At 35.3% G+C, this 61,728-nt stretch overlaps 5 protein-coding genes across 7 annotated transcripts; 2 read left to right on the top strand and 3 right to left on the bottom strand.

Moving 5' to 3' along the window:
* Nucleotides 1–1,424: 1,424 nt before the first annotated feature.
* Nucleotides 1,425–3,659, top strand: LOC112019133 (magnesium-chelatase subunit ChlI, chloroplastic). Its single transcript, XM_024051664.2, has 3 exons — nucleotides 1,425–1,665; nucleotides 1,900–2,015; nucleotides 2,375–3,659. Exons 1-3 carry the CDS (start codon nucleotides 1,563–1,565, stop codon nucleotides 3,425–3,427), a joined length of 1,272 nt encoding a protein of 423 aa, XP_023907432.1. The 5' UTR covers nucleotides 1,425–1,562; the 3' UTR covers nucleotides 3,428–3,659.
* Nucleotides 3,660–4,100: 441 nt separating this feature from the next.
* Nucleotides 4,101–6,366, bottom strand: LOC112019144 (nudix hydrolase 15, mitochondrial). The gene is made up of 4 exons (XM_024051675.2): nucleotides 6,023–6,366; nucleotides 5,759–5,901; nucleotides 4,569–4,688; nucleotides 4,101–4,471 (listed from the first exon to the last, which is right to left on the bottom strand). Exons 1-4 carry the CDS (start codon nucleotides 6,267–6,269, stop codon nucleotides 4,250–4,252), a joined length of 732 nt encoding a protein of 243 aa, XP_023907443.1. The 5' UTR covers nucleotides 6,270–6,366; the 3' UTR covers nucleotides 4,101–4,249.
* A 7,497-nt stretch (nucleotides 6,367–13,863) lies between these two features.
* On the bottom strand, nucleotides 13,864–17,760 carry LOC112018964 (nudix hydrolase 15, mitochondrial). Of its 2 annotated transcripts, XR_002883640.2 has the most exons (6): nucleotides 17,113–17,760; nucleotides 16,850–16,992; nucleotides 14,793–14,912; nucleotides 14,522–14,707; nucleotides 14,188–14,286; nucleotides 13,864–14,107 (listed from the first exon to the last, which is right to left on the bottom strand). XR_002883640.2 is itself a non-coding variant. In XM_024051505.2 (5 exons), the coding sequence occupies exons 1-5, from the start codon at nucleotides 17,414–17,416 to the stop codon at nucleotides 14,239–14,241; spliced, it is 801 nt and encodes a 266-aa protein (XP_023907273.2). In that variant the 5' UTR covers nucleotides 17,417–17,760; the 3' UTR covers nucleotides 13,864–14,238. The 2 variants fall into 2 exon arrangements, 1 of the variants encoding a protein (XP_023907273.2); XM_024051505.2 differs by having other exon boundaries at nucleotides 13,864–14,286.
* Nucleotides 17,761–26,952: 9,192 nt separating this feature from the next.
* Nucleotides 26,953–29,062, top strand: LOC112018939 (transcription factor TCP4). Its single transcript, XM_024051477.2, has 2 exons — nucleotides 26,953–28,462; nucleotides 28,548–29,062. Exon 1 carries the CDS (start codon nucleotides 27,311–27,313, stop codon nucleotides 28,424–28,426), a length of 1,116 nt encoding a protein of 371 aa, XP_023907245.2. The 5' UTR covers nucleotides 26,953–27,310; the 3' UTR covers nucleotides 28,427–28,462; nucleotides 28,548–29,062.
* Nucleotides 29,063–32,543: 3,481 nt separating this feature from the next.
* LOC112018927 (protein IQ-DOMAIN 9) lies at nucleotides 32,544–38,453 on the bottom strand. Of its 2 annotated transcripts, none has more exons than XM_024051461.2 (6): nucleotides 38,074–38,453; nucleotides 37,396–37,508; nucleotides 36,622–36,777; nucleotides 34,001–34,228; nucleotides 33,300–33,413; nucleotides 32,544–33,212 (listed from the first exon to the last, which is right to left on the bottom strand). In XM_024051461.2, exons 2-6 carry the CDS (start codon nucleotides 37,468–37,470, stop codon nucleotides 32,859–32,861), a joined length of 927 nt encoding a protein of 308 aa, XP_023907229.1. In that variant the 5' UTR covers nucleotides 37,471–37,508; nucleotides 38,074–38,453; the 3' UTR covers nucleotides 32,544–32,858. The 2 variants fall into 2 exon arrangements, with proteins under 2 accessions (XP_023907229.1, XP_023907236.1); XM_024051468.2 differs by lacking the exon at nucleotides 38,074–38,453 and adding an exon at nucleotides 37,942–38,049.
* Nucleotides 38,454–61,728: the final 23,275 nt, after the last annotated feature.

Here is a 61,728-nt window from a genome sequence, read left to right as displayed (position 1 = left end):
AGAGAGAGAGAGTAAAAAATTATATTTGTTATAGCATTTGAGTTACAGAAGACAACTATAAATGGCAATTTACTATGGCACATTTGCAAAAAATTTAGAAAAAGAACCATCAATGCAACATATTTTTTATGGAATGGTTTGTTAAAATAGTAATATAGCAATTTGTTGTTTTGGCCTTTTTTTTTTCTTATTGTTTTTAAAAATTGTTTTGGCTAGTTAACAAGACAATGAAATGGGAAGGGAAGATTTAAAAAAAAAAAAAGAAAAAAAAAAAAGAAAAAACGAAGAAGAAGATGATGGTTAATGGAAATTAAGAGGAAAAGAAAATAAGGTCAGTGCCTTATTCCCATCTAAAGATTCTAAACTACCCAAAATTCATCAATTAAACGATAGGCAGAAAATTGAAGAGAAAATTAGTGTGAGCATAAAGGTTACTATTTAACCTTAACTTTTATTATTATTATTTCAAATTCTTTTTGTCCTTTAACAAGATAAAATTTGTAAAAAAGAAAATGTTGAGAGCATGATTGAGAGGATCTCAACATTCTTGGAACAAGCGATCCTTCTCATTCACTAAAAAAATGACTAAATTGTATATTACATCTTTAAATTTTGTAAAAATTTTGATTTTTCCCTTTAAAGTTTCAAAATTTTAAACTGCTCCCTTAATGTTAGGCATCTTTTGAATTTGCTCCCTTTCGTCAAGTTACAGTATTTAGCTTTTTGTTAACACCCAAGCTATCACCATACCTTCTATGTTTGTATTTATTTTGATTTTGCATCCTCTATATTTTGGGTTGTTTTGATTAATTTTGAACTTAACAAACAACTAGGCCTGATGCATTAACAAAAGTGAATAAATCCAAATGATACTAAGGGTCCGTTTGGATATAACTTATTGTTACTGAAAGTTGCTGAAAATTTATTGTTGCTGAAAACACTGTAGTAAAATAATTTTTAAATGTATGAATAATACCGTGAGACCTATTTTTAATATTTTTAAATCGTAAACAGTACATGAACAGTGGATAAACAGTGCACATACTATTTATGCATAGTAATTTTTGTCTCTAAAAAGTCAAAAAATCCGGCCAAAAAAAAAAAAAAAAGGGAGAACTGAAAACGCAACTCCACTTTCAGTATAAAGAAGTGCTATCTAAACCAAGGCTAAATGCTAATCAAAATTTGAAATTTTAGAGTACAGGACTAAAATAACCCAAAATTTAGTGTGTAATTTGCAATTTAGGTAAAATTTAATAAATAAATAAATAACAAATAAAGGAGACCCCTATCTCTTTTTGTTTTCGAGACTTCTCTCTTTTTCTTGTTTTCTAAATCTCTCCTTTAACTTTTATTTTATTTTATTTTCAATGTAATTCTTTTTCTCTTTATTATATTATTAGTAACGAGAAAGGACAAAATAGAGAAAAAGAACTTAGAAGATTCGAATGAAATCTATCCTCTTATCCTCAACCTAACAAAGCAATGGGAAACCATGTCAAGCTGTGAAGGCTAGGAAACTCATCGACCATAACACACACTGCACTCATAAACACTTGCCCATGGCGTCGGTACTAGGATCTTCCTCAACTGCAATCTTGGCTTCCAGGCCCCTCACTTCTCAGACCTCCAAGCCTTCCATTTCCTCTCTCACTTTATCTCCAGGTACATTACTAACTAAACAAACTAAACCCCACTCCATTTTTCTGGGTCAGAACCATAATTTTGGGCTTAAATTCTCATATTGAGTACATATGTGATAGACCCAGTTCGTTTATGGTGCTTCTTTGTCCAAAAACTTTAAATTTGTTGATTTTTAGTCTTTAGCAATGATGATAAGAAATGGGTTTTAGCTTTTTTAGTGGATTGATATTGATGTTGACAATTGTGGGTTTTCAGGGCAGAGTAGTGGGAGGAAGTTTTATGGAGGAATTGGGATTCATGGTAAGAGAGGGAGGTCTCAGTTCCATGTTGCAGTTACCAATGTTGCAACTGACATCAACTCTGTTGACCAGGTACTTGTCTAATGTTGTTGATTTATCCTATAGTTTAGTTCATATTTGGTTTTTGTTGCTATCTTTTCTATTCAAACACATGCTATAGATAAATTGGTTGCTCAAAAACTTCAAGTTACCATGAATATTTCTTGTAGTGTTTGAATAAGATTTGAGGTCCTTTTGTGCACTCAGGCTGTTTGTCAAAATAATCTTATGGTTAATGAGTATTTCTTTTAACTTTATATGTAAAAAAGAACAAAAAGAAAATTATATCTGTGGATGATAACATTTCTTGGAAGTGAATGTTTATAGCAGAATTTTAACGAATAGGAATTGAATTTTATGCTAATAAGGATTGTGAACTTGATGATTTCCAGGCCCAGAAGCTTGCTGCAAAGGAAAGCCAGAGGCCGGTGTATCCATTTCCTGCTATTGTTGGACAGGATGAAATGAAACTATGCCTTCTGCTAAATGTGATTGATCCCAAGATTGGAGGTGTCATGATCATGGGGGATAGGGGAACAGGGAAATCCACAACTGTTAGGTCCTTAGTTGATTTGCTTCCTGAAATCAAGGTAGTAGCTGGTGACCCATTTAATTCAGATCCAGAAGATCCAGAGTCCATGGGCGTGGAAGTCAGAGAAAACATTATGAAAGGAGAGAACCTATCTGTTGTCATGACCAAAATCAACATGGTTGATTTGCCATTGGGTGCTACAGAAGATAGGGTCTGTGGGACAATTGACATTGAGAAAGCCCTCACTGAGGGTGTCAAGGCATTTGAGCCTGGTCTTCTAGCTAAAGCTAATAGAGGAATTCTTTATGTAGATGAAGTAAATCTTTTGGATGATCACTTGGTGGACGTTTTGTTGGATTCAGCTGCCTCAGGTTGGAATACAGTGGAAAGAGAGGGTATTTCAATTTCACATCCAGCTCGGTTTATTCTCATTGGCTCAGGTAATCCGGAAGAAGGGGAGCTAAGGCCACAGCTTCTTGATCGGTTTGGAATGCATGCACAAGTGGGGACTGTCAGGGATGCAGAGCTGAGAGTCAAGATTGTGGAGGAGAGAGCTCGTTTTGACAAAAATCCCAAGGAATTCAGGGATTCTTATAAGGCCGAGCAAGAAAAGCTCCAACAACAAATTGGCTCAGCTAGAAGTTCACTTTCTTCTGTTCAGATTGATCGTGATCTCCAGGTGAAAATATCCAAGGTTTGTGCAGAGTTGAATGTTGATGGGTTGAGAGGAGACATTGTGACAAATAGAGCTGCAAAAGCTCTAGCTGCTCTAAAGGGAAGAGATAACGTAACCACGGATGATATTGCCACTGTAATTCCTAACTGCTTAAGACACCGCCTCCGAAAGGATCCCTTGGAGTCAATCGACTCAGGTTTACTTGTCATTGAAAAATTTTACGAGGTGTTTAGCTGAGGGAGGTATTTGTATTATTCTTGAATAGATTGATGTTTTATTTGATATTTTGTTGGCATTTCCATTCTCTTTCCCCGCAAGCAAAATTCAGAATTATTTCCATGGACATTTAAGTGTTACCCTAGTAGTATTGAGGAGCATGAAGTTAAAGAGTCCATATGTATACAGGTTCTGTCAATAGTTTTGCTGGAATCAATTCAATGACGCTTCAATTTTTTGTTTTCTTACAAAATAGCTTGTTTTTATATGTGCAAATCAGCCACTAAACCAAGTCATGCTGAGATTTCTCTTCTGATATTATGGAGGTACAACTGCTAATAGATCAGGAAACCTTAATAAGTGAGTCAGCTGAACAATGTTTCTTCTATTTGCTAATAATGTGTAGGCAACATTCGTGGGGTTTTTTTTTTTTTTCCCCCCAAATATCTGTCATGAAAGTACTAAAATAAAATATATATTTTTTTTTATTGATATGAGGTAAACAATGATCTAATTACCATTGATCATTTTGTGCAGTAGCCATCAACTTCAGCCATGATCTTGCTTGATATCCAATAGTCTGCTTACCTACTGAGATTTTTGGTCATAGATGATCTAATTAGTTTGCAAAAAAGCAGAACATCTAGCACACAATAACAACAGTAACAAAGTATAAGGAAAAAGAAAGAAGAGCTGGAGAAAATGTTAGTTATTTCATTTTCATATTTCAAATTCAATCCTTCACACAGAATGATGTGATAACTTATACATTGCAGATTGTAAATAATTAGTAGTGTTAAACAAGTATCACAAGATATAAGTCCCATAAAAAATGCTTAGGATCTATGTTGTAGTAGTATTGCTGTTAGTAGCTCTATTCCAGAAATTGGGCCTCTGCTCTAGAAATGCTGGTGGCCGCTCGAAGATAAATGATGCTGCCTTAATCAAGATTCCAGCAGTTAGAGCCCATATCACATACTTCTCAGTCTCTGCTTCATAATCGAAGTAATGCAGTAGATACTTAACTCCCTTCCATTCTCTCTCCTCTTCTCTCCTATTCTCATCCTATGCAAGAAAAGAAATGTCACTCAGGAATTTCTTTCAGATTAAATTTGTCGAAGAGAATAAAAAATAGGAGTGAGAATTGAAAGTATGGTAAGACCTTGAGAAACATTTCTATGGGAGCATCGAATATTGCCTCCACTTCAGCAGCATTTGGACTTGGATTGAATGCTTTCATATCAGAGAGTATGCCAAGCACAGGAACTACTGTCAAACCAATCTGTGCAAAGAAACCAGTTCTAGTCAAAAGCAGGTCAAGTGTGTAAATTGTAGTTCTGCTGAGCAACTTTACACCATGGCCTACACCTGCAGATACCTCTTTAGACCCCAAGGAGACTTTAAGAACATTTCATTCCAAATTTGAACAAAGATAGGCAGAAAATACAAAACAAGCAATTAGTTTAAAGTAGTTGTCAACTTTGCTATGAACACAACTTGCCCTACAACTTGATGAGATAGCGAGTTCAGAGCAGTAGACAATCACTTTACATTAACCCACCACTAACATCATTTTTATTTTCACTGCTCACATCCTTAAGTTGTGGTAAAGGTTATGTTCTGGATTTATTCAAAGCACAAATGATTTTAACATTCTATGATTTCGAACACTTTAATAGGGTTCAAAATATATGAACATTAAAGATTGCACCTGAGGCTTGTCATTAGTCATTACTAGTGAATGGTTGATTACAATTCTAATACGAATGACTCAAGAAACAAGATCCAATTTCATTTTCACAACATCATGTCAAACCTCCCCACACGATGCATAAGGGCCATAATTACTATCGATAGTTGATGATTTATCATTAAATCATAAGTCTGAACATCAATATGTCTAGGAGTGCTGATATAGTTCGAGACCCATTGTCACATCCAACAATTTGTTTTAAAATCTGCCGACATAACCCAAATCAATTCATATCATTTTTGTACCAATGATGATACTTATACTGAACCATGAAAAATATTGTCTCATCCCATACAAGATACAACTAATGGAAGTTTTAGAGTGAGTGATATAAGTTAGACTGGCACACAGAGAGTGCACACCCCTCACAATATTGGACTCGCAATCAACCTAAATAAATTTAGCGATCATCCAATTTCACAACATATTGAAGTGGTTGATTGTGATTGTTTGTCATTTTCTGTCCGCTACTTTTAACGTAAATTTACCACTCACAGTCAACCACTTTAATAAGTTGTCAAAATTGGATGTGTCGTAAAAAAACAAGCAATTAGAGACCTTAAATTGCAAAGCATTATGCCATTATAACATGTATTTACCTTAGTGACAAAGGGTTCAAGAACAGTGACAACATTGACAAGGGAAGGGTCCAAACCGATCTCTTCCTTGGCCTCCCTTAATGCCGTCTGTACATCATCAGCATCACCTTCCTCTCTTTTCCCACCGGGCAACGAAACCTCACCTGCAACCAAAGCACATACACAAACCCAATTCTTGTTTTCAGTCACGGAAGAAAAAAAAACCCAACACAAAATCAAAACCACAAAGCATGGCTAGTGGATCTAGAACTGTACAGTACGTACCAGAGTGCGTAGAGAGATTAGAAGCTCGCTTGGTGAGGATGACACGTAGATCTCCATAGGGATCTTGGAAGAGGCATACCAGAACTGCAGCTCTCTTATTGGATCCCAACGTTTGTTGTGTCGAGTTGGTACCATCGGGAATTGGAATTGGAAGTGGACTAGGTTTGTGAAGTCGGTATTGTTGAGCTAAAGTTTCAAGCCTCTCTAACACTTTTCCGAGGCTGTTGGAATTGGAAGTGGAACCCATTATTGTTTTTGGGGCTTTTTCTTTGTTTTTTAGTTTTTTGGCAATTCACAATTGACTTGTTATGCGAACCGTCCTCTTTATGCCTCAACGACATTTATTTGTGCACGTGGGTTCAAAAAAAAAAAAAAAAAGAGGCGGAAGAAAAGAAAATTGCGCAAATGCGCAAACGTTTGCCACAAAATTGACTTTCTTTTTCCTTGCCAAACACGTAATATTGTCCTTGATGTTGAAACTTTATACAAAACTTGGTTGTGTGGAAATGCAGTTTCTGCGTTTCCTTAACTAACCCACCCTACCTAAGTCTCTAGTCCTAACTCATACCAAACTTTAATTTGATTTTGAAAAGAAAAGAAAAGAAAAGTAGAGTCAAGGTTTGTAATGGTAGTTTAGCACAGGGATCAGTGGCGGAGCTAGAAATTTTGAATTGGAAGGACCGAAATATTTTGTCAAGATAAACTCAAATCACAAGTAGATACTTCCTTAAAAAAAATCTACATAATATATATGTGTGTATGAAAATATAAATTTTAATTTTCTTATTCTAAAGTAAGTTATGTACATATACACAAAATTATCAACTTTAATACCTATATATACACACTTAGACACAAAATCTTCTTTATAAGAGAAACTTATAATCTTCTTAAACTCTAATAAGTATACAAACCAAGGGAGTTAATACCGTACCGGAGGCTGTACCGGTTTGCCCAGTAGTACGGTATATTTCGGATACCGGTCAATACCGGTGTACCGTTTCGGGTTTACCGCTATTTTTTATATTTTTAAATAAATATATATATGTATTTATGTGTATATATATTATAATAAATATAAAAGTTTACCATAAAACATTTCCTCAATTCAAAACTAATTATTCATAATTTTAGGCTTTAGTATCAATTAAAAGAAAAAAAAAACATACAATATAAAAAATAGAAAACTTAAAAGTTACCATTGCATACTAAGAAAACAAATAATACTAATAAGTTAATGCAAATAAGTTACCATTCTATCCTAACAAAAATTCAAAAATTACAAAACTTAAAAAAAAAATTAAAAAAAAAAACTTTTTTCTGTACTGGCCGGTACGCCCGATATTGCCTGAAATTGGCCGGTACGGCCGACATTTAAACCGGTACAAAACGTTAATATTTCGATACCGGTATGCAACTGGTACGGTACGTACCGGCCGGTACGGTATCGACTTCCTTGATTACAAACATTGTATAATTGGGTATACAACATACAAATATATAGAAAAAAAAATGAATATAGTATCTTCCATCAAAATCATGCTCAACAATAATACTTTACATAATAAACTTCATCAATTATTATTTTTATAGCAAAATTATTCATAATTTCCTTTTTAATACATAAATTGTTTGCAAAACTTCATCTATTTTTGACAAATCAAAATCATAATGTTATAATTGAAGTCTCATATGAGCTTTTTTTTTTTTTTTTTCTTGATAAAATCTTGAGAATATGAAATATCAACCAAATTGTGTATATTATGAATGTTGAATGATTTAAATGCATTAATAGGTTTTGAAATTGAGCTAAAAATTAGGGGTTCCACACTTCCACTATTTACTCACAAAACTTACTACCTAATTATTTCATTCTATTGCAATTGTATATTAACTCTAAACTCTCTTTTTTTGAGAAAAATTACTAGATTATTTGATCAATACTTTCTTTTGGGGGGGGGGGGGGGGAATACTCCTATTTTTTTTTTCATATAACCTTTAAATATTTATAAAATATACCTAAATGGTAAAAAAAAAAAAAAAAAAATTTGGAGGGGCCAAGGCCCCCCCAAGTATACATGTGGCTCCGCCACTGACAGGGATAGAAATAAAGTTATGGAGATTGGAACTGGTTATTTCCAGCGCCTATTCATGACAACTGAATCCACTAATGTAGTGATGAGCTTAGCGTGTGTGGACAAAGTAGTAATCAAAGGCATAAATTCTAATTTACTCGTGAGTTAAGGCCCTTAAATTAGGTCGCTCAAGCAATAAATCAAATGTCTCATTCCAAGTCAGCCTGGTTTGAATGGCATGGGTGTAGTGTTTAAAAAAAAAAAAAACTACTAGGATGTCGTGTTCCTTGAGATCACCCAAGGTGTCCTTTCAACATTGAATTTTGACCATATGCTCAAGAAAATGTACTACACATATCATATTTGCCCGGTCATCCCCAAGAGTAAATAACCAGAGAAGATACAAGATTATTATAAACCCATTACCCTGTGCAATGTGATCTTCAAGATCATTGTCGAAGTGTTGACAAACAGATTGTAAGGCATCCTTCCCTAGGACATCTCGGACACACAAATTACCCCTTTCTTTTTTTTACTGAACACACAAATTACCTTTGTACCATGTAGACTCATTATTGATAATGTTCTTGTAATGTATTCTATATGATTCTTAAAAACTAATGGCAATTATGGCCAAATGCCATGCCCCTAAAACACGATATGAACAAAGCTTAAGATTGTATAGCATTTTTTTTTTTTTTTTTAAAAATATAGTTTAGAGGAGATGTTTAAATGGGTGTTTATGCATCCTAGATACACTTGATTATGATATGCGTGAAATGTGTGTTCCTTACTTTTTGAGACAAGCTGAATAGGATAAAGAGATGTTTGATGTATATGCTTTTAAGAGTGGTTCTAGATTAACTCACTTATTCTTTGCTAATGATATGTTGCTATGCTATTTAGCCAAATTTGGAATATTGCAACCAGTCTTTGCAAGATTTTGTAAATTTATGAGCCTCCAGCCAAAAGTTGAAACTGAGGCAAGACTTTATTCAATTTCAGAAAGAACACCAAAGTGGAGACCAAAGAGAATATAGAATACACTATGACTCCCTAAGATCAAGAACCATAAGATACTTAGATCTTTCATCTGTTGTTGTGTAATCAAAGCAAGCCACTTTTGGTGCAATTAAAGATCGAGTTTGTGTTAGAAATTAAGAGGAAAATAGGACACTCAAAGTGGGCATGTCCCTCTGTATACCTCACCAAGAGTAACATTTAGAAGTTATAAAGTGATGATTTGAACTGTTACTCTACCCCACTATGCCCACTCAATATTAATAAAGTGTTGTGTATATAAACACAATGAGTAGTATCCACTGTAAAGTGAAAGAAATCTATATTTCTCATAGTGTTTGCAGAGTATTGTAACTCTTAGGTTGTGGGTTATATTTGCATCACTCTAGTAATGTGAAACACCGTCAAAGAAATATTTTGGTTTGTGAGCTAGACAATCTGGTATACAGAGCAAATCTAAATTGTTGGTCTACATGGAGGCTAGCTCTAGACAACATAGAACAATCTCAAAACTTGTGTAACTGTTGGTTTAGGCCAAGAGAGGTATGTCGAAAAACCAATTGTTAATATTCCGCTGCAAAATCTATGTTTCTTACAATTTGGAAGTAGTTTTTGGGATGAAAGAAAAAGTTATTGTCACAAGTAGGAAGAGAAGAATTAATCAAAGTGACAGTCCAATTCATACATGTGTACACCAAGTTAGGGATAATTGGTTAAAGAGAGAGTTTGCTAGATCAGCTTCACCAATATGGACTTTCTAAAAAAAAAAAAAAAAAAAGAAGCTTCACCAATATGGAAAGCAATTGAAAAGGCAAGATATTGAATAAGAAAAATGGTATGTTAACGTTTTTTAGTGGACGACATGTTTATAGTGTTTGGCTTGACCCTTGGGTTCTAGGAATTGAAGGGTTCATCCCAATCCCTAAAAATGATATTGTTGAAAAAAACCCTCTATTGGTGGCCAGCCTAAACAACCTAGTGACTCACAGCTAGAGGAAAGAAATGTTGTATGAGCTGTTTATTGATACTTCAGTTGAGGCCATCAAGAGAATCACTATTCCCATTAGACCAAAGCAAGATAGTTTAAGTTGGGTTGAAGATACAAAAGGGTTGTTGTCAGTGAAGTTTGCTTATAGGGTTATCCAAGGCCACCGGTCAACAAGTACTAGTGCCTCAAGTATAGCAACTGGTGTAAATAACTAGCAAAATCTATGGAGGCTCAAGATCCATGAAAGTTAAAAAAAATGTTCTTATGGAGGCTGGTCTCAGACATCCTACTAATCAAAGAAAATATTGCATAGAAGTTAGCATCAAATGACAGCAATTACTCGCTATGTAAGGAAGCAAGAGACCAGCACTCATTTTTTCTTTAATTGCCCAATAGCCAAGGCTATCTGGTTTGGGTGTTGTGAAGGTTTCATAGCAAACATGTTACATGGCTCTAATTGTGGGGATATATTCAAAGCTATACTAGAATATCCTCCTCAAGCAATCTTGCATATGGCATTAACATTGGAGTCAATTGGAACTTCAGAAATCAAGTAGTTCATTCTAGTGACCAAGAGATTAAGCTGTACAAAGTTATTAGTAACTTAGAATGCAGAATAAGGGAGCAAAGCAGTTTCTTACAATAGCCAGTGAAGCAAAGAAGAAGAAAGCTGACCATATGCAGTGCCCTCCATCGGGTATGATCAAATTAAATGCAGATGCTGTTGTTTCTGATAATTGTTCGTTGCAAGAAATGATAGAGGTGAATTACTAAAGGCTTGGGCTAAAAATATCTTGCCTTGTGATCCATTATTAGCAGAGGCTTCTGCCAATTTTTGGACTCTACAACTAGCAATCTCAGAGAAATTCCCATACATCCTTGTTGAAGAAGACCCCAAGATATGCATTGACACTATCAACAAAAATGGAGAAGAAAGTTGCTGGTCTGTTTCTAACAATAACTGTAATATCCTTGAACTGAAGAAAATGTTTTTTTTTTTTTTTTTGGTGGGGGGTGGTGTGTGGTGTGGGTGGTTAAGAGGGAGTTGAATCATGTAGCCCATTGTATGACAAGATACTCCTTGGTGCTAATAGGCCTTATGGTTGTTGTTGTAATACATCTTCCATCCCAGCTACTGTTAGGGAGGCTTGGAAGACTGATTTTGTTGTTCTTTCTTCTGCTTTAGATTTAGCAAATAATAATAATAATAATAATAATAATAGTTAAAAAAAAAAAAAAAACTTGTGTACACCATAAGTTGCTTTAAATTGTCACAAGCCCTTTATGATGAACACAATAGAACGTTGTGCAACAATTGGTGAGGTATGGACTTCAAAGACTCGGGTGCATTTAACTTGGCATATTTAGCCAAATAGGACTGCTGGTTATTGCAAAACAATCACTCTCTATTCTTCAGACTTTTTATAGCCAAATATTTCTCATCTTGCTCTTTTCTAAAAGCACCATTGGAAAATAGATCACCCAAAGTCTGGCTCCAATCACTAATAGGAATATGACATTTGTCATTATTATGTACAATGCACTCACTTAACCCAACCAACCTTATGTGCAATACACATGACGAGATACATATCCTTATTGGTGGTTGGAATCCAAGGCTCCAATCCAAACCTTTTCTTCTAAATTTTAAGGTTAAAGCTGAAAGTCATAAATGTTTTTTAAAATTTTTTCATAGCTTGTTATTAGTCAAAGAAACGTTCTAAAGACTTAAGAGGATCCTAATTTGAATTCCAAGTTGTTTTCTTCTTTCTATGCAAGTCCTGATGAATGCCGAATTGGATGCGTCAACAATATTGGTCGGAATGCTGCTTACCAACAGCAGATCCTCCTCATCAAATATTAAAGCAATATTTTCTTTATTAAAAAAGAAAAAAATGTTAACAAAAATACCAAGGTGGACTATAGCTTGAATCATGATAGATTTCAATCTCCAAAGTGTCGCATGAACAAAGCTACCTTGGACTGTGATGATTTGAACTTTTAACTTTAAAGATGACCAAATCCACTCTTCATTTTTGTGTAAAAATTTTGACTCTCATGTTCTCAATAAAGTTTGATTATATTCGTTAACAGATTTTATCAAATTCAATTTGAATTTAAGCTCAATTATTAAATAAATTTATTTAAAACATTATTGTGTTCATGAATAAATTTGTGAACACATGCATATTTATAAAGACTTAAAATTGGATTGTATAAATTTATAAATAATTTTATAAGATATCAAATTATTATTTACAAATTAATGAAAATAATCCATTTATCGTAAGAATACAAGGTTAATGGATTTAATTTATAAGTTCATAACAAAAATTATTCTATTTAGTTAATTAAAGTAATGCAATTTTAATTAAATTTATTTAGTAATTATTAGCACATGCTTTTTAATTAAATTTATTTACTAATTATTAGCACATGCTTGTGAAAGGTAAATAATAACTAGTTGTAGTGTTTACCATATATAGGGAAAGAATTACTTTTTTTTTTTTTTTTTTTTAAAGAAACTAGGATAAAATAATCTAGTAACTCGTAAACAAGCTCAAGCTTCTTCCACAAGAAAATAAATCAAACTTAAACATATATTTTAGTTTGATAATAAACTCATGCTCAACTTATACACAAAATAAAATTAAATAAATGATCATGAACTTATAATACTTGATTTGGATCAGGCCTTAATTTTGACAAGATTTTAACATTCCATTCCATTTTCCCCTAAATATAATCTCTTTCTATTTCCTAAGGTTCGTATAAAGCCTATTTTACTGAATGAGATCTAAATAAACCATAATATTATTTTTCATCACAATTTAGTCCACAAAATTTTAATTACTACATTTGACACTAAAATTTGAATTAAAATAAAATCGTAAAGATTCCGTTTAAATTAATACATTTTGTATGGTTTCATTTTAGAGCAAAGGAGATTAGTTCTAGTGGAGGCAAATTGCTAAAATGCTAAATTTACTAATCAAATATAACAAAATGCTTCTGTATCAGTAGAGGGAAAGCCAAATTTTTTGGTTGTTGAGCTACAGTGCACAGCTATCTTTGCGTGTGCACTGTAGCTCATATGCTAAAAAAAACAATATTTTATTAAAAGATATATTATTTTATTGTGTTGGTGGTAGTGGTTGTTTATTGTAATGTTTATATTATTTTATTATGTTAAATGCTAAAAAAAAACTACTGATATTGAGTGTTTTGTAAAGTGATGTGATAAAATAAATAAAATAGCCTTTTGTAGTGTTAAATTGCTAAATTTTTGGCACTACCAACACTGATGTTGATGCTAAGGCCTAAGGGAGTTAAATTTAGCAATTGAAAGTTAATGTGCTAAATTATAAAAGAGCTCAGCTATACCAGTTAAATTTAGCAATTGAAAGTTAATGTGCTAAATTATAAAACAGCTCGGCTATACCACATGGGGGTAAAGAGACAACTGCAAAGTGTACCTATTCACTACCTACCAAGGCCATACACAAAATTTCCAATAGAGATACACCATAATTAGAAGCTCCACAAATATCGAAATTAAAATTTCAAGAAGAGTATTTGATCATTTGTTAAGCCAAGTGGTAAGATCCTTTTTGTGGACTAGTAATTGGATGCTATAGTCTCATAGGCAAAAAGGAGTTCTAAAGCTTCATTCAATTAAAATCCAGCAATTTCATTTTTTTTTTTTTTTTTTTGAAATGGCAACAACTTCATGTTTTTGTAATCTTTAGGCTTGGGAATTCCTTTTTAACAATTTTTTTTTTCAATCATACAAAATAAGAAGAGAAATTTGTACATGGGCTTTCATGTTCATTATCATAACAAATGCAAGATTACCCTGGTGAATAACACCTCAGCATTGATAAGAGTAAACTCAATTGTTCTTCCCTCTGTAAAACAATGAGGAAAAATTCTTGATGCTGATAAGCTTGTCAATTGTGTTAATCAATAACCAGATAGGCTCTTTGTTCTTGAGATCAGGTCCTGCAACAGCTTACAGATGAAAATCATACAGAATTATAAGAAAATTTATTGAGGAAATTTCCAGTTAAAGAAAACCAGACCTGAACAATGGTGAAGAGGGTGACTCCAACTTCTTTGTTCGGATAATTTACTCACAGCTGAGATCTCTTTGACAACCAATGCCAGTTGCCTCCTCCGGTCTGAAATATATCAGCCTCTTCAGTTTAAATACATCTAACTAGAGCAATGTTTCAGCTTCTCAGTTTTTTTTTTTTCAGTACATCTAAAACAATTATCTTGAATACATTATAATAGTCCAACAACCACAGGTTGTGATGGACATCATTGCAGAAGAATGAGTATACATAATTACAACCCACAGTATTTCCCTTGAAGTCAAGGCATGTTAATATCTTTATCAGTATCTCTAGAAACCTTGAAAATGGGATTCTGTTCCAGAAAAGCTGGTGGCTGTTTGTACACAACTGATGCAGCCCTTATCAAGATCCCAGCAGTTAAACCCCATATCAGATACTTCTTATTCTCCATTTCATAATCAAAGTAATGAACTAGATACTTGTGTCCCATCCACTCGCTCTCCTCTGTTCTCCTATTTTCACCCTGGATCATATATATGGTTAAGGAAAATTAAAAGATAAAACTCATGTAATCTAATCATCAAGAAATGGCCTTAAAAGAGAAAAACCTTGATAAACATTTCCAAGGGAGCATCAAATACTGCTTCCACTTCATCAGGATTGGGGGCAGGCTTGAATGCTTTCTTTTCATTAAGTATGCCAATAACAGGAACCACTCTCAGGAGGTGCTGCAGAGAAAAACAATAGTTGCTAAACCACCCAATGGGGGAGAACCTAATGAATGGTTGACACACAATTGGTCATGTGTAACTCAACATGCAAACTTATCCTATGCTAATCTCGTACTTGGATTGTAATGAGAGACACAAAAGATGAAAAACATTAGTTATTTATGAAATAATAATTTGTGCACCAATTATGAGGAGTAATATGGAAATATGTGATGGTTTTCTTGTGATGGTGAAAGATGACAGTTTTGTTTACAGGCTAACTTTTTAAGAACTCTGCAAACCCGACAACCGTGTAAGTCATTTGAAAAGTTTTTCTTATATCTCTAGGCAGATTCGCCTCTGGGTAAAAAATAAATCTGACACTTAAATACATGCATAGTTCACAAGAACGTCTACAACACTGTTGCCTTCTTAATAAAGGTAGTTGTGAAGAGCTAGTGAACATGAAGCATTGCAATAACTGTCCAGACAGAATATGTTAGATTCCAGGGAACAAGAATTTCCCAAGAAGATTTGAACTATGTTAATGTGAATATGTTGGATTAAGCCAATGAAACTCGATATTAAATTAAGTACTTCCATCTACACATCCAACTCAGGGACATTAAGGCATGATTCAAGATTAAGCTTTATAGCCATTTGGATCGTAAAGCATCATGGAGATTGAATCAAGTGAGTTTATTGTATTCTTTTCTTGTACATATAGAGAATTGTACCAACTTTTATACATATCAATACAAATTTGATTATTTGCTAAACACTTTTGTGACTGTGATTTATCAACATGAAATTTGTGTGCATGCCTTCCATAAAGGAACACCAACAGTCACAAGAAATCCACCTTGAGCCATGTGACCTGTACTCCCTGAAGCACAATCATCAATATCCTATCACACCATTTGTGAAGAAGTCTTACCCCCACAAATCTCAAAAGAGAGTTTGCAAATCAACACTTGGATTTCAAACTTTGCATTTCCAGATATTAAATAATAGAGCTAATCCCAAAATCCAAATCAAAAGGATAGAAATTCCAACTCTTTGCTCCTCTATAAGTCTAACACAAAATGAAACTAAACTGAATAAAGTTATCCACCAACTAATCTAAGAAATCCTACTTGGACATGAAGACAGCAGCCAAAAAGGACTGTATTTTGGTAGGTAGATAGTGGGGGAGGGGGAGGTTGAGGGGGAGGTGAGCAGCCAAAAAGGAACTAGTCAATGCTTTTACATAACCTCTCTGCGTTTCTTTTGAAAAAATCATTCTCCCAAAGTTTAGTGATGGATGAGCTGCAACTGATTGTTAATAATATCCAGGGTGCCTAATTCTTGAATCGTGTACCTCATGCTATGGAAAGTTAAGTTTTAGTTTCAATTCAGGATTTACAAATACTCATGAAGATCTGAGAAAAAATATAAAATTTAGTAATTGGAAGTAGAAGGGTTTTCTAGTTTAAGCACGAAGCACCATTGAACATTATTACTCCTTATAATTTAAGGATGGGACTTGAAATGATTGTGAACTTCTGCCATGCAAAAAGCCCTTTCAAAAACCTCTCAACTCCACTTCTCATATCTACAAAATACTTTTTCCTTGTAAACTAAGGTGCAAAAGTGAAAGCTTTGTGCACTAGGTATGACTTTAAGGCCGCAAACTTAAGATAACTTATTTTGCCTATACCATTATATCACAGGAACGATAAAGATCCATATACCAGTTCATACACCAGACACATTCAGTTAGCAGTACAAATAAGTAAATAAAATAAACAAATGAAATTCCAATTATCCTTTCCTAATCGATTTTCCAAACCTACATACAACTTCCAACACTGAAAAATTTAGGCACTGGTTTATGAAAAATTAAAAGATATAACATAATTGGAACATACCAACCAACAAAAACAAAAAAACAGTAAATGATAGTGATATATTACCTTAGACAAAAATGGTTCAAGAGAAGTGACAACATTGACAAGCGAAGGATCCAATCCAATCTCCTCCTTTGCCTCCCTTGTGGCAGTGTCTCCATCATCCTTATCCCCCTCCTCTGCTTTCCCACCTGGCAATGCAACTTCACCTGCAACAACAAACCCACATATTAATTGGTGTCAAATTTCTCATACTTCATATCAAAAAAAAAAAAAAAAAAAAAAAAAAAACCAAACAAAAGAAAAAGGGTGTCTGAAACTGCACTGACCCGAGTGAGTGGAGAGGTTGGAAGAGCGTTTGGTGAGAATGACACGCAGGTCACCATCGTCACCTTCAAAGAGACAGATCAAAACAGCAGCTTTGTGGGTCTTGTGGGCTCTGATTCTTTGTGGGTCTTGTTGGGCAATTGGGGTGGCTGATTCTGCAAAACCCACTTGGGAAACAACCTTTCCGACGTTTTCTTCGAGGATTTGCTCGTCCAAGTCCCCCATGGTTGGTGTTGCCTTGTAGAGACGGAGCTGTTGGGCCAAGGCCACCAGTTTCTTTGAGCCTGAGCTGGATGATGAGTCCATGAGTGTGAGCTTGGAGAATAAAAGGGTGTGGATTTTGATAGGCTTCGGAGAATTGGAATCATAAAAAGGGTTTAGAGGATGGTTTAGCGGAATTGGCTAAAGCAAGCAGAAGGGTTTTGAGGGATGGCATGGGATAAATTATGAGTCATGAATTAAAAGTGTGCGAACCAGAAATCTGACTTGATCTTCTTAAGCATGATTTGAATTTTGAAGGAAATTTGGGTCATTGAAATTGAATAATTAAATGTCTAACTTTTCAATTGCTCCATAATCATTGAATAATAATAAAAAAATTTGAAAAGCAGTTAAAAGAATTCAACGATTTAAAAAAAAAAAAAATTGGTCGAGAAACTCAATGATATTTTTTTTTTTTGCCGAAGGAAATTCAATGATGTAGGATTCGGAACATGGATCCGACTTATATACACCAACTCTTGTTTGTTTGTTTATTTGTTTAGACAGACAGGGCCCATTGCTTGTTTCTTGCCCAAAAAAACTGAGTGAAGATTAGATATGAGAATGAGAAAAAATATGATGGCCAGCCCATGTCACACGCGGGGAGGAAAAAAATGCCAAAGTGGAGAGAACTGAAGATAGAGTGGACAGGAAAATGGGCCCAAATGCCCAAGTATTAGAATCAACTACCCAAGTTATAAAGGTCAGGAGCTACAGTTTTTTTTTTTTTTTTTTGAGAAAGAAGAAAAAAAAAACAGGTTGGGTGTTTAAATATGCTATTGGTCTTCAATTTTTATGGTCACTTTTATTTTGGCTCTCAATAAATTTTTTATCGGTTCATTCCTTTGCTCTTTTCAAATACATTTCAATATTACCTTTTTCTTCATCTGGCTCGCAGAATTTGTTACAATAAAAAAAATTTAAACTTCTTAGTTGGCAAAAAAATAAAAATAAAAATAAAAATAATATTATCTAAAAAAAAATAACTTATAAAACATTAAAATCAATATTCTAAATAAAACTACTCCCATTTCTTTTCCTTTGTTTCCGTCCATTGGCAATCAAATGATGGTACGTAGACATCCTATTTCACAACCTTAAAATATATTTTTGTTTTCTCAGTAGTATTAGGAAGATGGGAGAAATGACCATTTTTCACATTCATAAAAATTGGATGTCATGAATTTATCTTTTGAAAATACAAAACATTCGAATAAAATTGACACTTAAACGGTTAAACCAAGCCATGAAGTGTAAATGTGGACCTTATCTTCTCACCTCGAAAATTTTTTCATTTGCTCAAATTCTCTTATTAATTTTTTTCAAACATTTTTCAATGATATATAGACCATTTTATCACATGAAAATGACTTGGAGGAAAATTCTTCCAACCCATTATGTGGCAATAGAAAAGATAATTCAATTATTCATGTGTTCTTTTAGTTACATGACTTTTTAAATGAAATTCTAATTGAGTTAAAGGAAAACTTTTTCCTTTCTTCCTGAAATTCAAAAACTAAAATTCTGAATGGAGAAAACTCAACACAACTGCTCTCTTTCTTGGGCTTATTCTTGACTACTAATCAAAAATCTCTTTTTAATATGCTACAAATTTCTAGCCAGACTCGTGTGAAAATTACAGCAACAATAAGAAGCTAGTGTTGGGGTTTATGCCATAAAATCCAGTTTATTAGCATGTAATAAATAATTAAATTGTTTAATTATATAAGATTATTTATAAATGAACTAATGGGATATTATTATAGCCCTTGAGATGCACTGTATGTGATTTATGTGATTTACTTACAGAAGATATAAATCACATGTTCCTTATAAACTCAAAATATAGTTCATAGTTGGTGATGAAATTGGACGTTTCATCTGCAAAGACTATAACACATTAACTAAGATGGTTTGTCTTGATCATGGAAGTGGAGACTTCTAGTTAATGTGTTAATGTGTCTTAAGAGTTAAGACATATCGAATTACACCGCTGTGAGATTAATTATTCAATCAACAACTGTCACCTGAATAATTAATCTCATGACTCCTAATTTCATAGACTCTTAATCCTTAGAAGATAGTGAACTTGATCATGAAATGTAGGTTATTTTGATATATCAGGAGTGCGATCTAATATTCACGGTCAAAACCTCAGTATGTTAGGCAATCACATGTAATGTTAAGGGAACACATATTCTCAAGATGAAATCCATAATTTCTTTTTATAGAGATATGAAATATCCCCTTAAAATAAGTTTAATGGGAACTGGTTATTCAAGGCGCCCACCTTAGTAAGAAGTTACTAAAGTTGATATTTATTGAAATCAGATTTTAATAAATGTGAATAACTAAAAGATTAAATCGGGTACTTAAGGATAAAAGAGTTGTTTACAAAGTGACAGTTCATTATGACTTTGTTCACTATGGATATTTCATGGAGGGGTCAAATGATATCATTAGAGTCTTGGGATATAATTTATTAATAAGGCCTAGAATGCAGTTATATTTATATAGTGGTATTAAATATAATTAATGGTAACTTTGGACTTGTCAAGAGTTGACAGATAAGTTCAAGGCCCATTGAAGCTAGAGTCTTATTTGTTCTATTTGCTCCCATCTCAAACCATAAACTAAAGCCCAATTGAGCAGGCCCAAAAGGCTAGCCCAATTAGATAATCAATTATGTATAAAGAGAGAAACATACAAAATTTTCAGAACATAGATTATGGAAATGGTGTGTATGTGAGTGTAAGCCACTCTCTTATTCTTCCTTGAACATATACGTGTAAACTGATTGAGATACCACACTTTTTGGGCACCATGTGGAATTGAGATGATGATTAGGGGTTTTCTCAAGTCTTGGTTTTGAATTTCATAGCATTAAGGTACGCTTTCTATTCTTCGGGAGCTGTGGTCCTTGTGTGGGATTTTAGGAGAGAAAGTAAATATGGCAATCTCTTTTCTATCACCATCCCTTTAGGCACTTTGGTAGCCTCTTTGTCCTTACTAACTAGGGTTTTAGTTGGATGTGGGCTGAGCCCTTCCTCCTCGGTCTCGTTTGTATGGTAAAAGACCTCAAAATTCTCGTCTTGAACAGGATTTTCAGTATTCTCCTTTAAAGTATTATCCTCAGATTCTGTCTCAACTTCTTTGTCTGAGGATGTAATTTCCTCTACGATTGGTTGAGGATCCTTGAAGGTAGGGAGCTTGACTAATTATGTTCCCTTGGGAGAAGGCTTACTTATAAATCCTTCAACGGCCACGTCAACTAGGGCAAGATGAGAGTCTCAAGCCTTGATTACGTGCTTGGACACTTGGAAGCGATTGGAAATAGGTTTAAAACCCAAAATCACATGGACTACACAGAGCTGATTGTCCTGATGTAGGAAGATCTTGGACCTCAGAACTCGATTCAGTAGATCGAAGTTCACCAAGCTTCGTCTCTTGGTAGTAGCTTTTTTATCTAAGAAATAGCAATTAAGAATTCGTGTTAGTTTGCAGGCTGGACAAGCTCAAGTTTTAGTAAGTAAAAAAAAAAATTATATATATATACACACAAAAATAAAATGATGAAATGGTGGATATGTAAATAAACTGTTTATAGAGTTTCATAAGCTAATGTAGACGTTTTAAGTGTCCCTAAGCCATCCCACTTGGAGTTCCATCCTGGGTAGGACAATGGAGTCTGTCATGCCACTCCCTTGAAACGATGAGAAAGTCCTCGTCCATGCCTTTGTTTGTTTCGGGGAGACAAGAGATTAGCCTAACGGCAAGAACCCTAGTTTTTAGGTAATACCCCCCCGTTGACACATTTTTGACAACTATACACCTAGTTTACGTCATGATGGGTAAGGTATATACCCAACTTTTCATTTAGTGCATCTACACTACCTAATATTCTAAACATGTTCAGAACACATTGGGTAGGGCACAGTTTAAAAAGATTTAAAAAATCCCTAGTGACTATACCCATAGGAATTCTCATAGTCCCTTCAATGAAGGCAATCATGGGAATTGCAACGGCTCCGGTAGGCCTCTTCTCATGCCATTCACCTAAGTTGCAATGCTGTATTGACACATTGCTAGGAATCCTATAGTATTTCTTAAACTCCTCTTAGTGTTCGGGAGTGTCAACCAAACTAAAAAATCTACCCATTTGGGAAAAAGAAAAAAAAAAAAAACTGCTAATATGAAAGAATAAGGGAAGTACTCTTGTTAACAAAAATGCACACTTACTAATTTGGGGAAGAAGGACTCCTCGGATGAGGTTATCAAGTGTGAGGAGCGTATTTATAATCTTTTTTGCTTCTAGGGAGGCGAAATGGAGATAAGAACCTCACATATCTCTATTTATAGGCTGGGAAAAAAGAAGCGGTAACCTTCCCGCCCCTTCTGGTGACGAATTTAGAGCCGTTTGATCACGATCTCATTGTAGAACGTGGGAAACAGTAGGTCACCTATTGCATTTATTATGGAGTTGTGGATTCCGAAGCGTTAGGAACGGGTCACAATCGGTTGAAAGGACGTACACACGTGGGAACCTATTTGTGAGTGGGCTATTATCAACAACTTTTAGTAGCCAAAACCTCACTTTTCTAGGCCAGGAACAAAAAATGAGGTTCTGGGGGGCTATTGTGGGGACGAAGATCCCATATCTAACTTAAATGGGTAGTTAAGGTTATTTTCGAGGATGCACCCCAGACATTAGGGACGAGCACTAGTTTTATGAGGCACATAAAGTTAAAATATCAAAAAGGAAGAAAAACAAACTTGGTACGGAATACGAAAAGGATGAAGAAAGAAGGGTATAGAAGCCATACCCTTCGCATTAAATACAAGACAACCACTCTTTTGGATGCATTAATGAGGAAATAACCATGAACATCGGTGGCATAGCTAAGACTACAGGGTAAAGCTTGCTAGTATGTTCTGGATGGGACAGGAGTTCTAGGAGTACAATCTCAGCCCTCCAAGCGTAAGATTCAAATGAGTTGTAGCTGGATATAAAAGCAAAAGGAAGATCCAGATGCAAGGAGGAAGAAAAAAGAAAAAGAAGGAAAAGAATCCATCCATCTGTAACCCCAACCTCGGACTAGACCCGAGAACCTACACTTGTATTTTTTCTTAACTAGTTCTTAATTTGTGAATTAATAGAAAATGCATCCTTTCTTATTCAATTCTATGACGTAAACCTTATTAGTTTGCGCATTGGATATTATAATCAGATTTGATTTCTCATCTCTAAACAAATTTATTGTGATAGCAAATAGGAAAACCTTCATTTATTTCCACAAGTTGATTATCTGCATTTTTTGCTGTTACAATATATATACATATTAATGCTTCAATACTACTCAAAATAATAGAAATAAATAATGGAGATGGTCAAGGACTTCAAATTTAAATGATCTCATAAATTCAACACTGCAACCGACAAATAAAAACTTGAAACCTAATCTAAAATATAGTATAAATGCCCTTTTATATAATTGTTAAAATTGTTGAGTGTTTGAGTTATTGAGAAAAGAGAAAAGAGAAAAGAGAAAATAGAGTAGACGTAAGAAATTAACACGGTTTGGCCTGATAACCTATATCCACTGCAATAAAACCTATGATGACTACATATTTGTTATTGTACTTCTATCTTACAATGAAACTAATATTAGGTTTATACTTTAACGAAACTTAACCCGAAACTAATCTTTATTCTACGTGTACAGCCTACAATACATTTGGGTTTGGGCCTCTTGTATAATAATATGATTTGTGCCTCTTCGACCACGTTGTCTAAACACTTTAAAGAACTCTAGGCAAGTAGGATAAACCAACAAAACTAAACTAAAAATTGAGTGTTCCAAACATTATTTGAACAGATAATAATGACATCGGTCAAAGGGGCTTGAATACCTTATTATAGGACAGCTAAGGCCCACAAAGGACTCTCAGAGGGCACGCCGATACTGATCATATCAAGTGGGCTCCGCCCACATGCTACCAATAATCTCCGCTAGCAGAGCACAAAGCAACCACTTGATTGTTTTATTGTGCGCTGCGCTATTCATCTACTGCTACTTTCGTCTTATTACCTTCAAATTTTGTTGGAGTTTAGTTTCCCAAAAAATAATTTTGGACATAAACAACAGTAATTTTTACCATAATTATTTACGTAACAAATTCTGAGTACTAGAAAAAAAAAGTTACGATTTTACGTGAAAGTAATGTGAAGCTAACCATGGTAAGGTAAATATTATGACTTTTTATGTTATATTAAAATTAGTGTTATTTGTTGGTTTAAGTTATTTCAATTGGTAAAGTTTTTGATGGTTGAATAAGAAATTTATGATTCAATCTTCGCCTGCACTAAAAATTAATTGGTGTTTCGATCTAATAATAAAAAATATCATTAAGAGTAGACATCATAAGTTAAAATTCTCTAAAAAAAATTAATGTTATTTATTCATATATACGCACACATGTGATTGCTATTGCCAAATGGGACGGTTGAGTTGAGTGTTTACAACTTTCCCCTTGGACCATAGAATTTACTTTCGTAACTTTCTTTGTAAAGGTTAAAATTGGTGACGATAAAAGTACTTTGAACTTAGAAGTAGCCACATCTTTATCATGGGCATGCAAGCAGGCACACCTGTCAACTGAGTTCCCAAAGCCAAGGATATATATATATATATATATATGTATATATAGAAGCTTTTTTTTTTTACTATATATATATATATATATATAAGCTTTTTTTTGAGTGGCGACATATATATATATAAAAGCTAATACCCATTTTAACGGTAACTGTAATATTAGTACAGCATACTTTGCTATAATTATTCTAAGCAAGATACTACAAATAATGGATAAAAATTAATAAGATTACGTGGGAATTACGGCCAATCAATTGTAGTGTACTCCAAAAAATAATTTTAAAAAAAGTTATAAAAAAATATGTGTGATATTAAAAGTAACGTGAATGTGTTACTTTGTTGGGGAGGACTTGGAATTGACATGATGAGTAAGCTAGGCAAAGGAGCTCCTCCCAAGAAAAATCGAAAGTAACCAATATGATATGACATGATACAGGTCACTTTCGTAGGAGGAATCTTTGCATCAAACGTCACACACTTTGTAAAAACAGCTTTGTCAAACCCAAATAAGTCTGCAGCAGTACTAGAAAGGAGATCATAGCATCAAGTGAGCTAGTAATTGCCATTTCCTATTTTGGAAGAAAGAGGTAATAAGAACAGAAGCAACAGTAACTGATGAGAATGCAGCACTGCACTTAGCTCATCACTGATGATCTTGCTGAATCAATGCACCGGAGCTCCTACAACACCTACTAATAATTCAAGGGAAAGCTTACAATGTGCAGGACAAGATAGAGACACATGATCAATTTGTACATGTGTTTGTGAGCGGCAGTTCAAGGCGTTTATAGGTTACGTTAACGGATATTTTTGGAATAATTACTAATAAATTATAATAGAATAATTTTGACAATACTTTTATAGAAAATTTAAAAATTATTAACAACATTTAAAGTGTGTTTGGATACTGCTTATTTTACTGAAACTAAAAAATTATTATTAAAAGTACTGTAGATAAAGAGTAAAAGTTAGTTAAAATAGTACAATGAGGCTTATGAATAGTAGAAAGAAATAAGCTGAATAATAAAATAATTTTAATTTTTAATCCTAATCTAAACGCACATTTATTGTTTTATTATTCTAACTATATAGTTTGTGACTGACTATCTATTACTTTCATAGAAACCAACTATTTTTCTCTCCATTACACAGATTGCCACAAATGTGGCAAAGTTGTGTCATATAATGTTGTAGTATTAGATTTTTTGTTATAAAAGACTCCCACCCCATTTTAATAAAGCTTAAAATAATAGAATGATGTTAAGAATATTATAAATTTTGCTACATAAAACTTGCAAAATGATGTGTTATGTTACCAACAACAAAACAACCATTCAAAACTTTCATTTATAAGGAAGTTTAAGCACACCTATCACATTTATTAAAACATCTATTTGCATATTTTATATTTTTTATATAATAAATTTATAGTACATTTAACATTTTATAAAATAATTGTGTGATAATAAGTGGTTTAGAAAAACAAAAAATTGCATAGGCTATGCACTTTTTTTTTCTTTTTTTTTTTTAAATTCTTAAAAAAAGTCTCCAAAATATTAGACCAATGAAAACTCAACCCAATTGAAAACCATAAATAGTTTGGGTAAAAAAAATGTTTTGAGGTTTTAATTTTTGTAAACCAATATCCTACATAGTAGATTGTCAACATCAGCTACCTAATTTCCCACATGGACATACATTAAAAAAAATCCCTATCCTTTTCTTTAAAACCAAAATCAAAATTGAAAAATTAAATTGAAACCTTAAAAAAAAAAAAAAAAAAAAAAAAAAAAAAAAAAAAAACCAATGCATCGCCTTGTCCAACTTGTCCAAGATAAGTAAACCTCCTTTCTAAAAGAATAATAATTCTGATTTATTTTTGTTAAATTTTATGCTTGAACCATGATATTTCATTCTCAATATGAAATTAATTTTAGTTTGTTTAGTATTAATTCATCAAATTAACCTTGATTTGGTTAGTATTAAATAAATTTATTTTAATTGATATTTAAATATAGAAGGTCTAATTAAATTTATTGCCTTAAGTCCCAAATTATGTTGATTTGGCCTGCTTTCCTTAACATATCATGTCTCGTGCATTTGGAGCACTGGATGCAAGCCATCCAATATTCCAGACCAAATATGACAAGATACATGATCATGTATTCGCATATTTTAAACACGTATTCACATGATATTATGTTTAGTGCATTGAAGTATTAGACACACAAGCCAAAGCGATAACCAAACCTCCACCCTTCTCTTTACCCACTTCCTAATGTAGTAACGTTCCAATGCTTTTGTCATGGACTTTAACACGTGCTAAGCATTTTGAACTCATCCCCCCAATAAAAAAACAATGTTTTATTTCGTGCACTTGCTTACGCACATAGAGCACATACCACTTTTGCACATAAATCTGACTTAAAGTTACGATTTTCAACTTGGAATTGTGATTTTTTTTTTTGAGAAACTGAAATTGTGATTTTAAGTCATAATTTTAGTCCAAAAAAGTTAAGTGTGAAAATGATGATGTGCAATAGATATTTCCACAAAAAAACATATTTTTTGTTATGTCATAGGTTCCTATTAAGACTTGATGATGTATATTGGTATTAACTATGGATAAAAACTCTTTCCCACAGTATTACACAAAAAGTGAGTCACGTTTTCAGTTACAAAAATACACCATGTATACTAGTGTAGACTACGTAAAAACTCTTTCACGCAGTGTGTAAAAAATCTTTCACACAGTATGTTACACAAAAAGTGTCACATTTTTAGTTACAAAAATACACCGTGTGTATTAGTGTAGACGGTATAAAAACTCTTTCACGCAATGTGTAAAAAATGGTGTGAAAGAAACACTGCCCATAGAATATTTGCACTACTACGTTCTCTGTGTAGTAACATGGAGTTCATTGGGTTATTAATTCATATGGTTACACTGTCTCAGCCTAATTAGTTGTCCTAAGTGAGTCTTTTTATTTTTTTTTTGGCTGAATCCTAAGTGAGTCTTGGAGCTGTCAAATATCAAGGCAGAATAAGTAAATAAACCCGCAAGGTCATAAAAAAGAGGAGGAAAAAGATACAAAATCTGGAAGAGAAGAGCAAAAATTGTCTAAGCCTGGATCCTCTGTGGACTCACCTACTACAAACAAGAGGAGTGAATGATGAGGAAGAGGAAAAAGAAGATCTTCAACCAAAAGAAGATGAGCAAGAAATAGAAGAAGAAGAAGAAGAAGATGATGATGAAGAAGAACAAGGACAAGCACAGCAAAGAATGCAAGGCCATTATGATCAGAATGTACAACAACAATCACAACCCAATAGAGCACCACATGGAAGAACGCGTAATACCCACCTAGCAAGAGCACCAAAGGAGAGGTCAAAGAGCACAAAAGGAGGAGAGGTTGTAGAAGTTAATGGAGGCCACATTGCACAAGCTATAGGAAGAAAAGACCGTCACAGCAAGGTATGTACTGCAAAAGGTCCAAGAGATAGGAGACTCAGACTTGCCGCTCATACTGCTATACAATTCTATGATGTCCAAGATAGGCTTGGCTTTGACCGACCCAGTAAAGCCATTGATTGGCTAATGGAGAAGGCAAAAGCAGCTATTGAAGCACTTGCAACAGCTAACTCATCATCACTTCCAAATCAAAATTCTACTAGTGCGATGAACTCTGCTGAACAAGCTTGTTTAAATCTCCAGCAGCATCACAGTGAATCAGAAACAATCATGGGTTTGAATTCTGGGTTTGGTTATCAAAATCAGCAGCATTCCAATGAGAACTCCATTAACAGTTTGAGCTTTATCTCAGAGGCTGCAAATGCTAATGTATACAAATCATCACCTTCAATTCAATTTCATGACCATTTCCCACCTGAACTAAATTCAAGAACTATCATCCACACACAAGATCTTTGCCTCTCACTTCAATCCTTTCAGGATCCAGTTCTTGATAATGATCCCAGCCATGTTAGTCCAATTAATTTCACTGAACAGGCTGCCAATTCTGCCTCAGCTGGTTTGTCAGATCTCAGTGCCACTGACATAGAGATTGGTTGGTTTCAAAGAACAATGATGTCTTGGAATTCTGACACAAGTTGTCATGGAGGAGGAGAAGATTTTGTCTTTAATTCCTTGCCACCACAACAATCTGCATTACTATGCCAAAACCAGTTGTTATCTCACCGGGGACCCCTTCAGTCCAATAATTTGCTTTCAGTTTCTGCATGGACCAACCCACCAATCCCACCAATTTCCATTAATTCTGCTCACCATAATAGGTCAGCACTAAGCTCACAAACTTCACCAAGATTTCAGATTGAAGAGCAAGAGTACAATGCAACATCTGAGAGGTCATCCTCTACTTGCTCTCCTTGTCACTATTGACACTAGCTAGCATTATCAAAATATTCATTCCACCAGGTACTCTCCCTCTACACGCTACTAATTTTTAGTTTCTTAGCAGTTGTTGTTATATTTCGTTCATTTTCTCCTATATTGGTTTCAGGAAGTCTCAAGTCTTCTTCAAAGTATGAGTTCAGAATGTACAAGTGGGATGGGAGATTTGGTTACTAGATTCCGGCTATGCTCAGATGTAGGATTTTTTGGGATTGGGTTGGTGCTCCTTTAGTCATTGTCAAACTGCTTTTCCATAACAACTACTAAATTTGCATGTTGAATTTCTCTATGTTAAAAAGGTATGTGTTTTGAATTGATTTTGAGAGTCCTATCAATTTAACGAAAGAAAAATCAGAGTCAGAAACACATGACAGATTTGGGATTTTGATTTCCATGGCACTGTTGATATTTGCATGTTGAAAATGCTTTTTTTTTTTTTGGCTGAGAAAAAAGCTTCTAAATAAGAAGCCGGTGGTAGCTTTCATGGAACATATTTCTTCTCTGTGTCTAGAATTGGTTAGTTTTTCAGTGAAGAACTATCTGACAAAATAACTTGTAACTTTTTATTTGATACTAGAACTTATAACCATTAAATAATTGTAGTTTAGTTTTGCTAAGTATGCTAGTTTTTAATTGAATGGTTCATGTTTCTTGATTTTATTTGATCGACGAATAGTTTTTTTTTTTTGGTAAGAATTGACGAATAGTTAATACTTTACATCTTCACCCCTGTGAAGTTCAAACTACGTTATCAGATTGTGGAAAAACAATAAAAGTTCTAATCATATCAATGGAATGGTAATCACCGTAATCTCACATATGCTCAACCACAAGCAAGTACTACTCGCACAGACAAACATGTCAGCATGTATGGTGAGAAGATGATAACATTGATGTAGTATTAGGCCATTAAAGTCCACTGGACACGACACGTCATGTCATGTAAAGATGCAATGAACATAACCTTCGCCCTCAAATAATTGTTTTCAAAGAAAGAAAAATTTGTGTGCCTTGTCATTTTCTATAAGGGTCAATGTTATTGTAATAAGATGTATTGAAGGGAATTATCAATAAAATATAATAAAAAAGTTTTGACACGAGAAATATAAAAAGTTGTCAACAACATTTGTTATTTTATTATTCTCTTAATAAAATGTTTCTAAAAATGATTTTTAAATTAATGCCCTAAAGACATTGTTTAACATTTTCTTTTCTATGAATCTAATCATCCTTTTTTGGTGGGGATAGCTATTTAGAGGCTGTTTGGATTGGGTGTTTTCGTGACTCAATTCTCAGTTTTCATAACTCAATTCTCAAAAATGGTGGGACCCATAGTAAAATACTCGTTTGTCTGCACCAATACTCTATTTTCATAACTCTGTTTCCAATACTCAATTCTCTACTTTTTGAGTTATGAGTTATGGAAACTGAAAACAACTTTTGGCTGTTTTCAATTTTCAGTTTTTAGTTTTCAATGGCAAACTTGTAAATAACATCACATAACCGGGCCCACAGTCAGATTTTTGCTCCCTCTTTATCTTCTTTTTTTTTTTTTTTTTTCCTTTTCTTTTTGTCTTTCACGGGTCTGGCCGTTTGGGTGTCTGCTCTTCTTCTTCTCCTTCTTCTTCTTCTTCTTCTTTTCTTCTTTTCTTTTCTTTTCTTTTCACTTTTTGGGTTTGGTTCTTTTTCTTTTTTTCTTCTCTTTTCACTTTTTTGGTTTGGTCCTTTTTTCTTCTTCTTTCACAGTTTCCGTTGGCTGGGTTTTTTTTTTTTTTTGTTCTTTCACTGGATTCTTCCTTCTTTCTTTTTTTTTTTTTTTTTTTCTTTTCACCTGGGTTCACCGTCCCTGCTCTTCCTTCTTCTTCTTTCTTTTTTTTTTTTTTTTTTTTTTTTTTCACCTGGGTTCACCGTCCCTGTTCTTCCTTCTTCTTCTTTTTTTTTTTTTTACCTGGGTTCATCGTCCCTGTTCTTCTTCTTCTTTTTTTTTTTTTTTTTTTTTTTTTTTTTTTTTCCCACCTGGGTTCACGGTCCCTGGGTTTCTTCCTCTCTTTTTTTTTTTTTTCCACCTGGGTTCACCGTCCCGGGTTTCTTCCTCTTTTTTATTTTTTTCAATGGGAAACTCACAGAACCCAGTTAAAAAAAAAAAAAAAAAAAGCTGCAGTGGGTGACAGAGCTGGGCCCACAAAATAGTGTGAAAAATGTTGAGTGATTGCATTTTAGTGATGTGCCAAACGAGTATTGAGTGATGGGTAATGAATGACGAGTGATGAGTATTGAGTGATAAGTGATGAGTGATGAATGACGAAAATTGAGTTACCAAAAAAAGCTGGCCAAACAGCCTCTTAGTAATCCGGTGGCTATTGCATAGTGCAATTCCTCTCACATCACTTTAACTTTTTAAAAAATTTGAACCCTCTAACCTTTTTAACTTTTTTAATCCAATGGTTGATATCAACACATAATCCTTTCACTCTTGATCTGAATCATTGAATATATACTGCACCGTGCAATAGCTATCTCAATCCCAATATGTAAACTTCAATAATAGAAGCCCTTGATAAATCAAGGAAGCAAATAGAGAAAGTGGTTGTTTACTTGCTTTGATGGGCGATAGTGGTGAGTTACCTTTTTAGTTGCTGACCAGTCCGTTACTTCATTTTGTACTGTCATTACTTTTTAGGATTCTAGACTTGTAGTGCTATTGGAAAGTTGGAACAAGAAACTTAGTTGGGTATTGGTGGGTGAGGGCCAATAGAATAGTCCTGTAAAAGAAGTGACAATAGCCAATAGGTACAATTATTAATCCCATTAAAGCCATTGGAGCAAGATTATAATAAGAACCACCAATCCAACTGTATTTTCCATTTCCCGAGTAAATAATTATAACCGGTCAAGAACTTTTGCCTTTTCTTTTGAGTTTTGGGGTTTGTACTTTGAAGAGTGTAATGGACAGAGAGTCATAGAGTAGTGTCTATGATCCCATAGAGTTGGCTTCAGAGCTGCAGAGGACCAAAAATAATACTAAAGGATACTTGACCATGACCTATCTTTTGCTGCTCTGGATCTTAGTGCTACCAAATACCATCTAGTTTAGGGTTTAGGGTATGCGACACCAGACAAGTAATGTTAGTACCACCGAGAATGTTTGTACCACCAAGAATGTTTGTGATTGGTGTATGTGTGTTCTCACGTGACCCACTGACACACCTTCACCAATCACAACTCACTGTGTGGTGAATTGTGGCACAAAATTGTGCTAATTTTGGTGGTACTACTTACTAGCATTACTCAATAGTACTGGACTTAAGTTTTAAGTAGGGCAAATTACACAAACCCTAATGGGTCATTTTCAAACACACCCTTTTTGATAAATTCTTTTCATACACATTCCTATGCTATCAATTTAAAATTTTATATCAAAAAATTCTAGGACTACAACTCATAATGTTTTGTTAATTCTAAGTGGTCACAAATCACATAAAATGAGACTTTAAAAATTATACATAAACAAATAAACTAAAATATTAAAAGAAAAGAAGTCATTGCCAAACAAACACCAAATAATTATGAACTGCAGTTTTTGTTCAAATGGATGATTGGAGATAGGAGGGGCCTCATTCTTTAGCCAGATGGGCCTTATGCAGTAGAACTAAAGGAGTAGTTTTTCCTTGGATCTAGTCATGGGGTCTAGTGAGGCTTCCTTTGTTTTTATATAGACTTTCGATTGAGCCCAAAAGACTTCTTAAAGCTCATGTTTACCTCTATTTCCAACTGAAGACTAGCTCTAAGTTGTTTCTTTCCCCTTGGGGGTTGGAACATTACATATGCTTGGCCTAGTTCGCTATGCAGCAAAGCTGAAGAGATTAAACTCTAGTGTAGAAGATATATTAGGTGTCTCTTCTAGAGGCAATACTAATGAACTCTTCAACAAAAAAACTTGAGTCCTATGAATGAAAGTTCACCCAAGTAGTAACCTAAGCAGTAATCAATTTGGGAAAAGGGATATTACCATGTTTATTTAACTTAAGACTTGCAGCTGCAAAAGCCATCTCGGCATAATGGCAGAAACATAAAGAGAGCAAACAATAGAACAACAGCTTTCGAATTCTACGAAATTACCACCAACATATATATATATATATATATATATCTACATTATAAATAAAATTGTCTTTCTTTTAATCTATACAATATAGGGGAAAAAAATAATAAGAAACAAGAAATGATAACTAGGTCAGTCCCATATACAGGTCTTTCCAATTATTCTTTACCACTGGCCAAAGCATAGTACTCCACTCACTCCCTGATGCACAACATCGAATATGACACATAATCAACATATGGATTTTCTCTCGCATTTCCACATTTCAAGAATTTGAAGATCCAAACAACAATTTCTATTTCCATTATCAGCTTGATGCTAGGAAACCAACTGTTCTTTCTTACTGTTTGCCTCTTCAGCTTTGTTGCTCTCTTCTTGTGAAGGTGGTTTTCCACCAGCAGGGTAAGATAATCTCCGGGCCTTTGTGGTTCCCTTTCCATTGGTTAAAGGAAGTTTGACTGAAACAGATGTTTTAGGTGTCAGTGGAATTACATTCCTACCAACCTTGCTAGACTGCCTACTCTGGGGTTTCTTTGGGCTAATAGACTTAGCAGGGACACGGCTTTCCCATGGGCGGGCAGCAATCCAGCGTTCCAACCAGCTCCAACCCCAATTAGTCTTATTAAGTTCATAATTACCCAGCCCATGGATCTGACTAGCATTGGCCCTCCACTGCAAATCATGGTATAGTGTCCATTTCAATTGGATCCAGTGAGCCAAAATAATGAGAATCACACATTTTCATTTTGGAGAACATACCTGATGAGAAAAGGCATATGCCATGGTTCGCTCCCGCTTAACTGCTGCTTCTTCTCTCTGATGAATCCTTGCAAGAGTTTCCTCCATCGTTTCAGAGCCACCACACCATTCCACCTATTATCCATTTGAACTACTACTCAGACGGTGATAGATAAAATAGGGTAATTGGGTTAAAAAAGGCCCATGTATGAAATATTTTAATTGAAGGACACTGGCCCTGGCAGTAATCAGTAAAAAAGATGCACTCAAGTTTCTGATCTTCAAATGAAAAAAAATGGAAAAAGAAATGATAGGCCCCAGGGTTTGATTTCAAATTGTCAGCAAATGACAGACTTTGCTAAAGAATGAATCACACTTTAATCTTATCTTATCTTTTTTATATTAATTTAACCCTTTCTTTTTTTAGAGAAAGCACCAATGACATAAGGGATGAATCAAGAATCTCAGAATTGCTATCCTGAGGTACACAGAGTTGCTATCCTGAGGTAAGGAAAGTTTTAAAGGGAGAAATTCCCTGGATGCAACCCCATCTAACAATTTTGCAATATTACTTTCAGAAACTGACAGAGCAAGGAGCCCAAACATCACTTCTCATAAGCTTCCATGGGACAGAGATGCCATTTAGTCTAAAGATTATTGTCACTATTATTAATAAGTTCCAAGTCATGCAATTCCCCATGGATGGGGAGAAGTGGTCTAACCTCTAGGCCATGAAGTTTTTCCTCAAGTTTCAGTTGATTCTCAAGTTTCTTCTGTCTAAGCCGACCTTCTGTTACCATGCAAAGTCTGCGAGCTCTAATCTGGGTCTGTACATTGCTCCAAGAGTGAAGATGGATCAATGTTGTTGTAGCTTGCTTCTTAACAGAATAACCTTGGGCTACGATTTGTAGTCTAACTGCTCCTTTCAAACGACGTAAAGTTTTCCTAGCCTGCAAGACAGAGGATGTGAAAATAAATCATTGAATCACAAGAACCAGCAAAACAAAGATAATGCTTGTACATGCAGTCAATAAATTCACAATGAAAGGTTACACTGCTCCTCTGCTTGTTTTAATACACACTTATTGAGAAGTTGATAAGCTAGCCACCTGATATTCGCTCAAAGGGAAACATAGGTTCATATTTTCCCAGTCACAAATTGGTGGCCAATTGCTAACCATATTATTTAAAACTAAGGCCTAGCAGAATAGAACCGTTACCAATTATACAGCAGAGATCAAATACACACTCTGCAAATAGAAGATAAATAAGCAAAATTTTCAAGGTTCATATAGCCTATGCTAACTACAATTAACAGGGCAAAAATATCAAACTATAAAGCAGGATCAGTACTGTTCCCTCTTATAACAGGAAGTAAGGACACTTTCAATGAGCCTAATCAAATGCAAACAGTTCCTGTTGGGAGCAAGTTCCTTCTTTTTGGGCCAAAAATTTGCTAAACCTATGAACTTAAGGGCTTCCTGAAACTAAGGGGAAATTTACTTCCATACAATATCTTCCATCTTGCAGGAATGCCTATACACCAAGTAAACACGTGACAGTCATACTGCAAACTGATTGATAATTATGAGAATGTCCAGAAAATTGGGGAATATACGTTCTTATTTTAATGCATCCCAAAGATATGCCAACGAGCTAATCTTAGTCGGAAGCATATAACAGTTATAACATGCACTGCCCTTAAATTTTCCTAAAGGAAAGAACTTTACTGCTGTTTACTGACTTAATAATGACCTCAAAAATAGTTACCAACTTACTAGAAACACATTTATATCTTTCAATTGCTTGAATAGATACCATAACACTGATAATCCAGTTCAGGCATGTACCTTGGAAGTCATTATATGACTACCATTTTACCTACTTTTCAAAATATTTTTGCAATCTCTCCTCCATGACCTATATTTTAACTCTTGTGACAAGGCCAAAGATATCCCAGTCAATTAGAGTGAATTATTTTATAAAGAAAAATCAAGTAGGCCTTTTTCTCTGCTTTCTATAACTGTTTATTTAATTCTTAAACTCACTCATCGAGGTGAAGACAAAATGGTTTGGTCTCTTTCAAAAAGCTGGGTTTCAGTGTGAGATTATTAAGGCATTGAAGATGGAGGAGAGAAATTTTCCATGGCAAAGTATATGGCAAGTAAAATTCCACCATGAGTGGCTTTCTTTGGGTGGACAACCGCCATGGATAAGACTCAAATGATGGATAATCTGAGAGGATAGAAGTATTATAATCACTAATTGGTGGTGCATGTGTAAATCTAATGGAGAGCCGGTCAATCATAGTTTTTCTTCACTGCAAGATTCCTTGAGAATTATGGTCTTTTGTTCTCTGTTAGTATGTGGTGGCTTGGGTTATGCCAAGTTCTATGATTGGCTTATTGGGATGGACAGTTTGGAAACATGATTAGGGCTAAACTTGGAAGTTTGCTCCTTGGTACTTGATGTGGACCTAGAGGGAAAGGAATGCATTCACTTTTGAAGACAGTGAGCTATTAGTGGTGAAGCTGACAAGGGTCCAGCTCATTTGTCTTGACAGCTTTCGTAGATTTCATTGATCAACTGAATCTTAGATTTTATTTTTCTTTACTACGCTTTTTCTTGCTTGGCTCTACGTATACTCCCATGTACTAAGGTTGTGCCCCTTTTTGCTCTTTTTCAATTAATTTCATTTACTTAAAAAAAAAAAAAGCAGAAAAGATTTGGTTTAGTCCATTGACCAAAGAACTCTATTGGTTTATAATTTTCCAAAAGAAATTGATCAAAATTAATCCAAGCCTGCCTAACCAAAGAGTTACTAAAGATTTAAGATCCTCGAATGATTGCTTTCCATTTACTTGGATCTCTCACTGCTCTTCAGCAATGGGCAAATAAAAAATTGTTTTTGTCAATGCAAGATGTTAAATGGATATTATAATCAGATGAAGTCCTTTTTGCATAAAATTGTACAAATTTGTTAGCATGCATGTTTTAGTATTTTTTCAACTGTCAATTCCTCATGACAAATGCAAATAAATCTTTAGTAAAAAGGACAACAACAACAACAACAACAATAAAAATAACAAAGCCTTAGTCCCAAAAGAAGAAGAAGAAGAAGAAGAAGAAGAAGAAACTTATAAAGGATGGCACTGCAATAAACAAACTCATCTTAGGCCATTCTATTTAGGACTCTTGTTTGTATATTTTGTAACGTGACATGGCCAATGAGCTCTAGTGGTATTTTTTTAGTCCCATGAGAATGGCAGAGGGTGACTTTTGGGCGTGTGTGTAACTGTAACTTACCAATAAAAAAAAAAAAACAATTTGTAACTCAACATACCATGTAAGCTCGGAATGCAGTCTGAATCTTTGTAGCAGCAATATCCTCAACTGGCATGCCGAGTAACCCATGATTTCTACTGTTAGCGCCATTGGCAAACCATGAGTGATTCTTCAATTTAATGGGATTTGTTGATTTCGCAGAAACTGAGGATCCCTGTAACAATGTGTCAGAAAATATGAGAATCAGCAACTTTATACCAACTTCAGTCCTGCATAATAAGCACATGTAGTTCATAGTAAAGCTACCAGTTGATCAAATGTTCTATTTTTTTTTTTGATATGTACCAGTTGATCAAATGTTCTTCACCTATACCATGACAATGTTACATAAAGTTATACCTTCTACCATGTCAAGCATGATATATAACAATAAGCCCATTGAAAACATAAATTATAAATCCCAAACCTTGACAAACTCTATTTAGGTTTCCTATTCCTGAACTTAATCACCTCTTCAGTCTTCAAGTAATGATATATAATTTAGCAACAATAGCTCATTAATTTCAATTTTAAGCCAAAACCTTGACTAACTCTATTTAGGTTTCCTATTCCTAAACTCAATCCCCTCTTCAGTCTTCAAGTAACAATATATAATGTAGCAACAATAGCTCATTAATTTCAATTCTAAGCCTATAATTAGTAGGAATTCAAAGTGACAGCTAAAGGGATTGCAAATTAGTAAGAAGATAACAATTTAGTTTTTGGCCCATTGGAGGCCTGTTGGGCAAATAATCCCATTTAGCAGTATTATTGCAATTGAAGGGCTCCATACCTTCACTTGTTTTGAACTGCCGCGCTTCCCTTTCTTTGAGCCGATTATCGTCTTAAACCAATGTCCAGAACCCATCCCTGCTATGAAGAATCTGTGTTTAACTCAACATACCCCTGAAAGTAATTCCAATGTAGATCTAGTCAAAATCAGCATTGAGAAAACAACATCAAGTTTAAGAATTTATAACATTTAGTTTTTCTTTTCCTCTACTATTCACTACTCAGCAACCAACCAGACAATCATCAACAGGATGTTTGCGGCTGCCACATCTTGTTAGTAGTTATAAAACAATCACAACTCAATTAACAAATACAAAAATGATATGAAACAACTCCACAAGATTTCAAACTTAACTAAATTGGAATCAAAACGAAGGAATCATAATCTTATAATAATATGCAAGACAGCTTTCACCAATTGATTATATACCCACCAAAAATTCAATAGTATATCAGACAAGAAACTACATTACAACCAACTAATCATAGAAAGTAACAAACAACTGGATTCCAAAAGAATCTGCATTATTCCTAGTAATTCTCTTACAATTAGCTTCCAGATCCCACATATTCCCTCCCAAGTAACAACTGGGTGTCCCCAAATTATATTTGTAATGCCAGAAATGAAAGAAAACAGCACAAACATAAACAAAAGAGTAGGTGGGTAAGCATGACATACCAGAGAATAGGCTCCAAAGGGTCCAAAACAGACCCTTTTTGAAAAATGGGCACTCAAGAGATCTTGGGACCAAAAAAGGTGTTGACAAAAGTATTAGTAGTAGTAAAGAGGAAGGAAAACTTGAGAAAAGAATAAAAGGAAAGGTGGGTGTGCAACATGGCTCGCCATGGCCCCAACACTAGCTTTCCTTGTCTTTCTTTATTTTTACTTCTACTGCAATTTTTTTCCTGAAAAAAATATTCAACCCCCCAAAAAAAATTCATAGTATATAAAACGATAAACTCTCTCTCTCTCTCTCTCTCTCTCTTATTTGTTGTTCAGTCTGTCTCTGCGTCCTCAATCAAAGGCTCAACCAACGCTACACAGCTCATGTGGATGTGAATGTTGTGCAGTGTGGTCAGTGCTGTGGTTGGTGTTGGATTTTGTATTTTTAATTTTCTTTTATTATTTTGAGGTTTGACAATTCAACAGATGGTTGGCTAAAACGACAGCATAACAAACAGTGACAACGTTTTCTTCGTTTTTTTTTTTTAATTTTTAATGAATAAACAGCGATAATGATCATGCTTGATAGTAGAGATGGGCTGCCTTTCTTTTTCTTAAAAGGAATATGGTGGATCAGTCTGCGGTCTACTGATCTTCCTCAAAAGGGAATTTTCAATTATTAATATGAGTTTCGCAATGGAACAAAAAATAATTTATGTAATCATAGTCCTTCGATAGTGAGTGCAATGTACTCTCAAACTTAGTCCATCACACAATCCGGTCTAATATTAATTCTAAGATATCTTTTTTTTTTTTTTTTTGATGAACATTAATTCTAAGATATCGTATGTACAGTGAGGGAATTAGCATGTACAGTGAGGGAATTAGTTTGGCAAGATGTTGAGAGCATTCACACCAAATATGTGTGAGTGCTATATTGTTATTATAGCACCAAAACCCCAAGAAAACCTTCTGCATCAAAGCTCTCAAATGCAAAAAAGCTTGACACTCAGCTACAGTTAGCTCAGGGCCGGCCCAAGCCTAGGCAAGTTAGGCCTAGACCTAAGGCCCCACCCTTAAAAAAAAAAAAAAAAAAAAAATTCCCCTTAGGAAAAAAGGCTCCACTTCTCGCAGTTAAAGTCCTAAATTTTTATAAAATTAAATATGGCCCCACCCTTATAAAAAAAAAAAAAAAAAAATTCCCCTTAGAAAAAAAGGCTCCACTTCTCGCAGTTAAAGTCCTAAATTTTTATAAAATTAAATATATATATATATATATATATTAAAGGTTATGCATTTTTTTATTAGTGATATTAAAGATACTACAAATTTTACTATTGGTTTACAAATTGTCATGTTATTAATTACAAAAAAGTGATTTAAACATTCATTAGTTAAATTGATGAAGTTCATCAATGAGAGTCAATATCACTTTATATTTTTAACATTTTATAATGCTTTTAGCGCATTTTTCCATTTTGATTCTATTAAGACTCTCAGAGTACGAGACTAATAAAACCCTAACTCAATTGAAACCCTAAAATGTTTCAAAAAATGTTGTAAATGAATTAAATCATCAATTATAGATTAATCTCTCCTAATAGTTTGAGATTTTAATTTTTGTAAACTGATATCTTACAAAGTCACACACACCAAATAATATCTATCTCTTTCTCTTAAAAACAAGATATAAAATTAAAAATTAGATTACAACTTTACTTAACAATGCATTGTCATATATCCAAAATAAAGTATCTTTTTTAATCGTGATATATTTCTATTTTTTTATATTAATATTTATGATTCAACTATGATATTCAATTCTCTATATGAAATTAACATTAGTTTAGTTGGTATTATTTATCAAATTATGTATTTAATGTATCAAATTAATCATGATTTGATTAATATTAAATAATTTTTTAAAATTAATATTTACATCTTAAAGGACTCGTATAATTTTTTCGCCTTAGGCTCCAAATTATGTAGAGCCGCCCCTGAGTGAGCTGCCATCTCTAGCAGCTCACTGTAGCTGAATGTTATAAGCAAAATATTATCTTCTAATCCCTTTCACATGGTGCCTTCCGTTTTTCTCTCTTTCTTTTCACGCGTGTATTTTTTGTTTCTCTCTTCTGTTGCTTCTCCCCTACTATCACCCACGCTGCTAGCCCTCTCACCCTAGCCATCTTGCCCCACTATCTTGAACCACCGAACCAAGCTTCCGTGAACCATCTAATCCATCCCTCACTCTTAGATTTTTAGATTTATTCTCTTCTCTCACTCTCAGATTTTCTCTCTTCTTTTATTCTCTCGATTGTGCTGTGGGTTATGCTTGTTTTGGTTTATGGGTTTTGTTTTTTCGATGTAAGTTTGTTGCATTTTGATCGGTATGGGTTTGTTGTGTTTGTGGGTTTTTTTTGGGGGGGGGGGAGAGAGAGAGAATAAAAAAATAATATTTAAATGAAGTGTTCAAAAAAAAAAGAAAAAAAGAACCTTTGATGTTGGATGAATTGTAAAATGAATTGTTAAAATAGATAAAATAGTGTTTTGAGTTGCTAACTAAAAATTTAAGATCTTTAATGTGAATGCTCTGAGGCACCTATCTTATAGACATCGAGTTTTATTTATTTATTTATTTTTATTAGAGAATGATAAAAAGTGAATTAGTCTAGTGAAATGTTGAGACGCCACTTTTTTTAAATTAAATTAAAAAAATCTGGCTTTCTTAATTAAAGGGGCTGCCTTTCTTGAATATGGTGTGTTACTCTNAATTATAGATTAATCTCTCCTAATAGTTTGAGATTTTAATTTTTGTAAACTGATATCTTACAAAGTCACACACACCAAATAATATCTATCTCTTTCTCTTAAAAACAAGATATAAAATTAAAAATTAGATTACAACTTTACTTAACAATGCATTGTCATATATCCAAAATAAAGTATCTTTTTTAATCGTGATATATTTCTATTTTTTTATATTAATATTTATGATTCAACTATGATATTCAATTCTCTATATGAAATTAACATTAGTTTAGTTGGTATTATTTATCAAATTATGTATTTAATGTATCAAATTAATCATGATTTGATTAATATTAAATAATTTTTTAAAATTAATATTTACATCTTAAAGGACTCGTATAATTTTTTCGCCTTAGGCTCCAAATTATGTAGAGCCGCCCCTGAGTGAGCTGCCATCTCTAGCAGCTCACTGTAGCTGAATGTTATAAGCAAAATATTATCTTCTAATCCCTTTCACATGGTGCCTTCCGTTTTTCTCTCTTTCTTTTCACGCGTGTATTTTTTGTTTCTCTCTTCTGTTGCTTCTCCCCTACTATCACCCACGCTGCTAGCCCTCTCACCCTAGCCATCTTGCCCCACTATCTTGAACCACCGAACCAAGCTTCCGTGAACCATCTAATCCATCCCTCACTCTTAGATTTTTAGATTTATTCTCTTCTCTCACTCTCAGATTTTCTCTCTTCTTTTATTCTCTCGATTGTGCTGTGGGTTATGCTTGTTTTGGTTTATGGGTTTTGTTTTTTCGATGTAAGTTTGTTGCATTTTGATCGGTATGGGTTTGTTGTGTTTGTGGGTTTTTTTTGGGGGGGGGGGTGTTTGTTGTGTTCTGATTGGTGTGGGTTTGTTTTGTTCTGATCATTGTGGGTTTCTTGCGTTTGTGGGATTTTTTTTGGGTGTGGGATTGTTGTGTTTGTGTGATTTTGTTTTCTAGTACCTATTTGATCTTCGAGTGTCTGGTAAAGATCTCATCAAGAGTACACTATCACCCATTTGAGCTTGTGGATGTTTGGAACATCCGATGGAGTGGCCAGATGAATGTGTGTGAAGAGTGTTTGAAAAACACATGTTTGTATTGCATACAAAATATATGTAGCGGAAAATTAACGGATCTATTTCATTCGCAATTGATAACATGTACTATGTAAATTTTAGAATATAAGAACAAGAGAGTGTACCTTGGTTTGGTGAAATTCAAAACCAAAGATTAGAAGTACTTGAGAACACTTTTAATCTTCACTCTAATTTCACTTTATGCCCAAGAAGTATGGTCTCTCAATCAATTTTCAAGGAGAGAATAATAGAGTGACTTACACTCATATACAAAACCATTTCATTTCTTATGAAAAACCTCTAATCAAATTCTGTATATATTCTCTCATCATATTTAATTGATTATTTAATTGGACTAGCCTTTTGGCCATTCTAATTGGCTTTAGTATGGAGTGGGACCAAAAGGGAACAAATAAGACTCTAGCTCCAATGGGTTTTAGGCTTTTCTGCCAACTCTTGACAAGTCCAAAGTTACAATTAATTATATTTAATACCACTATATAAATATAATTGCACTCTAAGCCTTATTAACAAATTATATCCTAAGACTTTATTATACATACAACCCTTTCATAAAATATTTGTAGTAATACAAAGTCATAAATGTAGACCGCCACTTTGAATATTACTACATCTTATGCAGTCTTGCTTACAAATCTTTCTTAAAATAGGATTTTTAATTATTGATTTTAGTTTCACAAGGGAACAAAAATTGATTAATGTAATCGTATGATTACTGATTTTTTTCTTTACGGTGTTGGACTTGGGTGCTTTGTGTCCTACTCCTACCTAGGAGTAAATACTGGAGTTAAGGGTTGAAAAGTATTTCGGCCATTGATGACTTGTATTATTTTCTTGGCCCCGTGCAGGACAGTATGAGTTGGTGTGGCAAAAAATAAACTCACGACCTTCGGCTCATAAGACCAACGCTCTAACCAATTGAGCTACGTGGACCCTGCGGCTGTCTTCAATTTGATTTTTTTATTTTATTTTAATTGATACTAGCTTGTAACTTATGCATATGCATAGATACATTTTAAAATATACAATAAGATACATAATATAATTTATATATATAATTTAAATATTATTGATAGTCAATTTTATATTTTGTTAACTTTTTAAAAAATTTTGTAAGGATATTATTAGGTAAAAAATGTAAATTGTTCATATTTTTCTTAAAGAAATTATTGTGAAGCACTTTTTTTTTTTTTAATGATTCATTTATTCTAGACTTTTTAATTTTTGTACTTAATAATTCACTTGGATGAATATTTATGATGTAGTCTCACATTTTATTCTAAAATTAAGAAATAAAATATTTTAAGAATAAATAATTTAGGACACGGGACGCAAAATTGGAACTCTAATTTGAAATTCTAATTTGAGTTTCTCTCAACTTTACCTGTTATTATATATATATATATAGATTAGTGTGTAGCTAAAAACCAATCGCAAGTATACTATTTAAATTACACATTTTTTTGAAAAGAGATTCAAATTTTACATGGTATTAACTTATATATATATTTTAAACCATACATTTTTAAAAGATGTAATTGTTTCTCATTTTATCTATATTACTATTTAAGGGGTTTCCCTTATTTGGAATCCTCATTTTTTGGTACAAAAATGCTCCTACATCCCTATATTTAAGTAGAAACAAAAGTAAATGACAATTTGGTAAAAATATAATTCTAACTCCCCCTAAAATATTGCCTAAAAAATAAGGCTACTCTGTTGTTGATTTTCAAATTTCTTTGTTCATTTATAAATTCTAAATGCGTAATAATAATGCGATGAGGCTAGTGTGTGTGTGTGTATATATGATTTAGAATTTAAATGGTTTTAAACTCATTGGTTTTTGCATCTAATAATTTACTTGTCACAAAAATTAAAAACTTAAATGGATATATGGCAGAAAATGGACTTCAATTGAAATTCAATTTAGAATCTAATTGGATTTAGATTCTTCAATTTTTACACTTAATAATTCATTTGGCACAAAATTGAGAATTTAATTGGATTTTCTCTAAGTTTTGGCTATATATATATATATATATAGAGAGAGAGAGAGAGAGAGAGAGAGAGAGAGAGAGGTTAGTGAAAAACTTCATCTTTCTCTCTAATCATTTTGTGTGTGTGTGTGTGTGTGTGGTAATTATCTTTTCCAATAATCAAAACTTGACAATTTCATTGATATGGTCCGACAAAAAAATGTTCATTATTTATGAAAAATAAAAAATAAAGCATCAATGGTTTTTTTTTTTTTTTTTTTTTTTTTTTTTTTTTTTTTTTTTTTTAAATAATTCATTTATTCTAGACTTTTTAGTTTTTGTACTTAATAATTCACTTGGATGAATATTTATGATGTAGTCTCACATTTTATTCTAAAATTAAGAAATAAAATATTTTAAGAATAAATAATTTAGGACATGGGACGCAAAATTGGAACTCTAATTTGAAATTCTAATTTGAGTTTCTCTCAACTTTACCTGTTATTATATATATATATATATAGATTAGTGTGTAGCTAAAAAACAATCGCAAGTATACTATTTAAATTACACATTTTTTTGAAAAGAGATTCAAATTTTACATGGTATTAACTTATATATATATTTTAAACCATACATTTTTAAAAGATGTAATTGTTCTCATTTTATCTATATTACTATTTAAGGGGTTTCCCTTATTTGGAATCCTCATTTTTTGGTACAAAAATGCTCATACATCCCTATATTTAAGTAGAGACAAAAGTAAAGGACAATTTGGTAAAAATATAATTCTAACTCCCCCTAAAATATTGCCTAAAAAATAAGGCCACTCTGTTGTTGATTTTCAAATTTCTTTGTTCATTTATAAATTCTAAATGCGTAATAATAATGCGATGAGGCTAGTGTGTGTGTGTGTATATATGATTTAGAATTTAAATGGTTTTAAACTCATCGGTTTTTGCATTCAATAATTTACTTGTCACAAAAATTAAAAACTTAAATGGATATATGGCAGAAAATGGACTTCAATTGAAATTCAATTTAGAATCTAATTGGATTTAGATTCTTCGATTTTTACACTTAATAATTCATTTGGCACAAAATTGAGAATTTAATTAGATTTTCTCTAAGTTTTGGCTCTATATATATATATATAGAGAGCGAGAGAGAGAGAGAGAGATTAGTGAAAAACTTCATCTTTCTCTCTAATCATTTTGTGTGTGTCTGTGTGTGTGGTAATTATCTTTTCCAATAATCAAAACTTGACAATTTCATTGATATGGTCCGACAAAAAAATGTTCATTATTTATGAAAAATAAAAAATATTTTTTTTTTTTTTTTTTTTTAATTTCATTAAAAATTACTTGAAAGTTGGAGATTATCTTCCATATGTATAACGTGATTCCAAATTGTGTTCCATTGATAACTGACCGCTCTTCTTCTCTTAGAGATCATCGTGCATTAGATCCATGATGTCCCACCAACTTTAGTTTAAAATAAAAAAAAATCAAGTTAGCATGATGCTTCTAATTAGCCAGAAAAAGAAGTCAGCTAGCTTAACCACTTAAAACACATCAAGAGGAATTTGTTGGGGGATCCTCAACACACACATCTATTTCATTAAAGAAACCGTGTTTGATATACCAACCAATTTGACCAACAGTGGTTTTCACAATATTATTAGCCATGTTAAAACTTAAAAGCCCACCCACCTATTTTAATACCAATATTAACAATATTATTGGATTCAAGACCTCAATGAGCATAATTGGCATTATTATTAGCTATTTGGGCACATTGCTTTTCCAAAACTCACCCTAATATATCTCTTGCTATATATGTTTATTCATGCACACTTTTAGGCAAATGTAAAAACAGAAAATCATGTACTTTTTGTACACCCTAGTAATTAGACCGTGCGATGAACATAAAAATTTTATAGGCTCCTGTTTCAATTACATGACTGATACATTCCAAAAGTCATATAAAAGAATTCCAACATTTAGGGTACCAAATTAATATTTAAATAGCAATTTTTATAGCCAAACGAAACAGAAATAATATTTTATTTATTCAATCCATATTCCATGTGAAATTTATAAAGCTAAAGGTACCTTTTTGCTTAAATTTACAAAAATTTAATTAGCATTACAACTTATCGGTAGCAGAAGAGGTAAAAGATTTATACTCTAAAATTGACATTGTTTCAAGTTCATCATATCCCCATATTCTACACCTCATTTAAAAATTAATAAAGAAATAAAGAGATTTCAAAATACCGTTGGCATTATATTGCAAAATTTCATTGAGCTAAAGTGCAAGAGAGCATAAAAATTCTCTCTTAAGCATCAATCTCAAGTCTCAAAAATCTAATGTCAAGCCTCTTGTTGATGTTGACGCCTGATCTACAAAAACTAAATATACAAAAGCATAAATATTGAGAGTCATCCAATCCAATATCTTTGAAAACCTATACTATTCCCCTTTTCTGAAGAAATTAAACAAAAAAAGTAACTGGTAATGATGATTCATTTAATCTTTTCAATCAAAACCTTGCCTTTGGTTTCTACCATATTGTTCATTTTGACAGATTGCTTATTGCCTTCATAAGCCATAGCTGAATTTTTCTCTGCCCCTACATATGTTGCTAGGGAAGACCAAGCTTCACTTGGCTGCTCATGGTAATTAAAATTCCCTCTTGATAAGAATTTAAGTTTACCAAATATTAGTTTTCTAATTCCCAACTCATTCCACTTAGATATAGCAAAAAATTGAAGGAAAGAGAACATACTTGATTCTAAACTTGCAGCAGCCAGTGATGGTCGGCACAAAGAGAACAATATTTTTAGTTCAAGTATTTCTTTGAACACTTTGTGGGAAATTGGGAAACCAAAGGGAAAAAATAGAGATAATTAATTTAGAAAACCATAAAAATATAATCTGTTAAATTATAAACCAAAGAATACACGATCTCATTGATTCTAAAACCACAAAATCATATGGCTGATTAAATGTGCCAACAATTCAAACTAACCACATCTATAAATTTTATAAATGGTAAAACACAATGCTATTAAACGCAACACAAACGTAGTATAAAATCAATTCATTAAACTACCATAGAAAAATCAAAATGGGTCCATTCAAATTGCTTTAGAACACACATAACAAAAAGTAGTAATAGCTCAAATAAATTATTTTATTTGGTTGCATTATATTAAAATCAAGTTTACTCACTACCAATAATCTTCCTATAAGCAGCTAAAAAGAAAAACAACATAATGATAATAATAGAAATAAACAAAGGTAAATAAAACGAAAAAGAAGAAGGGGAAAAAATTTTAGCATAATTGCAAAGTAAACCTATTAGAAGCAACAGATGCAATACAAATACTCCAAGAAAGCTTTCCTTGAGAACCACTTTCTACCTGTTAGAGATATATTAGTCCATTAGCATAGGTCCAAGTTTAATTCTACTTTGTGTGCAAACCAAGTCTTCTACTTTTACTAAAAGTTTATTAGTCTAGGGTTTAGTCTACTATATATTGTTGGAAAATTTAGACCCCAGTTGATAGAATTAACAAGTTTTAAACCTAAGTTGTTAATTAGATTTATTATGAATAAAACTTGTTAAAACAAACAAATATCAATATCATGTCAATAATGAATGCAGTGGAAAAGTAAATAAGATAAGATATGATGACTTAGGAAAACCAATGAAATAAACTAGTTTCACAGTAAAAACCTTAGGGGGAAACCTTCCCGAAAAGCAATCCACTATATTAAAGAGAAGTTTTAGATCTAGTACAAAACCTTTGTCCCTAGACTTTACAATCTTTGTAGATGAACTTACAGCAGAAACTTTTTATCGCTTCAGAACCTTTGAACTCTTCAATATATGAACGCCACCCTTTGATGCACGAATCTCAGTACGTAACTAACCAATTGCACAGATTCCAGTACGTAACTTCAATCACCAACTAGAAGAAGATGTTGGCTGCAAAGTTCTTCACTTCATCAACAATGAAGATCAAGAAGTACTTGGTTACAAAATCCTAAGGTGCAAAGACGTAGTAGCTTCTTTTTGGAGAGATTAAGGTATCGGTCACCTTTTGCATATGTTCTTCTTGTATTATCTTATGTGACGGCCTCTAAAATAAGCCTCATATAGGTCTAGGGTTGTGAGAAAAGAAACTCTACTCAAATACATAAGCATGGGCTAAAAATCAAAAATCTGAATTCTCGTAACCTCGACAGATAGCAGGTGTCGTGTAGGTGTCGAGCAGGTGTCAAGCTTTAAACTTCAATAGATACAGCTATCGAGGAGGTGTCGAGGGGACAGAAGCTTTCTTGATCGATCGACCAGCTGTCGAGAAGCTATCGAGATTGCGATAAGAATCAACTGAAGAGCTTGACAGATAGCTAGGTGTCGAGTAGCTATCGAGCTTTAAAATTCAGGACTTTTTCACTTGATTCTTGGATAGATTTGCATGGCTTTGATACTTGAACTTGAAACTTGTTTCTTGAAGTATTAAAAACATCTAGAATTACCAAATTACAAGTAAAGTGTATTTTGTCAAAGGATTAGCCAATTACATAAAAGAATGACATATGTTCTTAACAAGTGAACCACATATGTCCTAACATATATAACCATGTTATGGTTCATTGTAATACAAGTTTTGTACTACACTCTTATATAATAAAGATGTAGATTTTAAGGGTTTTCTTTGTGGACGTAAGCCGTAAGGCTGAACCACATAACCCCAGTGTTCTTGTGTTCTTATTTTATGCTTCCATCTTTCGTATCTATTCAAGCGTATTCAACAAGGAATATATCATAGCTAATACTTAAAATAGTATTAGCTGTGACCATAGTTTTCTATCTCTATGGTGTGTTTAAGAACAATCTTTGTCTTCCTTGGTATTTCTTTGCTGCGTTCATCTTCTTTAGCTTTTCACTGCTGCCATTAAAACTCTTCGGTATAGTTAAGCCATTGTTAGAAGTCACATCAACACTGCATGACCATTGCCTTCCTCAGACCACCGTCACAAAGCCAAACTTCATTCAAGGGATCTTTTCAACCTTATCAAATCTCAAAGTTTCATTAAGCTTCAATCTTGAGTTTGAGAGGGTGTGTTAGAGATATATTAGCCCATTAACATAGGCTAAAGTTTAATTCTACTTTGTGTGCAAGTCAAGTCTTTTACTTGTATTAAAAGTCTATTAGTCTAGGGTTTAGTTTACTATATATAACCATGTTATGGCTCATTATAATACAGATTTTGTATTACTCTTATATAATAAAGATGTAGCCCTTGAGGGTTTTCTTCGTAGACGTAGGCCGTAAGGCTAAGCCATATAACCTGGTGTTCTTGTGTTCTTATTTTATGCTTACCTCTTCTGCATCTATTTAAACATATTCAACATGGAACATATAATAGCTAATATTCAAGACTACCAATACAGTCACTGCAATTCCATCACCTTCTTGTCGAATTTGAGAAAATTGTCAATTATACCTATTCCAATTCCATTATGGCATGTCAAATCTATATATATAATAATAGGTGAAGCAGAGAGAAAATCCAATTAGATTTCAGTTGGATTCTCAATTTTGTGCCATTTGTCCTAACCAAAACTCAAAAAAAAAAATCTAATTAGATTATAAATTTGACTCCAATTTTGTGTCATGTATCTTATCTAAATTTTCTAATTTTTGTGCCCAAATAAATAATGCGTTAACATTTAACACGAAAGCCAAGAAAACCACAATGATAATGCTTATTAGCCTAAGCAAGAACATCTTACCTGTACACTTTTATGGAGATTATAAATTGGACTTCAATTTTGTGTCATGTATCTTATCTAAATTTTCTAATTTTTGTGCTTAAATTAATGATGCATTAACATTTAACACGAAAGCCAAGAAAACCACAATGATAATACTCATTGGCTTAAGCAAGAACATTTCACCTGTACACTTTTATGGGTGATCTCAATAGAGTCTGGAGCTCTTCTAATCCCACAACCAGAACCAATGAGTCCAACGAGAAAGACTATAAAAATAAAACATTATCTCCTCCTAATTCCATATCGTCATCCCATGTCTCCTCCTCTCTCAACCTCTACCGACTAGATCCACACACTACCCTCTCCTCCTCTTTACAGATTTCTCAGAGCAAGGTCGAGTTCAAATACAATATTCAATCCCACTCTTCCTTACTTCACACTCTCATACATTAGCGCTTCATTGGCACCTCCAAGAAGTTTCGAAGCTTAATTATCAGTTTTTATTTTTTAATGTCCCTTTATATATTTTAAATAATAAAATGCAATATTCTCCTTTTTCTTCACTGTAGCATCACTTAAATAATAAAATGCAATATTCTCTTTTTTTTATTCGTTGTTTTATCTAATGCTATCCTATGTATGATAAACCAAAAAAAAAAAAAAGACCAATAGCATTACTTAAATAATAAAATGCAATATATATTTTTCATTGTTTGATCTAATTCTATCATCCGTGTGATAAACCCAAAAAAACAAAAACAAAAAAATTGGCCAATAGCATCATTACAATTAACCAGTCCTGTGCGGTAGCACGGGATTACATACTAGTAGTAACTAAAGAATCACAAACAACAAAACCATTTTGTTTCTTGCTTTCCCTCGTGCTCTTGGTGTCAAATGGAGGAAATGAAAATTTGAATGGGCATGTCGTAGAAAGAATTCTTAAGAATATAAAAGGACCATTGGGTTTGATGTGTGGTAACGGTTTGATTGAAAATTGACTAAGAAGAGGTGGGAATCTGAAAGGGCGAGCTCAATTACGAAGAAGAAGAAAAGCCAACGTTGAAATGGCCTCCGTTGTTTTACATCAAATCAAATCAATCCAAACGTTACTTTATTTATTATTATTATTATTTTTTTTCAGAACATGCCTTTTGGTTAAAAAAAAAAATGTGGGGAAATAGAAATGTATAAAATTAATAGAGTATTTAAAAGAAGCTTTAGTGGATATTTATTAAAATTTGGAATTTATAGTGCACATTTAAGTTTTTTATTTATTTATTGGTGACTCATAGCAAAAAAATTGGTATGTATCAATAATTGTCTGACATGTAGCGTTTATTTTATTTTATTTTATTTTATTTATTTTTTACATCATACCTAATAGATGGTGGAAGTTACAAAAGTTGAGATGTGTCATTGTTTTATTTATTATTAAAGAGACACGTGTCACTATTTTGTGTATCCACACAGGTTGATGTGTGAGAATAAATAATTATTTTATAATTGTAGTGTAATGTATAATTTGTTTTCCATAAAAATTAAACAATTTCTAAAATTACTTTTCATCTTTCTATCTCTACCAATATATCATTCTATTGTTTTTGATGTAGTGTTTGATTGATATTTTTCCTTTATGAGTTTATCCGTATTCTTTGAAGTTATGTTATAGTGTGGTATGTTTTTCTTTTTTCTTTTTTAATTTTTTATCTACAACTAAACTTTTTAAGTTTTAAATAAATCATTCAAATTTATCATTCTTTTAAAGGAGATTATCATGATAATCAAAACTCATAACAAAATTACTTTTTAATATTATTCAAATAATTAATAGAAACATTCAAATTCATAGCCAATATTGTGTTTTGATATAAATTCAAATTCTCACTTCCAGAATAACTAAGTATTAAATCAAACAAAACTCAAATCAAAGTTATAATAGGGAGAGAGATAGGGAACTCAAAAACATAACATCAAAATATATTAACCCAAAATAAATTATAAAAAATACAATAATTCTTCAACATAAAGTGGAGTTGCAAGAAATAATAAAAAAACCGAGAGAGAAAGAATAATCATTTTTCATGAGAGAATGTGAGAGATAATAACAAATTTATAAAAAATTAGATGAAAAGAAAAAGAGTTAAAAGACATAGTAATAAACATCAAATTATCATAGTCAGGCAATGTAATAGAATAACACTATATTCATTGTAGGGACTGTATTTGAGTACTTCTGCTACTGGAAGAGCGGACTCAAGCCCAACTAGTCCAATACAATAAATTTCTAGAGAGTGGGCCAAAGAGCTAGGTCTTAATAAGAGATACTACAACTAGGCACAGTTACAGGTTGATTTGAATAACAAGAACATGGGCTAAAAATATGAAGTTCTATTCTCGGCCCTCATAAGAGGAGCTGGTAGTTCGTATTACTTCTTTGGTGTTTGGTTACAAGGACTTCAAAGACCACGCAAATGGCTACTGAGTTTTTCTCTTTCTCTCCTTCTTCTCTCTCTTATCTCCCTTCTTGGAGGATCTCTTACATTATATACCCCCTTTCAGTTGATCTTGGCCTCCTATTTGTTGACAATGCATGCCACTACTCGAGTACTTATCCCATCAGCCGTCTTCCCAAACCTTCTGTGAGTTGCAGCAACCAAAGTAGCACTGTTCAAGGGTCATTTTCCCATTAATGCGACTAGAACGTTAGTTGTGAGCATTTAATGTGGAGGTGACAGCTTCTCCTTGAATTGCTCCTCCATCACGCTCCCATGGCCGGCCCATTGCACCCATCCTTCTTTTTGGAATGCTCTGGGAGGCTGCCTTTGATGGTGTGCCACTCCTCCCTTCTATGATCTTGGTTGACCGAGGATAGGATTATCCTCGACTATGCTCCTCGGCACTTTGGGCTTTCTTTGTTTGTCCTCGAACATTCCTTCCTCCTTGGCGTAGGCCTTGAGCTCATTATGAAATGGGCTGGGGTCGCCAAATTCTCTGGCCCCACAATAGCCCCTTAAAATCCTGCTGTTCGAATCCTTGGACGGAGAGGAGGATTTTGATGTCCTCGGGTCCTTGTCACGGTTTGTCCAGTCTTGTCTTTCATCAACACTTGAGTCCCTTTACCTGCCCAAGGCACGTTCCTGGCGCTTCGGTATACAGAGCGCGCCCTTATTAAATTCTGGTGGCTCTGTGCTCCTCACGTTCAACGGTGTGATGGCAATCTAATGGTGGGGCTGTCTTTATCTTTATGGGCGGGAAATCCGCATGGTTCTTTTTAATTGGAGGTATAAATACCCATTTGAACCAATTTGTCTTTTCACTTTCACATTCAAGAGCTCTTGCACACATACCCTGAATCCGATCAAATCTCCAATCAAACACACGTCTCTTCTCAGCATAAAAAGCCTGTCCGAGGAGCTTTTCCTCATTTCTGTAAGTCTTCTTTTCCCTCTAATTCACATTTTCTCTCTCTCTTTCGTCCTTCCCTAAGTTCTTTAGCCATTCCTAGAGATGGGTAGGTTTAAGAAGTTGGTTGAGTCTGAAGAGGCAATGGAGAAGTTCATGGCTGATTATAGGATACTCAATAATGTGGGTTTAAGATATTATGAGGAAAGGGAGTCGCATTTTAGGAGGCAAGAGGGGGAAGTAGTGATTCCTATAATCGCCTTCCTAGAAGGTGGTATGAGGATCCCTATGGGGCAGGTGATGAGGGACTATCTTAGGCATTTTCGATTAGCTCCCACCCAGTGCACCACCAACGTATTTAGGATCTTGGGTTGTGTGGATGCTTTAAATGAGAAAATGGGGTTGAGGTTACCCACCACAATGTAAATTGGTGCTACAACCTCTAACACCTAAAGGGTAAGTCCTATTATATGAAGACGAAGGACGATAAAGTTTGTCTTATTCAGTGCCTTCTTGAGTCCAGCAAAGGGTTGAACAAGGACTTTCTCATTGTGTCTCGGGAGTGGCACGACGACCTTCATTGCCTGACAGTAGAGAGGGGAGCCAGGTGGGGTATTCAGAGTAGGAGAGGGTTGATCTTTTATGATTTCACTGTTTGCATTGTCTGGTTGTTAATATTAATGTGCTTTCTTTTTGCAGATCTATACACCTTTGAATGACATTTCCATTTGGTCAACCGGGAGGATTTGCAAGCCATCCTCAGGGCGAAGGTCTTTGTGAATGAAGCTGACAACCAAATGAGAGCGGCTCACAAGATTCTCAGGTACGATCCCCTACAAAAATCGTTCTCGGCTCCGAAGTACGTGATCAGAGCCAAAGATCCTCGGCTTCACAAGATCATCATAACGGAACACGGGTTCTTGATTCTAGAAGGATCCCCCATCCCAGAAGGTGTTTCGTTGTCAGGCCCTTCTTCATCCCCTCAGGCTGCAGAGGCTGAGGGAGAAAGTGCAGGGAGGGAGGAAGAAGTTGCTGACTTGGGTCTGTCTGAGGACGAATTTGGTGCTTTCGACCAAGCCAATCCGCCTGAGAACCTCTCTGGTGAACTGGGCGACCTCATCTTAACCGAAGCGGATATCTCATCAGAAGGGATTTCTTCTCAGGCCGAGATGGGTTTCAAGAAGAAACCTCAGACCAGCCTGTTCGACCTGATTGAGGGCCAGCCGGGGAAGGGTGCGCCGGGGAAGCAGCAGTTCAAGCTTCCTCCTCCCCCATCCAAGTCTCTGCTTGTGTAGACTAGGTCATCCTCTGCTTAGCCGACCCTAACTCCTCGGCTCAAGTCCTCTGATTCGAAAAGGAAGAGGCCCTCCAAAGGTAAAGATCCAATGGACGGGGAGAGATCTCGCTCCTCCCAGGAGGAAGATGAAGCCCGACGTCCTATTAAGCAGTTAAGAATTGGGCACTAGGGCCAGTAAAAGGAGGCCACCTGCAGTCTGAGCCCCAGGCCTGGCTGCCTGCCCCTATGCTCTATGGGGAGCCCTTGATAGATAACGCCTCCCTAAGGGACTTCCGAGGAGGTAAAGGCATATACGTGGCTGATGCCATGGAGAGGCTCTTACTACTCCCTGCCGACATGGCTGAGTTGGGGGACTTGAGGAGGCAGGAGGTTATCCTTAGTCTCAAGAGGTACTTGGGTATGGTAAGGCCTCTGACACTTATGCCTCTGCTGATTTCTGTTCCTTGATCTCTGACTTATAGTGTATTTGTTTCAATGGGCAGGCTGTTCAGGCCACCTACAGGTTGGAGGAAGACACCAACAACCAAAGCAAGGCCCTGGATCAGGAGCGCGACAAGCGCTTGGATACCACGCGGACCCTTAAGAACTTCGAGGCTGACCTTAAGAAGGCAAGGGAGGAAATGAAGGAGATGACCAGGGCTAGAGATAGTGCAGTATTTACCCTAGAGGGTGCTCAAAAACAGGCCGAGGTTCAGACAGAGCACTTACTGGAAGTTGAGGGCCAGCTGCAGATCGCCAAGGAGCAGATCGCTGATCTGAAGAAGAAGCTGGTCGAGGTAGAAGGAGCCAAAAACATCGTCGAGTGGGCTAGGGAAGAGGCCTTAAGGGCTAAGATAGAGGTTGAATTAGCCAGAACAGAGGTTGAGACCTCTAAGGCGAAGGCCGAAGAGGCTGCTTATGAATTGGGAGTGGCTGACACCCAGGTCCTTTCCAAGTCTCAAGTACATGGGGTATGCAGGCTCTACTGTTCCCAAGTTTGAAATGAAGCCCTCAAACAGACTGGGGTTGAGGCTTTATTTGACTTCTGGAAGGTGGAAAATGTATACTACCCTCTTGCCATCATGAAGTCTGCCCCTTCTAGCTCCGAGGCTGAGGTTGCTCGACCTGAGGCTGCTTCGGTGATGACTACTCCTGATGAGCCAACCGAGGAGGGTGAGCTTTCTAGGGCGAAAGAAACAAGCGAAGGCTTAAACCCTGAAGAGCCTCAGAAAACTGTAGAGACTACAATCGATGCTTAGGCCCTTCAAGCCAAGGAGTCGGCCTTTCTGGTTGAGCTCGTCCAGGTCTTTCCCCTCGAAGCCATCCCTCAGAGCCAGGATCCTCCAGCTTTTGAGACAGCCCTTCAGCAACCCTCTACAGACAAGCTGGTCATAAAGCTGAAGAAATAGGCTATCTTTATTACGCTTTTGCCTTATGTTTCTTTCTTTTCCAGTGTACTTTAAACTTTTGTAATGAAGCAAGTTCTTTTTGTAATAGGATGTTCTCATTTCTCTTAATGGTGATGTCCTACTATTCATTAGGTTTTCACGCTTTTGCTGACACTTGGTTATCCTTGGTAGTGTGCTCCATTCTTTATTAATCGGGCTCACCACATAAATTTTAATTCAAGCTTCAACTGATAATCGAATATCCTTAACAACAAAATTTACTTTCCGTCAGGTAGGCTTGAAATGATTTAAGTAAGGCTTATGGATGAGCAGGGCAGGTGATCCGAGGAGTCAAGCTCCATTTTGGCTGCATTTGTAACTTGGATGAATATTCCAGTTTGTTAATTTCCTCAAAGGTATGGTCGGAGGAGTCTCACAACACTCAGAATCTATTTAACACTCCGGCTTTCGTTGAAAATAGTTAGTTTCCCTATAGGCCTGAGTCCGAGGACCATGCGAGACCTTGGTTCTGTCTAACGCTCAGATTCTTTTTGAAGTAACTAGTTTCCCCATAGGTTCGAGTCTGAGGACTATGCAAGACCTTGGTTTTGTCTAGTACTTAGATTTTTCTTGAAGTAACTAGTTTCCTCATAGGTTTAAGTCTGAGGACCATGCAAGACCTTGGTTCTGTCTAGTACTTAGATTTTTCTTGAAGTAACTAGTTTTCCCATAGGTTTGAGTCCGAGGACCATGCAAGACCTTGGTTCTGTCTAGTACTTAGATTTTTCTTGAAGTAACTTGTTTCCCCATAGGTTTGAGTCCGAGGACCATGCAAGACCTTAGTTCTGTCTAGTACTTAGATTTTTCTTAAAATACAAGACATATAACCATAACAGACTTAAAATTTGAGACAGAGAATTGCTTTTATTAATAATAATACATTCTCAGGTTATTTACATTCTAGGGATGAGGCACAACCTTCTCATTTAAGTCTTCTAAGTAGTACGCTCCTATCCCTGCTATTGAAGTTATTTGGTATGGTCCTTCCCAGTTGGGTTTGAGCTTTCCAAAAGAGGGGTTCTTGGCGGCACTCACAACTTTCCTCAACACTAGTTCCCCTAGTACTAGTGGTCTCAGCTTCACATTGGCATCATACCTTTACTTAAGCTTCTGGTGGAAGTAGACCAGTTGGATCACTACCTTTTCTCTTCGTTCATTGATCAGATCTAAGCGCTTCCCCAGTAGTTCGTCATTACTATTTGGAGTGAAGGAACTGGTCCTCAGCGTTGGGAAGCTTGCCTCTAGAAGGATGACAGCCTCTGCCCTATAAGTCATGGTGAAAGGTGTCTCCCCTGTCGACCGTCGTGGTGTAGTCCAGTAAGTTCATAAGACATGTGGCAACTTTTCTACCCACCTTCCCTTGGCGTCATCCAACCTCTTCTTAAGCCCATTGATTATGACCTTATTGATAGCCTCGGCCTGCCCATTTCCCTGAGGGTAAGCTAGAGTTGAGTATCTGTTTGTGATCCCCAGCTCACAACAGTATCTTCTGAAAGCTTTGCTGTCAAATTGAAGTCCATTATCTGAGATTAGGGTATGAGGGACCCCGAATCGCGTGACAATGTTCCTCTAGATGAATTTTTTAGCATCCACATCTCTGATGTTGGTAAATGGCTCAGCTTTAACCTATTTGGTGAAATAATCTGTGCCGACCAACAAATATCTCTTATTTCCTGTTGCCTTGGGGAAGGGGCCTATAATATCCAGGCCCTATTGGGCGAACGGCCATGGACTGGATAAGGGGTTGAGGACCCCTCTTGACTAATGAATATTTGGGGCAAACTTTTGGCACTGGTCATACTTCTTAACATATTCTAGGGCTTCCTTTTGCATCCCTGGCCACCAATATCCCTGAGTAATAGCTCGGTGCGATAGGGATCTTCCTCCTGTGTGGCTCCTACAGATCCCCTCGTGCAGCTCTTCAAGCAGTAATTCAGATGCTTTCGAGTGAATACACAGTAAATATGGCTTGGAATAGGAGCGCTTGTACAATTTGTGGTCCTCGGACAACCAGAACCGAGGAGCACTTCTTCTTATTTTCTCAGCCTTTGACTTTTCCTTAGGTAGAACATCGTCTTTGAGGAATCTTACCATAAGGTCCCTCCAGCTAGGGCCCACACTAACTTGAGAGATATGAATCACACTTTTTGGAATCTCATTTGCCCTATCCAGGTGCTCGACAAAAATAGTCCAAGGCAGGTTCCCTGCCGAGGAGGTGGCAAGCGTGGCCAATGAGTTTGCATGGGTGTTTCTACTCTTGGAGACGTGTGACAAGCAGAAAAGGTCGAAGTCTGACTGCAAGCGTTTGACCTGGCTTAGATACCCCTGCATCTTTGTGTCTCTGGCCTTCAACTCTCCCTTTACCTGGCCTACTACCAATCTCAAGTTTGAGAACATCTTTACTGCTTTTTCTCTCATTTTCTGCACCATGGCCATTCCTTGTAGCAAGGCCTCGTACTTGGCCTCGTTATTTGTGGCCAGAAACCTAAGTCTCAGGGATCTCTCTATGATGGTTTCCTTAGGAAAAACTAGGACCAGCCCCACTCCGGACCCCCTTTGATTCGCCGCACCATCGATGTACGCCTTCTAACATGGGGGTCCTAGCGCAGAGATTATCCCAACGAATTTTCCATCCATGTTTCGTTCCTCGACCACCATTTCCATTGGTGGCTTAGGAAATTCAGCCACTAAGTCAACCAGGACCTGGCCCTTTATGGAGGTTCGAGGCATGTACTTGATGTCTAAAGCACCCAGAATTGTGTTCCATAGGGCAATCCTTCCAGTGTAATCAGCAGATCGAAGCACAAACTTTAGGGGTGGTTAGGTCAGGACTACCACCGTGTGGGCTTGGAAATAATGGGGAAGCTTTCGCGTAGCGTGGACCACAGCTAGTATAGCTTTCTCCAAAGGTAAGTACCTGACTTCAGCTTCATGCAGTGACTTACTCATGTAGTAGACTGACTTTTGAAGGCCGTTGTCGTCTCGTATCAGCACCAAGCTCACAGAATGAGGGGCTACAACAATATATGTGTATAGGACTTCATCAGCCTCAGGGCTGGACATGATTAGTGGGTGGGATAGGTACTCTTTGAGTTGCTGGAAGGCCGTAATACAGTCCTCAGACCACTCGAATCCTTTCCACTTGTTGATCAAGAGATAGAATGGTCAACATCTATTTGTTGACCTGGAAATGAATTGGTTTAAGGCTGCAATCATTTCAGTAAAATTTTGGACTTCCTTGGCATTTCGCGGCAGTTTTAGATTATAGATAGCCTTGATTTGGTCTAGGCTAACTTCAATTCCCCTATGAGTAATCATGTAGCCTAAAAACTTGCCTGATCCCACGCCAAACGAGCATTTAGAAGCATTTAGGCGCAGCTTGTGCTTCCTCAAGACATCGAAGGTGTCGCCGAGGTCCCCCAAATGCTCGGACACCACCTTACTCTTCACCACGATATCATCGACATAGATTTCGATGTTCTTGCCTAGTTGTGGCTCGAACATCCTCGTCATTATCCTTTGATAAGTAGACCCTGCGTTCTTTAGACCGAACGGTATCACTTTGTAGTGGTAGTTCCCAATGGGTGTTACGAAGGCTGTTTTCTCCTGATCCTCCATGGCTAGTGGTATTTGATGATAGTCTTGAAAGGCATCTAAGAAGCTCATTCGAGGATGGCCTGTAGTTGCATCCACCAGCTGGTTTATCCGAGGCATAGGGAACAGATTCTTGGGACATGCCTTATTCATGTTCGTGAAGTTTACACAGACCCGCCATTTTTCACTTTTCTTCTTGACTACCACAGTGTTGGCCGACCATTCGGGGTAAAAGACCTCTTTAATGGCTGTTGCACTCTTAAGCTTCTTCACCTCGTCCCTAATCGCATCAGCGTGCTCTCTCGAAGGGCACCAAGGTGGTTGTTTCTTGGGAGTTATGGATGAGTTGACATTAAGATGGTGACAGATAAAGGCTGGATCGATCCTTGGAGCATCATAGGCGTCCCATGCAAACACGTCTATATTTCTTTTGAGGAACCCAATCAACTCATTCTTCTCTTGGAGAGGCAGCTGAGCTTCGACCTGAAAGAACCTCTCCGGGTCATCACCAATGACCACGTTTTCTAGATTTTCACATTTTGCCCCATCGGTAGCCTTATCAGAGGCGACGCCAGGGCCTTTGATTGCTATAAGTCTTTTTTAGCAAAGGCCGAGGATCCTGCATTGAGTCGATGTGAAATGGCAGCCACCATACACTGCCTGGCTATGGATTGGCAACCACGAACCTCGTGGACTTGGTCCCCGGATGAAAATTTCACTTTCTGATGCAAGGAGGAGGCGACAGCCCCCAAGGCATGGGGCCAGGGCCTACTGCCAATGGCCGTATATGGAGAGTAGGTGTCTACTACGATAAAGTTTACCTCTACTATCTTTGGGTCAGTTTGGATGGGTAGCCCAATCATGCCCTTTGGAATGACAAGCTTCTCGTCGAAACTCATCAAAGGAGAGCTATAGGGCGTCAAATCTTCTGATTTTAACCTCAGCCCCTTGTAGAGGTTGGGGTACATAACTTTAGCCTCACTGCCGTCGTCCACCATCACTCTCTTTACATTGTAGTTCTCGATTCTGAGAGTGATCACCAGCGCATTATCATGGGGCTGGGTGCTTCCAATCTTGTCTTCTTCTAAGAAGCTCAGGATTGGGTGAGACTTCATTCTGGCCCTCTTCAACTTTGGTTGGAACTCCTCGGCAGGCAGCTGAGCCACAGATAACACTCGTAATGGGCGTATGCCTATTCTTCCTAGTGTGGCCAAGATTACATTGATCGTTCCTACGGGTGGCCCCAGGGCAGTATCTCTTTGGGGCTCCCAATGGGTTTGGCCCTGATGACTATTGGAATGATGCAGAAGGTGCATCAGCTTTCCTTCTCGGACCAGCTGGTCCAAATAGTTCCAGAGGTTCTCGCAGCTCTCTGTGGTATGTCCGTGGTCTTGGTGGTATTGACGATATAGGTTCTGATTGCACCTCGCGGGCTCTCTCGCCATCTTATTCGGCCATTTGAGTTATGGCTCGTTCTTGATTTTCTCCAACACCTAATGTACTGGTTCTCGAAATACGGCGTTGATAGCCTGTGTGTTGGCTGCTCCGGATTATCCTACGAAATCTCTCCTCGGGCGGTTGCTGTTATATCGGTCTGACCTAAAATCGCTCATCTCCTGAGGGATAGCCTTCTCTTTCCCCTTGCCTTGCAACTGGTCTTCCTCTACTCGTTTATACTTATCGATCCGATCCATCAATTGGCGCACACTAGTGGCAGGCTTTCCAGTCAGGGACTTCTTCAAGCCGTGCTTGATGGGGAAACTGTTTTTGAAGGTGTTGATGGCGACGTCATCAAAATCGCCGCCCATTTTGTTATACATCTCCTAATATCTGTCTGAGTAGGCTTTTAGGGTTTCCCCATCGTGCATGGACAAAAACAGTAATGCACTCAAGGGTCAAGGAGCTCTACTATTTGTAATGAAACGGGAACCAAAGGCTTGGGTTAGTTGCCTATACGAACCTATGGAATTCGTCTTTAAGCTATTGAACCACCTCATTGCCACCGATCCCAATCTATGGGAAAACCTTGCACATTAGTGCCTCGTCTTTAGAGTGGACGGCCATCCTTTGGTTAAACTGGCTCACATGCTCCACGGGGTCTGTTTTACCATTATAAATGGTGAAGGTTGGTTGCTGGAACCACCGAGGAAGTGTAGCCCTTTCTATGTGGTGTGTGAAGGGTGATTTGGAGAGTTGATCCAGTGCCTTTCTCATGGCATCGCTCTATAAGCCCCTAGGGGACGGGCTTTTACGTTTACGCCTCGGTAGTGCTTTTCTTCGTGAAAGAATGTCTCGCTT

The sequence above is a fragment of the Quercus suber genome, unplaced genomic scaffold, assembly GCF_002906115.3.
Source record: "Quercus suber isolate HL8 unplaced genomic scaffold, Cork oak 2.0 scaffold_260, whole genome shotgun sequence".
Classification (NCBI taxonomy): Eukaryota; Viridiplantae; Streptophyta; class Magnoliopsida; order Fagales; family Fagaceae; genus Quercus; species Quercus suber.
This window is presented reverse-complemented; position numbering and strand designations above follow the sequence as displayed.

Excerpts from the sequence above, each read along its gene's own strand:
- LOC112018939 (XM_024051477.2), top strand. The coding sequence starts at position 27,311 with ATGCAAGGCCATTATGATCAGAATGTACAACAACAATCACAACCCAAT.
- LOC112019133 (XM_024051664.2), top strand. The coding sequence starts at position 1,563 with ATGGCGTCGGTACTAGGATCTTCCTCAACTGCAATCTTGGCTTCCAGG. Across the intron at positions 1,666-1,899 it reads CTCTCTCACTTTATCTCCAG|GGCAGAGTAGTGGGAGGAAG; the intron begins GTACATTACTAA and ends GTGGGTTTTCAG. Across the intron at positions 2,016-2,374 it reads ACATCAACTCTGTTGACCAG|GCCCAGAAGCTTGCTGCAAA; the intron begins GTACTTGTCTAA and ends GATGATTTCCAG.
- LOC112018964 (XM_024051505.2), bottom strand. The coding sequence starts at position 17,416 with ATGGACTCATCATCCAGCTCAGGCTCAAAGAAACTGGTGGCCTTGGCC. Across the intron at positions 16,993-17,112 it reads CAACCTCTCCACTCACTCGG|GTGAAGTTGCATTGCCAGGT; the intron begins GTCAGTGCAGTT and ends TTGTTGTTGCAG. Across the intron at positions 14,287-14,521 it reads AACAGAATCCCATTTTCAAG|ACCGGAGGAGGCAACTGGCA; the intron begins GTTTCTAGAGAT and ends GATATATTTCAG.
- LOC112018927 (XM_024051461.2), bottom strand. The coding sequence starts at position 37,470 with ATGGGTTCTGGACATTGGTTTAAGACGATAATCGGCTCAAAGAAAGGG. Across the intron at positions 34,229-36,621 it reads CTGCATTCCGAGCTTACATG|GCTAGGAAAACTTTACGTCG; the intron begins GTATGTTGAGTT and ends TCTGTCTTGCAG. Across the intron at positions 33,414-34,000 it reads AAAAACTTCATGGCCTAGAG|GTGGAATGGTGTGGTGGCTC; the intron begins GTTAGACCACTT and ends AATGGATAATAG.
- LOC112019144 (XM_024051675.2), bottom strand. The coding sequence starts at position 6,269 with ATGGGTTCCACTTCCAATTCCAACAGCCTCGGAAAAGTGTTAGAGAGG. Across the intron at positions 5,902-6,022 it reads TAATCTCTCTACGCACTCTG|GTGAGGTTTCGTTGCCCGGT; the intron begins GTACGTACTGTA and ends CTTTGGTTGCAG. Across the intron at positions 4,689-5,758 it reads TTGAACCCTTTGTCACTAAG|ATTGGTTTGACAGTAGTTCC; the intron begins GTAAATACATGT and ends TTCTTTGCACAG.